The sequence below is a fragment of the Saccostrea cucullata genome, unplaced genomic scaffold (assembly GCF_032062105.1).
Source record: "Saccostrea cucullata isolate Sc308-1 unplaced genomic scaffold, CSIRO_AGI_Scuc_v1 ctg1389, whole genome shotgun sequence".
Classification (NCBI taxonomy): domain Eukaryota; kingdom Metazoa; phylum Mollusca; class Bivalvia; order Ostreida; family Ostreidae; genus Saccostrea; species Saccostrea cuccullata.
In genome coordinates this window covers 1,190-73,278 of record NW_026939790.1, presented here as the reverse complement: position 1 = coordinate 73,278, position 72,089 = coordinate 1,190, and the positions used below count along the sequence as shown (strand labels likewise).

The 72,089-nt window shown below is 32.9% G+C and overlaps 2 protein-coding genes across 2 annotated transcripts; one reads left to right on the top strand and one right to left on the bottom strand.

The window, feature by feature from the left end:
• Positions 1-25,974: 25,974 nt before the first annotated feature.
• On the top strand, positions 25,975-35,497 carry LOC134253988 (uncharacterized). Its single transcript, XM_062736564.1, has 5 exons — positions 25,975-26,193; positions 27,037-27,291; positions 27,398-27,532; positions 35,101-35,212; positions 35,338-35,497. Exons 2-5 carry the CDS (start codon positions 27,162-27,164, stop codon positions 35,495-35,497), a joined length of 537 nt encoding a protein of 178 aa, XP_062592548.1. The 5' UTR covers positions 25,975-26,193; positions 27,037-27,161.
• A 1,647-nt stretch (positions 35,498-37,144) lies between these two features.
• Positions 37,145-60,296, bottom strand: LOC134253987 (multiple epidermal growth factor-like domains protein 10). The gene is made up of 9 exons (XM_062736563.1): positions 60,256-60,296; positions 51,497-51,693; positions 49,294-49,548; positions 48,975-49,112; positions 41,994-42,131; positions 39,398-39,538; positions 39,069-39,203; positions 38,551-38,911; positions 37,145-37,559 (listed from the first exon to the last, which is right to left on the bottom strand). Exons 1-6 carry the CDS (start codon positions 60,294-60,296, stop codon positions 39,420-39,422), a joined length of 888 nt encoding a protein of 295 aa, XP_062592547.1. The 3' UTR covers positions 37,145-37,559; positions 38,551-38,911; positions 39,069-39,203; positions 39,398-39,419.
• Between the last annotated feature and the right edge of the window lie 11,793 nt (positions 60,297-72,089).

Genomic DNA, 72,089 nt, shown 5'->3' with positions numbered 1-72,089 from the left:
GCAAAAATCGTTGTTAAAATTATCTGGATCAATGTCTTATGTTTTATTATATTTCTAACATCAAGACTTTTTTTTATAATTGTGCAAACGTGCAGATCAGAGGCGTAAACATATTATTAAAGTTATCAGACGATAAACAAGGAAAAACAGAATATTGCATGAAAAAAAGATACATATCAATATCTTGCTTATTATTTATTTATTTGCTTTTTGTGTACGCGAACATCGTAGCTTATCAAAAATCTTTCTCCGGTAACTCTGATTCATGTAAGAAAATCATATTGATAGCATTTAATTTTGACAGAATAAATCATACAATTCGATACAGTCCTACTAAACAGAGTACGCTAGTACGATAGAGTACTCTAGAGTACGCTAGTAATATTTTATAAATCAATGCAATTAAACTTCTTTTTGTATGTTTTTCTACTTCAGTTTAACATATTGAATATATATTTTAAATAAATTTTGATTTCAGGTTACGGTTTATCCTTTGATCCCGATTTAATTTAAATTAAACATGTTAAAATGTCTCTTTTTGAATGTGCAAAATATTTACAAATGCAATTAATTTAATATTTGATAATATTTAGATGTAAGTCTTTAGTAAGTAAGATTGAAACAAAATAGTAATCGAAATTGGTGTATTAATAATCTTTAATGCGTTGAATTATGGATGTTATTTTCTTGTCAAAATATCGCTAAAAACAAATATTTGAAGCAAATATTGCAAAATATGTTTTTAATAATGTTTATTCAAGTTGTACATACATAAATAAACAATCTAAATGCATTAAATAACATAATTTTTCTAACGTACTCTAAAGTACTCTATCGTACTCTAGCGTACTCTGTTTAGTAGTACCCAATTCGATAAATTATTTTTTAAGAAAATAGACCAGGTGGTCGATCTACTTATAATTTCATTTCCGCAAATAGAGTTACTGTTTATATTTTGACAATCACTTTCTGCTTAACCGTGATATAATTATTTTTATTTATTTATTTCATTATTTATTAATAAATCAATTTTTTCATTCATGAAATACGCTATTATTTTTTTCCTTCTACGCCTTAATATTTCTTATATTGATGACAAAGAAAGGGATAACAGTTTATTTTCTCTTTTCGGTTGAATTAATCTTATTTTTATTAACAAAACGAAAAAGAGACTCGGAATAGCTCAGTAGTTTCTTTGTATAGTAAAGATAAAAAGCGAGGGTTTCCGAATATACACGATAAACGCAAAATACGATACACGATAGAACCTGATAAACGATCTACACGATAAACGCAAAACACGATAAACGGAAAACACGATAGAAAACGCAAAACCTGATAAACGGAAAACACGATACGATAGGATACACGCACGATACGATAGGATACACGCACGATACGATAGGATACACGCACGATAGAACACGATAGAATTGTAAAGAATAACGATGCGGGTACTGTACTTATGTTTTGTTCTTTATGACTAAATGCTGTTTTCGTAATGCTAGTTTACCTTCAGCTGGATTTTAATTACTAGAATTGTAATGATTTAATGTACAATGTCTCATTCGATAAGTTGTCATATGTTGTATACCTCACCTCACCTATCCTATTCGAGCCTGCCGGCACACAAGGTCCCTTTTATGCAGACACAGACGTTTTAATCGTTTGGAGAGATGACATAATGGAATATGTATAATACCGAAGAATTAGCTTTGATTTCAATTATAATAAACATGAGTCAGAGTGTAGGTTAATATATCTGAATGAAAACGTGCTATGATTTACTGTAAACCTACTTTTTTCCACGGGGTCATAATTCCACGGAAGCTTTATTTCTGTTTAATCCGCAGGTAGAAAATTATGCGGATTTTCTAGACTGTCACTATATACCTTACATTTGTATTAAGTACGCTTGGACAAATTTCCGCGGATTATTTGTGACCGCGTACATAGCGTAAATTAATACCACGCGGAAAAAAGTACTTCTACAGTAATTAAGATTTTATTCAAAGTACACAATAGTACTGTGTACAGGGATATTTCCCTCCACCTTTCACTGTAACCCTTTTCACCTTTGTCACATGTGTGGCAACTTTATAAACGAGGCAAATTCAGAGATCACAGTATAACGTCTTAATACAATTGAGACTGGGCGAATTCAAAACGAGGAAAACTTTTAGCAAGGGTAAAAGAGCGAAAATAACAAAGAAGGAAAACATCCTTGTTTACATTATGCTATCGTAAACTATTAACCAGCATTTATCAATGGTAGTCATCTGTATTGAATACTTTGTCATTCTCATACTCTTCGCAGAAGAACTTTTATCACATGTAGATTTAATACCTCTGAATTGAACACCATTGATGTACATTATGGATATTTTGTCACTGTGAGGAACAGTAGTGAAAACAAAGTTTTACACTATCCTAGTACATACTTTTTTTTAATTATAATCATTTCCTGTGGTTTGTCTTTGACAGGTTGAGGTATTACAGATTTAATAAAAGTCACTCATGAGTAGAATTTTGTGTCATAACATATTAATTGAAAAAAAGTCAATTGTTAACCATGAGAAATTTATCTTTATAGAAACAGAGATACAGATACATCAAAACTTGGTTTTCAAATGCATTGGTATATGTCCCTTGTCTATCTACATATTAGATTATTGCATGAGGGAGTGCCCTGCCCTGGGGACACCTCTTCATCCTGTAAATGCATGCAAGTTGTAAAGTTTATTCTGATTAGCAATAAGTGATAAATAATAGCATAAAATGATATAAAAAGTTAAAGTAACATGATATTTCGATGATAAGATAGAATTCCACTAACTGAAAACATATCATGCCTATGTAACATATTCTTACAACAAAGAATTCATTCGTCTTTCTACATCTCGTAGCTCATGCTGGTCTTCATTCACTGTAAAATATCTTTAACACTTAAAAACAAGCAAATAATAAATTACGTTGTTTCCATATTTTAACGCATTGTTACTATTAATTTGAGTCTAAGATATAATAAAATTTGAAAGGGGGAGGCTCGAGATTGTTTCATACGCTTTGTCTTATTCGAATTTTTTTTACTTAAATATATTTATCCATAATTGACAATGTTCGAATCCCTACATTCCAAGATAGCATACTTCCATGTATATTTAATTAGTATGCATTTCCCCCGTTCATGAAATGAACCATTCTTAACCTCCCGAGCCCTCCATTTTGTACATCTTCATATATTATTAAAATATATTTACATGAACTCTCCATATATAAGATTGTATTATTGTGCTATCATAGAAACATTGTTTTTGTATTGTAATTATAATTGTAGTGGAATTTTATCTCATTTGTATCGTTTACATAACTCTACTGAAAGAACAAAACATCATGTTGAAATTAACTTTCAGATTTGAAATTGGAATAGCTACATTTCACTTATTTTCATTGACTAGAGAGAGGGAGGTAGAGAGAGAGAGAGAGAGATGCTTTTTAATAATATTTACACAGCGGAATCCCACGCCCTAACCTTTGTGCCGCTGTGAGTGACAAATAAAGTTGCATATAGATCTAACGATAAAAAAAATACATATATAGATTTGAAGATATAAACACACATCTATATATCTAAAGATATAAACATACACCTTTTGATCTAAAGATATAAACGTGCATATATAGACTGAAAGATATAAACATATAGATATAGACCTAAAGATATAAACATACACATATAAATCTAAAGATATAAATGTACACATGTAGATGTAAAGATATAAACATACACATTTAGATAAAAAGATAAAAATGTACACATATAGGTCTAAAGCTATACACATGTAGATCTAAAGATATAACTGTACACATATAGATCTAAAGATATACACATACACATATAAATCTACAGATATAGACCTAAAGATATAAACATACATTTAGACCTAAAGATATATAACATAGGGCTGTGCAATATATCCGGTATATTGCGGAATCATCCACGGCGATAATATCTCGCAATATGAAAGCCAGATACCAGTATTTCACGATATTCATAACTATGTATACTGAAAGGAAAAAGAAACGCAGGATAGCATAATTGTCAATAAAAAAATTGACCACATGACCGAAAATTACAAAAATTGGCCAGATGGGAAATTTAGTTGCTGTGCATCAAAATCAGTATTTAGAATTACTCAACCTTAAAATTGATGACGTCACATAGGGAAAATCTAAAAAGCCCCAAAACACGAGCAATTTGATAACGACGTTTATTTAAAATTAAAACATTGCTGTGGCGTCATGCCTTTGTTCTTGCTGTCTAAAAATTTACCTGTAGCCGTCCGATAATAATAATTACCAGTCTGATAATATATTATCGGACGGCAATGATAACAAAATCGAACGGTATTTAAAAAACAAAAAAGAGGTTAAATATGTCCAGAAACCCCCAATAACAATGTCAGGAAAAAATTCAGAGAAAGCAAACGCAAGGAATTGTTGCTACAAAATAGCAAATCCATGAAAAAAAAAATCCGAGTTTAAGCATTCCACAACATTAATACTTTCCACTCTTTACAAGAATTTTTGATACAGCACTTTGACTCAGCGAATTTAAATCCATTTATGAAAAAGAGTTTGCAAGTCTCCTTGTTTTATGTTTGTTCCCCGATGGCCACACTTTTAAAACCTGAGAATATTTCCATTATCTAAATTAAAACTTCAGAGTAAAAATCCGCATTTTTACTTTCCATGGTGATGGTTATAATATCACACAAAATTATGTCAGCATCAATGTCTATTTATGCACATCATAAAAAAAATCCCCCCCCCCAAAAAAAAAAAAAAATCTTTAACCACCGGATCACTGTCCTGCTAAACGAAACGACTGCAATTGAATGAATGAAATCAAAATGAAGAGTTCACTCACTTTTTTACTGTCTCATCTCTTTTATCTTTTATCAGACGGGTAGAAAACAATAAATGCCTAAACTCCCATTGTGTTATTATTGGACTCCTCCAGGTAACTTTTGGATATTTAAATGGCAAATTGAATGTATGTTTTAAGTAAGATATATACCTTATACTGTTCTATAACGGGCCTCAAACAGTCTTATAATTTTACTTATAGAACAGTATTCGGCATATATCCATTACGTAAAGTGTTATTATGTGTGCAATAAATGCTTATCACCCCCTTTTATTCCTTATAGAAAATATTCAAATACTCTTTGAACTTGACACCATTTTAAAAACTTTCTGCACAAAGTATTAATGTTAAATAATCATATATCCCAATATATTGCAATATTCAACATAAAATATTGCAATATATCGCCATATGGTTTTAACTCGCAATGCCTAAAACAATAAAACATACACATATAGTTCTAAAGAAAGAAACGTGCACAGATAGACTTATCAATATAAACATACACATATACTTGCAATAAAACATACACAGATCTTTTTTCTAGATATAAAATACATATTTTGTAGGAGTTAAACTTTCTTATTCTGAAAATTTAAAAAAAAACTGACACAGAATCTATCTCTCTTATTATATTGAATATCTTTGTTGTTTGTGTTTTTGTGTCTTTTGAAAAACAGGTTCTCATCACAATTATTACACTTTCCTTTAAAATCTGTTAAAAATATGGGGCATCAAATCTGCAATTTGTATGAGAAAAACTTACAATGTCTTAACTTTTACAAGTGACATACCAAAGGTGTCAAAACATATTTCCCTCCTCTTATCTTTAAATGAGCACGATAAAATGGAATTGAATTGTTGCTACAAGTGTTATGTATTTTTTACCAACACCACTTTATGTAATAAATATATGTAAATGAGAACGATGCTTCTAAAACCTTTATCAAATTTTTGTAATAAATTCCTTTAATGATTTTATAACTTTAACTTGGTAAACCTAAGGTTTGTTTCATGGAAGCATTGTTTTTTATTTCTTTCTTCCCTTGACTAAAAATCATATTTTAAAAAAAAACTTTTTAAACCTGTCATGAATATGAGTTTTTTTCCATTTTGTCACACAAAGAATTGTTTTTATTGATTCTAAGCCTACATCTTTTAAAAGCAAGTGCAATTTGTTTTATTTGGCCATTTTTTAAAATAATGTTAAATTAAACAAGTCTTGACCACCTTTCATGTTATTTCCAGGATCGAATTCCATGAAAACAAAACTTTATTTTCTACATATATATTTTTCAGATTAAGAGATTTTTAAAAAGAAGGTGATATGACGTCATAAAGGAACTGGAATCAAAAAGTTAGTTTAAAGTCATTTACTAGATCTTGACCTCCAGATAACGATAATCCCTTCAACCAGGTAGATGTCTATAAGTATAAGTGTGATTGATTTCCGTTATGAATCATTTTAGCACTCTTCAGATGTTTAAAAGCGAGAAATTTTCGCTTTTTAACGAGAAAATGATTTCAGGTTTGATATTCTTTAATGTAGTGTGCATTTTGATAAATTGGAATTCTGTTTTTTTGCAAATTCATACGTGACGATCATGCAAACATATTCAAAATCAGAACATGAAGCTGTACATGGTTCTTATATGTCGAATTTAAATAAGAAACAAAGATAAAGACTGAGAAAGGTTAAAGACTTGCATCCTTGTGTAATGTCAATACATGCAAACAAATCAAGCTTGTTTCTTTTATATCTAGATTTGTTTAATGCTCATTCAATGCATGAGAGTATACATCTCTTTTAAACAATTTCTAAAATAAGGCAAACTATTAACAAAAAAATTGATGAAAGAAGGAAGATATCAACAGTTAGGTTTAAAGGCATTACTTTGCAAAAAAAGCACGGTAAGGCCTTCATAAAAGTGCGAGTCTAATTTATACGCCAAGAGTTAACTTTGAAACAAAGCAGCATTTCTTTAAAATATCAGAAAATACATTTTACTTTATTTAATCAGCAATTAGACAATGATAAGTAGTCAATAAATAATGTTTATACTAAAGTATTTTTAATTATTCATATATGTTTTTTTTTAAATCTGATTGTAAAACTGCTATACATTAATACAATAGTGAATACGGGTAATGAAATAGACAAGAATTAAGAACAAGAGGCCCAGGGGCCACATCGCTCTTTTGAGCAACTGACTAGGTAAAAGCGAAAATCAGTTTAGTTTTGAAAAGTTTAAAAAATATTTAAAATTGGGTTCAGTGGAGGTGGTGTTTTTGAACAAACTTACATATATTCTTCCTAGGGTGCTTTTGAATTAATGTGACACATAATGGCAATTGTTTCTATGACCAATTATGGCTTTGCTGTTCCTGAGAAGATTTGTCATTTGTATTACTATGTAAAAGTTGGATCCTCCAATGTACCCCCATCCTACCCAAGGGGGTCATGATTTGAACAATCATAAATCTACATTTACTTATCAGAGGAATGCTTCTATAAAATTATGAGCAATCATGGGTTAGCTATTTTTTTTTTAATAATTTTTTCATGTATTCCTATTCTAAGCTTTGAAACCCCATTTTTGCCCTATCCTACATCGGGACCATGAGTTGAACAAATTTGAATTTTATCTACCAAATGATGCTTCCACATTAGTTCCATATTTCCTTGTCCAGTGGTTCTTTAGGAGATGATTTTAAAGATTTTCACTATGTTTTCCTATGTTAAACTCTGAGAAGATGAAAATAAGAAAAGCTTAAAACAACAACAAAAACAACGCCAACGACGTCAACGACAACGACGACAGACAACAGACAAATTTTGATCAGAAAAGCTCGCTTCAGCCTTCGGCTCACCAAAAAATGCATTGGAAATTCAAAACATTCAAATTCCTATAACGCACTCAAAACCTAATCACGGCGTATGAATGCACAACTAGAACTACATATGTAGATGTAGTCTGCTAAATGTAAGCAAGTAGATATATACATTAAGTCTAAATGGATAAACTCCAACCAAAATTTAATTTAAAATTTGAAGATATGGACATTCTTAAACTGTTTTCCGACAAAGATTTTGAGTCCTCTCTTGCTGATTTATCAGGAATCAGTCATTTAAAAGTACACCTAGATCTACACGTAGGCTTAGAAGAAAAAACATGAGGTGCCATTGCCTAAAACACACAATCCCTCTGATGTAACCAAAGCAAAAGTAGCAAGAATTAGGTTTCTTAATTAGTAATTATTAAATATTTTTCTTACTTAATCATTTATGAAATTCCAAAATAAAGTAAAACTATTACAACTTTATGTAGGGCCCAAACAATTATGCAACATAGGCAAAGTGGGGTCTGATAAAACTTTTTATGTTTAAAAAAAAATTTTATGCATTTTCTTTCAGATTTAAAACTTTTTTTACTTTGGATAGACTGTTTGAATCTAGACAGGCAAAAGCAACAAAAAGAAACACAGCGTGGGTGGTAAGAATTTTTCAAGGTATCCAGGCTGCAAATTGACATAAAATCTTTCACGAGTCAAAATCTGTTGTATTAATTGCTCATACAAATTCATGACTCCAAAAGTTACACAATGTAATTTACACACAATCAAAAAGGTTCATTTTAAAATTTAGAGACTGGAACATAGAAGTACATGGTACCTCTTTAGACATGCTGACAGTAGACATCTCAACACTTTCGAATCGTTTTTAGAAGTATATTGCGAGGCTAGTTTACAAACATGACGTACAATTTTTTGTATCACAAAAATCGTCTCATCAACATGAGAGTAGCCATTAATCCCACTTTTGCTGATCTTTGCAGAGACGTCCATGTAGTAATACACCTAGAATTTGGCACAGCAGATGGGATCTTTGATGGACGTTTCAAAAAGCGGACGCAGCTTGGGCTGTCTAAGCCTACAAAGCACAAAGTGATTATTGAAAAACATGATCTACAAAAGATAAATCAGTATCTCAAGGAAGCGTTATCATCACCTGAAATCTTAGGTCATGCTGTATGCTACTTTTTGGCCATCCATTTTGTTACAAGAGGGCTAAAATTTCACCATCAGTTAAAAATCGACAGCTTTGAATTTTCCACTGATGAGATGGGAGAGTATGCTGCACTAAAACACTTAACCCTGCAAAAGAATAAGCAAAGGGGGGATTTAAGCACATGATACCCACAATGACAAGCGGATGTACGCAAATGATGATGAAAACAATGCTGCCCAGTTAAATTACTTAAGATGCTCATATCAAAAACTGATATGAATGCCATAGGTCTCTTTAACCAATACCTAAAGGATCAAATTTTAGATCGTAATGTTTGGTGTGCAGCTGAACCCCTTCAAAATCGCACAATCAATTAGTTTTTAGTTAAAATATGCGTAGCTGCTTGCGTGGATGGTAAATACACCCTACATTGTCTAAGGGCTACAACCATCATATACCTCAACGATCAAGGGTACGAGGCATGACATATAATGTTTATGTCGTACCACAGGAACAAAAGTTCCCTTCGATCTTATGACAGATCCCTCTTTTCCCACCAGAAGAAAACAGTAGCTCTACCTCCCTCTCGTGCTTTGAAATCGCTACAAATTGAAAACTCACCACGTGAAACCATGGCTCTCCCGTCCTTGTAACCTCCATCTGCCGCCCCAGCACATTTCACTATGAACATGTAAAACATTCAGCCTTTGACTGGTTCTGGTCTTCACAAATGCAAATTTCAGCGGCTACACATTTAACTTTCATTGATAAGCGAAGGAGGACCGGATCACAGTTTGTTATTACGCAATGAAGTTTGAACATCTTATCTTTTTAAGCTTAACACCAAAAAACACAACATTGACAGTTGTTATAAGAATTATTACTATTTTTTTTTTTGCTTTTGAAAATAAATTAATTTTGCCAAAAATATGCTTTTCTTATTGTTATTTACAAGAATTACAAGAATTTTGCCGTAATTGTAAGATCTGTGATAATCAAAAAATCAAAACACATAAATTCTATCTAAATGAAACTTTAATCAAACAATCCTACCATCTTCAATTATAACAGGTAGAACACTTAATTAAGGCTTTACGTTGCATAATCAATTATCTCCTAGACCCTAGACTTTACGCATGAAGAAACAAAGACAGAAAAATTGTTTTCACACTTCTATGTAACGGTTAATTTGTAGTTGCATTAAAAATACAATGTACTATTTTTTAAACAATTTGTCTTTTCTATAGATCCTAGGCTCTAGAACTATGTTGGCGCTGTTTCTTTGTATTATAATTAGATAATAATTTATTTGATCAAGAAAACTGACAAAAATCACGGCAAATTTACTTTCAAATGGGTAAACATTTCAACTGTATTGACCAGAATTTCCACTGTTTTTACTTTTATCAATATGCACGACCATACTATTTGTGTAACGAATAAGTAATTTTAAAAAGAAGTGTGTAATGTATAGTTGTGTAATTATAATGAATAGTGATTCAGTTGCAAATTTGATCGCGAAAATGCCGCGAAATTTTAGTGCTTCGCGTAAACTCTGCAACACAGTAAAATTTCAAACCATGGAGAACCCTGGATTAGAGTGATATTAATTTCACAAATGTTTAAAATTCCACTACAATTACAAACACAATACAAAAAAAAAATTGTTTCTATGATAGCACAATAAATACTTTATCTTTTATAGAGTTTATGTAAATATATTTAAATAATAAAAAATACAAGTAAGATACAGTGTGTGACAAAATCTCTAAACTCCCTCTTTTAATTTTTATTTAGCTGAAAATCAAATTAAATAGTAACAATGTGTTAAAATATGGATACAAAATGATTCATTATTTGCTTGTTTTTCAATGTTTAAGATATTTTACAGTGAATGAGGACCAACATGAATTACCTGACGCAGAGGGACCTAAGAGTTCTTTGTTGTAAGAATATATTTTATATAGACATGCTATGTTTTCAGTTATTGGAATACTATCTAATCATCAAAATATCATAAGTTACTTTAATTTTTTTATTTTATTTTATATTATTATTCATCACTTATTGTCAATCAAAATACACTTTACAACTCATCTGAATTTACAGGAAGTTAAAAGGCCACTGGGACAGCTCTTATCTTCCTGCAAGAGACGTCGACGTTTGGGACAGGGGTCTCCCTCCTGGATTTTTTTAATATATGGATAGAGAAGGAACAGATTCCAATGCATGTGAAAACCAAGCTTTGATGTATTTGTATGTCTGTAACTACATGTATAAAGTTAAATTTCTCAAGCTTAACAACTCAGGTTTTTTTTTTCAACTGATATGTTATGGCACAAAATTCTACTCATAAATGACATTTATTAAATAAGTAATCCCTCACCTTATCAAAAACACACCATAGGAACTGATTATATAATTTAAAAAAGTATGTACGAGGATAGTGTAAAGCATTGTTTTCAAAACGGTTCCTCACTGTATTCTTTACAAAAATGTCTATAATGTACATCAATAGTGTTCAATTCAGATGTAATCAATTTTATAAAAGTTCCAGTGTAAAGTATGAGGGTTACAAATTATTCAATACAGATGACTACTATTAATAATTGCTGGTTATTAGTATACTATAGTTCAATGTAAACGTGTTTTTTTTTTTCTCCCGTGTTATTTTGGCCCTTTTACGCTTGCTACCCCCCCCCCCCCCCCCCCCCCCATTTTAAATTCGCCCAGTCAACACTTTTTTTAAAGAAAGTATACCATGATCTTTAAATTTGCCTCGTTTTAAATTAGCCTATATGTGACAAAGGTGAAAGGGGAGGAAGAGGACGGAGTAACGGAATAAAACGGAGAGGAAAAGGACTCTTTTCGGTCATAACCAATATTTCGCCCAAAATCAAACTTAGACGGAGTAATATTTAATTATGTTCTAAAACAGGGGGATACATGCTGACTTCAAAGCAATGAATATTTTAATTAGGAATGACGTCATATGTTTGAAATGACGTCAGGAAAATGACGTAATTTAAAAATGTTTATGATTTTTCGAGAAAAATGTAAATATTTTGGGTAAAAAAACACCGAGCACAAGTCTGCTCAGGCTCAATATTTTTATATTATGTGTAGTATGATAATATAATTTAGAAAGTCCGCTATTGCAAGCAATAGCGTATGTCGCCCCGTACTGGACAAGACTGTCATTTTTTTATCATCACTAAAACAATACCCATTAGCTAAGCTTGGACAACCATCAAGTCTTATTAGTTCTTTCCTTTGGAAACGGAAGACCTTAATTACAAAATGCCGGGTAGGGTTCAGTCAAAACTTGGCTGACGCAAAATAATTCCTGAATTCCCCCCCCCCCCCCCCTTCAGTTCCAGCATTTCTGCATTGCACAAGACTGATGTTTGTTATGAGATGATAAACGATGTGTAAACTTTCTCAATTTAGCGGAATCATGAACAATTCCGGCGAGATGAATGTTTTGTTTACAGTTGACAGGTGATGAACTCTTGGCGCACATTGCAGGAGCAGATCCAAAGATTTATGAATATATAAAAAATATGGAAATGACGTACCAATTTTCTAAATACATGTACTATATAGGGAAATTATCAATACTCAGGTAATGGGTATACAGGAAAACGCGAAATGCTAATAAATGCAGCTGATAATCGTTATTTTTTTTATAGATAAAATAATTCTAAATAAAATAATTATAAATTCTAAAGACAAAACAGGAGAAGATTGAATGATGGCAAAATATTAAATCACATCAAGGGAACTGAATTTGATTAAAGAAACTTTTAAATGTTATTTGTAAGTTGTTAATATTATATCTGTGTATTCTACCTGGCTTTGCGCTTCAAGGGGGGCGGGGGGGGGGGGGGGGGGGGGGGGGGGGGGGGGGGGTCGTCTTGAACATAGACTTATAAATTACCATTATTTTGTAGAAAAAATTAAGCCATATCATTCATATTTTACTTGTGTATTCCTTGTGATAAAACCTTCTTTGTGTACCACCAAAAATGACTTTTTGACCTTGACCTTGGAATTTGACCAAATTTCACACAAAATTTACAAATTTTTACTTTGGCCATAAATTTAATAGGGTACATACTTGGACTTTAATATTTCACATATGTATTCATTGAGGCAAGACCTCTCATTGGACACCAAAAACTTTGACCTTTTGATCTTGTAGATTTTCGTACTTATGGAAAAAACTTTACCTTCGCCATAGCTTTTGAACGGTAAGAGTTAGGGCTTTTTTACTTCAAATATGTAATCATTGTGAAAAGAACTTTTATTATATACGAAGAACTTTGACCCTTTGATCTAGACCTTGGAGAACACATGTGTACATATAAACTTTTTTTTCTGTTTCGTTTCTATGGCAACTGTGAGCGACTCATTACAATTATTTAAAAATAGAAATCACTCTGACACATAGCAAGAAATTAATAATGAAGGTTTCAAATGATTGCTTGAGTAGTTATTGAAAAAATCGAAATTAAAGAATTTTAAATTTCCTCTAGTTTCCATGGCAATAATCGATTAATTGAAATTTCTAAATGCAAATCGTAAAACTACAATTACTGATCAGTAAAATAAAAAAAAGGTTCGTGACGATTGTTAAAGGGACCAGAGAGAACACTCGCGGACAAAATTCGTCGCTTTTAGCAGGTTTCCACGGCAACGGTAGCCATTTTGAAAGTGAATGACCACATGGCACAACTACAACCAGAGATCGTCCTTTGAGGAAAGTTACAGGAAAATTGTCCCAGCCATCTCCGAGAAACCGCCTGAATAAATAAAAAATGCTTACAATCGTTCGGGGCGACATAATCAAATATGCAAATATTGTTCCCAAGGAGAGCTCTGCTCTATAAATTCTAAAGCTAAAATTATTGAAATTTTGTCATTGTGTCCTTTTTCTAAATAATTATGCAGATTCCGACTAGTTTGTGACATCATTAAACAAAAAAAAAAAAAAAAAATCATGAATAAAATACTTTGAAACCACGACTTGTGTTTGTATTTTTCGTACAATTCATACAATTCAACATATTTTCAGAATATTTCAAAATTTGACTTTGATGGGGCCAAATATACATGTATGCAATGTACCGAATATTGTTTTTTTTTCCTGTAAAAAGTACTGTTGCGTATTCTGAAGTAAACTTTGCTTAAATTATAGCAGGTTTTCATTCAGTTATTTTTACCTACACCCTGACTCATGCTTAATATCTGTATCTTATTATAACCTTAATTAAAGCTAACTTCTCGGTATTATACGAATTTCATTATGTGATCTCTCCAAACCATATGAAAACATGTGTGAGTATAAAAGGAACCTTTCATAAGGAAGGAACCGCGGGTACGAGGAGGATAGATGAGATAAGGTATACAATGAATGAAAAATTATCCAATGGGACAGTGTACAATAAATAATTTTAATTCTACAGTAAACTCGGTTATTACGAAGTCACTGGGACCTGTGAAATTACTTCAATATCCGTTATTCGTCATAACCGTATAAGAAAGTAATTAAATTTTGTAGCTGGGGATCCAAGATCACTTCGCTATATCCGTAAATTCGCAGTTTCCGTGTTCGTACTAAATGAGTTTTGCTTAATTAAAATCCATCTGAAGGAAAATTAGCATTGTGAAAACAACACTTAGTGATAAAGAACAAAAAAATAGTATATCAATACATATTTCTCCATTAGATACATTTATAATTGATGAATATGGCAAATACTTAAAGTGCTTTCTATCATAGTACCTGTGCTAATTATAAAATGATGCAGTCTCTGTCTCCTGTGGTTTAAAAGTGATGGCCAAAGTTTGTAAAAGCTAATTTTAGCCTATAGGTAACAGTCAAGGTAACAAGATCAATCACCTTGGTGTCATTTGAAAAAGCTTAAATTATGGAGTATGCACATAAAATATGCATTCTCTATCTTTCGTGGTCCAAATGGTATGGCGAAAATTTGAGAAAAGTTTTTTTTAAGAATATAGGTCACAATCAAAGTCATTGATCTTGATGTCGTTGATTTTTGCACCTATCTTATTTAAATGATTGATATATCAAACACGACGTCTTTGAATTATCATTCACATAGTTATCAATTTTTTTGAAATTTAACAACATTTTTGAAAAAGTCAGAATCAGTATAGTTCTCTTTATATCAATTACAGCCCTGTACAAAAATACTACCTTGTATTCTTTTGGTTGATCCATAGCGAGTTATATTAATATGACAGGATGAAAACTCATCAACTCAATTACTAGTATATTGACGTAAGTTAGAAAAACCATTCATATGCGCCTGTGTCCTATGCCATTGTATTTGCAAGAAACTACTTTCTACTAAATAAAATTATTGACTTTTCATTCATTTTAACTGAGTAATCTAGGGGGAATCGGACGAAAGACGATATATATTGGTTTTACCAATTTTTTGCAAAAGGTTTCCATTTATACAATTCTTAAAACTTTGATTCTGTTCTTCATTTAAAGGTCCAAAAACACAACACCAGGGGACTTCTAAGCAGTGCTTTGGCAAAGAACTGTCTAAACACTTGTAGGTATCGAACTCGCCCATAAGAGCCTTATTGAGTAATACTATTAGTATTCAAAACTACACTTCATGACATGATTATATAAATAATATTGGGAAAAAAGGACACCTTTATATTATTTTTTTTTCGAGGTGGTATCGAATGTTATGTTCCTGACTACAAACGAAAGTCATTTGAAGTCATTTGAACTTTGAACGTAACCCACAGAGGGAAAGAGAGATATAGACCGTAAGAATTGGTGAAACGAAGTTCAGAATGAAGTCGTCTGGAAATCAGTAAGACACATCACATCTTCCGAATCTTCTATTAACAGCAATACACATGGGTCCTGAAAACCGTGTTGCTTTTATGAACAGATACACAACCGAAAAAAATTAACATTTCCAGCAATAGAAATTGAATTAACTCTAATTAGTGTCCCGAAGTCAGGAGTTGATCATTACATGGCCGGTTCAAATCTCATCGTGGGACATTTCGACGGGTCCACCTGTTTTGTTTTTTTTTTTTTTTTTTTTTTTCCTTTTTTTTATTAAACATTTATCATGTTTAAACAAGATTATCAAACGTCATTTAGTGAGATCAAGGGATACTCCCAAATGTTTTCTCGGGATTTGATGAGGTGCAACAACGTTAAAGCATTTAATATATGCAATGATGTTGTTGTATTAGACAATCTAGAACAAAAATAACTGGGGATGTCAACGAGTATTTCAGATCTCGACTATCTCTCGGTCATACCGACTATCGAATATTTTTTTTCCCTCGTTTACTCTTAACTGTAATCTAAATCCACGTTTACAAATCTATTTTTTTCTGTTGTTCTACTTATACAGCTGTCAAAATCCTAAATGTTCTGTAAATTATATAAATGTTTTAACAAGAAATATAACATATCAAATTTCTAGTTAATTAAAAGATCAGTTACTTCCACATGTATCAGCCCTGGAGTTTAGATATGTATACGCCATAGTTAGTATTTGATAAATGGTACAGAAAAACACTATATGGATTAAAAGTATTTTTGTCAATAAGCAAAGGTGCATGCATAATTTGTTCTACTACATTATTAATTCTGTCAGAGTATCTTGATATTAATGTTGAGTGTATGAGCATAAATTTAAACTAGGAAGTAGATTTAAACTGAAAAGATTTCTTTTTTTCAAAAAAAATATTCAACCAAATCGCGATTAGATGCCCTGTTATTTGACTACGCCATCAGAGTTAAATTGGCTCCCCTCCGAAAAGTCTTTATACGCATAAACACATATATGTTTTTGAAAACTCATTCGTTATTTAATTACCTGGACTCATATGACTCGACACTTATTTTGCCAATAAGATTTTATTACAAAATGTATTCAGTTAAATAATGGAAAGTCACTGATCAGGAACACCTCATAAAATAAACATCTTTTTTTTTAATCAAAGAGCATATGTACCTATTAAAAATGCTTCTTGGCTTTCTAAACCAGACGGTTTGTAAGAGCAGATTATGATTGCTATTTGTATAAATTTCGCCAATATATGCGTTTTCATTCAGAGATTAAATTTATAAGATCTACATGCATGAACATGGAACTGATGACGATCTGCTTTATAGTCATTGCCGTTGATTTTTCACATGAATATGGTAAGTAACTTTTACTTTTATAAACATTACCGGTACATTATAGTCCCAGTACATTATTTAGCACACCAAACTTGAAAATACTTTTGGTATCAGGTTCAAACTACGTGCATAAAGGATAGTACAAATCGAGATTTGAAAATAAGTTCAGGTGTCATTTTAATCCTTAGTGAAAAACTAGTGTGGAAATAAAAGAACAGTACATACTCTCCTCTCTCTCTCTCTCTCTCTCTTTCTCTTTGTGCGTGAGTGAAAAGGACGAGCAGGGTAGTATTTAAAGTTACAAACTGGAGGCCTAGCTCACTGCATACGGAAGTTTAGTTTAACAACCTGAACTAATTATCCTTCCAAATGCCTCATAATTATTTACGATTTATACCTTACGGAAACATTAAATAAAACTGAATATTAGAAAATGGTTTTTGTTGAACGCTTAACTGTCAACTTAAAATCTAATTAATCATGCACTGACTTTCTTCAAAGTTCGTTACACAAGTATCAATGTTACGTAATTCAGTGTGTCCGTGAACCCTTTCAACAACCCGAGTACTTACAACTTCAGTTCTTACCTCTTAAGTCGAATGTTTTTATTGCTTAATGCCGGTGTAACGACGAAAAGTGACCCCCGTAGAATATTGACCGGGGGGTCCTTTTTCTACGTAGAAAAATGACCCCCCGGTCAATATTCTACCACAAGTAGGGTCATTTTTCGACTGTAGAAAAACATTCCAAACCATTAATTCTACGACTTCACACACGTTGAAAAATGACCCTCATCGAAATTTGACCCCCCCCCCCCTATATTTTATACAATAAAACCTTGTATATGTGTCTCCTGATTTTGTCATACTTTCAAATCCAAGTAGGGGGATTTTTTTATGCAGTCTTATCCTTTCCAACTTATATTCAATTGCATATCTTAAACGTAGCATCACAACCAATGCATGTATCTAATATGGGTATATTTTTTGCTTGCAGAATCCCAATGAATATTTATTCATCGATAACATAATTTATGATTATATATTTTTGTTTTTTTTTTCATTCAAAGGTTTTATTCCGAAAATGGCATGATACGTTTCTAATTACTATAACCTTTGAAAATTCTTGCAAGAAAAAAAATAGCACAGACGAAAGAAAAAGGGATATGGAGATACCGAACAGAATTCAATATCAAAGTCCATAAAACAATACATGCATGTACAAAATAGAAGCAGAGCAAACACGGACCTCCGAACATCGATAACAACATTGTTTAACTATATAAATTCAATCCCATTGGCTCTTACCTTTAAACTTACATATACATCTGTATGCATTTATTCTGCTTTAAAATACATACTTTTTAACTACCTTATATATTAAGTTTCTTTATATACAGGAAATACAATACACATCAAGAAGTTCTTATGATGATATTACAAATTTCTCCAAAACTGGCAAAAATTTACACCTGAGTGAAAAATAGTTCAACCTTCAGAGATATCTATAAATTAAAATAAAAACTTAAAAATCTCTTTTCAACACTTTCTAGCCCACAGATACGTGACCGATGGTTGCTGTTACATCCACTTTCTTCTGGGATTTTATAGACACTGGTAACCTTTTAAAAGTGTGGAATTGTTGATTTTTTCCACAATGGATTAAATGTATCAGACCCATGTTAACGCCGCGTATTCAAAGATTGAGGGATAATATGAAAACCTTCATTCATTCTGTGTTCAATAATCCAGAAGTGAAAAAAATAGATAGATTATATGATCAGTACGTACTGGTCCTTGTCGACAGAGCAGTTAACAACAATGTATTCGTTTGTAAGTCTCATTAATTGTATTTTAGAAGAACTTTTAAGATTTAATTCTACAAGTGGTAATCCTACTTATACTCATACTTCCCTTTCTAAGGAAGAAATTCTTCAAAGTTTTGGTCAGTTTTAAATATTTTAAATATTACACAGAGCAAACATAAATTTGAATTACCCGATATATATTGGATTCCAAAAAAAGACACATTGCGGGTTCCAATAAATGTTCATCCAAATCTCTTTTGTACTCCACACTAAAGTATTGATAGTAGAGAAGGAAAAACTCTTAGTATACTGCGCAACAATATATTCAAAAAGTGGTGTGAACCAGGATTTTTTTTATTTCAATGACAGCTGCTTTTTTAATAAAACAGAACTTGTAAATTTACAATGGTCATTGGTCATTTGTAAAATTATTTTGTTAAAACACATTGCACACACAAGTACTCTGAAGTTGACGTGTAAGAGATGCTTGAGTTACTGATCGACAATATCTGTTGTTTTTTTTTTTTTTTTTTTTTTTTTTTTGATGACCAGATATTCCGACAATAAATTGGAATTCCCATAGGTACCAATTGCGCTCCGTTATAAGTTAATCTATTTTTATATTCACTTGAAACAGAATTTGTGCGAAGTCCAATGCGTGAAAAGAAGAAAATACTTGCTGTGGCCTTCAACTCAACATTTAGATATGTATATCGACAACGTATTGTCAATTAACAAAGGTAATTTTCATTCCTACGTCGATACGATATATCCTTATGAGCTAGCTTGAGATGAAAGATACCACAGTCTGACACATCTGTCTCACCCATGGATATTTAACTTGAAAACATTTTACTTGAATAAAGACGTTAATGGTAATCTAACAACTAGGCTTAATGATAAATGTGATGACAAACTTTTCTATCGTCAAATATCCTTGGTTATGCAGCGATTTACCTTCATCACCTGCAACGGAGTGTATATATCTCGGTTGATTCTATACGCAAGAGCATGCTCTACATATGAACAATTTCTTAAACGAAGTAAATTATTGACAAGCAAGTAAATGAAATAAATAACAAGAATATCGACAGTCTCATTTGAAGTCAACATTTCGTTAATTCTATGGTTGACACAATGACATTGTCAGCAAATGCAATTTATCAAATTGAAACAAAAGCTGACTAATGTTTTTCGTGCTTTTTGTTGGTCCGTTATTTGTGCGTCGAGTTTGCGGAGGATTTTCCTGTCATTTCCCAGTCGTGACAAGGAGAACATGGCAGATGTGACCGGTCAGCAGGGGATGCTCATTCCTCTATGGCACCTGATTCCATCTCTGATGTTTCGGAGGTTCGTGTTTGCTCTGCTCCTTTATATTTTGTATTGTTTTATGGACTTTGATATTGAATACTGTTAGTTAATATCACCATATTCTCCTTGTGTAAAAGTGTGTCAAACTCCAAGGTCAATATTAAAAGGTCAAAATTGATTGTACACAAAAAGGTCTTGTCACAAAAATACACTTGTGAAATATGAAAGCCGTAGTCTTACCCAGTCATGGGCATGGGCAAGGTTCAAGTTTTGCGGAAAAATATACAAACAGACAAGCGGACAGGTAAAATGCTATATACCCCAAAAACTTTGTTTACGGGGGGCAAAACCCCGGAAATTTCGTTTACGGGGGCATAAGTATTTCATGTAAAGTAACAACTTTTTCATCATCTAAATTTTTTTTCTATTGGTAAAAAACTCTTAAAATCACCATATGTATTTTTATGTACATGATAGAACGGGGAAAACGATACTGCATGTGCCTTTTTTGGAAAGATGGGAACTTATTATTATTTTTTTTAGTTAATCATGTTTTATGCTACAATCCCTATTTTGTTAACACTAGCAAACGACAAAAGACATTTCACAGGTTTTGAGCTAACCACTTTATGTTTTCCTTGTATCATACATAAAGGTCAGAGGCAATTTAATTTAGTACTTATTTTTACAAATTAAATTATCCCTATTTTTTTAAAAGAAGTTTGAAACTTCATTCATAGAAAATCAAATATTTTTATACGATTTTTCTATGTTGGAACACCTTTTCGTGCCCGTTTTAAAAATATGGATAAAAAACTTTTGAAAAATTATGTATCCAGGGTAAAATCAAAAAGATTCATTATTGATTAAAAACGGAAACTTTTCTTTCTGACACCATACTGTCAGCTAGAAATGACCCATACTACCCATACAGTAGTCCTCTGCTTCTTCGCACACAGAGATTTGAGATTTGGTTTGGTACAAAGAACTCTTGCGTAAGTTTGGAAATAACCCTTTTTTAGAATTAAAATCGCAACTGTGGAAACTTATTTACTGGTATAAAATTACTGGTATAAAATTTAATAAAAGTTTCTATGAATTCTCGTATCTTTGCTCTTATAGCCTTTGGGTTAGAACATTTTGATACCGTTTTCCTCTAGTGGAGATAAACAGTTTGTATCATAACATGCATAATGCAAGGTATTTTATCTCTTTGATTTCGTTATCTTAGCTTAAAAGCTTTCACAAATTAACACTTTAAAGCATAAGTCAGCTTGATATTACCCGCTTGCATATGCCTAATAAGAATATTCCTTCTAAAACGAATTGTTTTGGCATCAAAAATGACAGGGGGTCATTATTCTACGGGGTCAATTTTCTACAATGCACACGGAGAAATATGACCCCAAGGCCATGATTTCTACAGAAAAAGGGGTCATTTTTCTACGTAGAATATTGACCAGGGGGTAAAATTTCTACGTAGAAAAATGACCCCCGGTCAATATTCTACGGGGGTCATTTTTCGTCGTTACACCGGATTAGCACCATTTCAGCGATATTTCGGTAAAAATATTGATCACTTATCTCCGTTTTTAAGCGGTTAGCTAGCTAACCGCTTTATGGCATGGGCTCCAAAAAACCGGAAACTTCCATAAGGTGCTACCTATCGACATCGCTTTATCGCACGTAACCTTATCCTTCTGCAACCAAAACCGGAAACGTTCACAAGGCGCTACCTATCGACAACGGTAACTTCGGCAAAGCGCTTCCTATGATTTGTATACTGTTGGCGTAATACGCCCCCTGGTGAGAGATTGACAATAAGCTGTGTACGAAGAGTGGCTATTATAACGATTATATCGAATTCTTATTAGTATTTACCAAAGCATTGGCAATACGTAGAACACTAACTTCAAAGAACTGAGAATTTCGTCCTTATTACATGTACATCGTGCGATCGCGATTTATAGCAACTGTTAGTTTATTTTTGAAAGTTGAACGATGCGGTTAATTATACAGCAGGTTGAAGGTTATTACAGACTGCAAAAACATCAGCAAATCTCTCGATCGAGTTTGATTTTCCTTGCCAAAGTATTAAGAAACACCATTTATTAAGTCAAGTCATACCTGAAAAACGTTTTTATAAAAACACCGAATACATCTGCAAGTTTAACACTTTTTGTAACGTTTTATGGAAACAATAGGATTACCTCCACAATGAAACGTTTGTTTTCTTCTCTGTCTAATAAACAGTTATAAAAGCTCAGCTCCCAGGGGTAAATTCTCTGCTCCATCTTTGATAATTTATTACATGTACAAACGATCATAAGGGATCACTTACTTTAGTTTTGAAAAAAATAATGGGGCACTTTAAGTAGTAAAATTAATTTTGAAAAAAAAATGGATAAATATATATTAATTTTAATCGGCATTGTGACCCTCTTCTAAAAATCAACCGATATTATTATTCACAGAAGAATGAGGTATGAAAAATCTTGGCAATTAGCAAAAATTTAAAATTTATACTTATGTTTATTTATAAGTTTTGAAAATTTGATCAATTCCTAGGGAACGTATTATTAGCTGTGAAATACTTTTTAAATTTTAATTTGTCCAATTTGTCGATCATTATTTCGAGCGTTTGAGAAGAATTAAATTAAGATACAGGTGTTTAGAGGCACATTGATAGAAAAGAAATCAGTGTACATTGTTTAACCGACATACTGAAGAAAGTGACACTGATAACTTCTTAAGTTACACTGACTTTAAGTGTACATTTGAATATTTAAATATTAGTATTTTTTGATTAGACAACTTTCCTTTTCACATGTTTTATTTGAGAGCAATATTGCATGAAGAGTATATGGCAAATACACATTATATGTCCTTATCTAGACATATTGTGCAAGACTTCTTTTAAATGATTCTCATATACTGAGTACCATTTACTTTATTCGAACATTTACTTGTTTGAAAAGTCAATAAAGTACATTTCATAAAGTTTGATAATCTTGTTTACTCGCCAGTCTTCCCGTAGAAGTAGTAGTTCATAATATTACTAAACGGAAGTATTCAGTATCTGTATAAAAATACAAAATGAGCAATGATCGAGTTAAGAAGAAAAGCTGACTCCTGAAAGTTCAAGAGGTGGGATCCGTTGCCTAGAAGAAGAAAGCATCCCTCGTTGACAGGTTACATCCGCGATGAGCCTTCACAACTGGAGTTCTTTGATATCAATTCATTTACAAAGTCTCTGCTCGGTCATCCGTTTTTCTCTTACTAGCCAGCTGTAGATCTACACTACTCCAAATCCATCATTCTAAAGAATTTAATTTGTCATTTTTTTAGTTGTTTGCTATACTAGGCTTTACAATTACCTAACTTCAGATTCAATAGAGCATGAAAGACAATTAAATTTTCAACATCAACATATTTATTAATTGTTTTCATCCAGAGAACGATAGGGTGCCACCAAGAGAGAACTTTTAAAAATGCACTTCCTGTCTTCCAAACTGAAGAAATCTCATGTTTAAATTTTGAAACATGCATTTCAATCTAATCAAAATTTATTTAAATGTTCCAAATCCGCTACTGCTTCTCAAACATCTAACATCCCATTCGGGGTCACACCAGAGCGACCTTTCGATTATGAATACATGTACTAGTAAACACAAAAACTTTGGCCATGTAGATTCAAGCCTCGGTAAACAATTCTCAAATTAATTCCACGCCTACATATCATCATTATTGATACTGTCTTACGTTGAATTAAAGTATTTTTGGAATCAATTTCATGTATAGTCTGCAGTCTGGCATCTGCACGTGAATAATGCAAACGAAAGAGCACAAACTATACAAGATACCCACACGTCATACATAACACAGCTTATGCAATGCATATTTTGTTTACTACAAAACTCCTCGGGTGTTTTGGTTCGGTGGTGAAAACAAGAAACCCATCTGAACTATAAGCCAAGATTTCGGAGGAACCGTTTTCTTTGGCTAATCGAAGATTCACTCTTACATGACCCCAAATATGATGTTGTTAGATGTTTGAGAAGCAGTAGCGGATTCGGAACATCTAATTTTAATTAGATTGCATCCATCTGTGACATCAGTTTCGAATGTTATTGGTTTTACTATTAAGTAAAGTATTACAAAAACAGAATGCCTGTTATTTTTTCTCTGATGACATTAGACAAAGATATGCATACTTAAATATCATTTCATGCACTTTTTTCGGTACATATTAGATGAAAGCATGCTAACCGCTTTTCAGTACTTTCAGTACTTTGATTTTATGTCGGGATTTCACTGCATGGTCCCTAGTTAACTTATTTATGTTCCGTTGGTTGCAGAATGTCTTGCCGAGTTGACTAAGCTTATTTTTTGACCAGACGGGCAGAACCAGTAATACAGTGTTGAATTAAAATAAAATGTCATTTATTCATAAAATGACGAATATGAAATTTGTAAAAGTCATGGGGGTCAGAGGGACTAGAAAAAATGACAGTGTTATCTTCAATAAGTATTATGCAGTCTGACCCCAAACAAACATACATAACCTACATAAGAATAAACTTTTCAAATTCCCCAAAAGCACAAATTGCCTGTGCACAAAAAAGTGGGATATGTAAACCAAAAAACAAAAAACAAAAAAACAAACAAAAACAAAAAAAAAAAAACAAAAAAAAAATAGGCCATGCAGGTGAAAACAGTTGGAAACTGTATAACAGCATAATTCTCATGGAAAACTTGCTTACAGTGTGTTCTACGGCATTTAACATTTGCTGTAAAATGTTAGCTGTGATGGGAAGATGGACCCAATGATTGGCAACCATTGAGATGCCCTCATCTTAGAAATGAAGCAGCATTTATGATTTCCTTTGACAGACAAAGTTATTTAAAGAAAGCCGCGATCATTGTGGCATCATGAAAATAAATTATTTCATATGCAGGCAATTGACTTTTGAAACATGTAGCTTACCGTCTTAAAAATACACTTTAAATAAAGACACTAAAAATGTATTAGCATTGTATTTTTTAGAATATATAGTCTGTCATACCGGTATCAAGTGACAAGTCTGTTGATTGATTGATACTTTTATTTCGTTTACCTTCCATTTCATTCGAGAATTTTTAACCCACATAGAAATGTCACCAAAGAAAAGTAAAGGCCGTTACATTTTTACCTTTACATGGTACTTACTGTCATTGAGAATGAGTGATCCTTTTCATGCCAACAACTGCCGTGACAAGGGACCTCGGTATTTAGGTGTAATCCGAAGGACCCCCTCGATATTTCACTTCAAGGTGCCAAGCAAAAGTCAGTTGTAATTGTGATTCTAACTAACGACTTTCTGGTAACGGAGCAAGCGCTAAACCGACAGCGCTATCGTGACGTCTGTTGCTGACATCAATGTAAAATTGATAACCACATCATTTTATCTCCGATATCGGTAATATCTTAATTAGAGTGGTGAGATTCTAATATAATGCATTTCTTCTTTTTTAAAAAGAATGAGGACAATTCTATAATGCCGACATTTCTATCAAGTAACTTTTTTTTTAATGCGTGCGTATATGTTCCTTTGAGGACGGTTATTACTTTTTTTATGCACTGCTTATTCAAAAACCTTTCTGTTTAATGTATTTAACAGAAGTAAAACATATTTCACTCGTAGAAATAACATGGTAATATCATCTTTTTCTAGAGAACCTAGCGTTTAGAAAATCTGCTCGGCAGAGTACAACCTATGACCCAACTGTTGGATCTGAAAAAGCTGTAGACGGTTTAAAATCAGACTTCTCGCATTCTGGAAAACAATGTAGTATTTCAAAAGATAACAAAAAGACTGCTACTTGGTGGGTTGATCTAGGCAGAATTTTAAGCATCAATAATATTGTTGTCTACTACAGGACCGACGGAAATACGTGGAGTGAGTATATCATAAATTTGATTGTAAATAATATAAGGTCAAATACATGTAATAAGAATATTGAAACATGTATAGAATTATCTCAAGGAAAAAGTCCCTCATTTTATTTATAATAAAAAGAAATCATAAAGAAAATTGCAAAACTATAATGAAAAAAAAGAAAGAACATAGTTATCAATATTGTTTTTCCAATTATTCTTGTATAGTCCGGGTGGTACAATTTCTCTCAGAAAAAAAAATAAACTCACGAAAGCCGAGAAAAAGATTTCCCAGTCAGTGCAATATTTGACGTTTTATATGGATTCCCTATCGTAAAGGAAGTTAAATCTGTACAAAACCTTGCAAATACTTGAGATAAAGATTTGTTAGATGGAAAGGATGGATTACTCAAAAGGACCTCTCATCTTACATAGGAAACGAATAGTGTCTTGAAAAAAAAAAACAGCACCTCTTTCAACTACTGAAACATAAGAAATCCTTATATTTTTTTGGAAAAAAAGGTTTTGTTTATCTATTCACCCACCCTTTGTGTTAATGTGGAAGATTAAGAATAATTCTTTATGTTATCTGTTGCTTTGATCTTTAGACCAGGAAACTTTTTTTACACATATGTTACACACATGGCAAAAGCAATGTATTTGACGCTCATTGAGGTACTCTTTCGTCAAAAGTAAGACATCAAATGATACCAGACATATTTAGAATCAAGCATTTTAAAGCATAAGATTTTGAGGTCGAAAACTCACCCCTACCCGTCACAACCACATAAAGTGTTGAACATTATAGATGAGAAACCGATAAAAGGTCCTATTATCTACCGATGTAAATTATGTTTTTTTGTAGATGCTAGCAATGACTATACTGGTAGATTTCTTGGATTTTTTATTTATGTGTCCAATACAACAGACAGACATGCGGGGCATGTCTGTTTCCACGATACATACTACACGAGAAGCACGATACCACCCATGGTCAATATAAGCTGCCCTCTCCACGGAAGATATGTCATTTACTACAATGAGAGACTTCCAGACATTAATTATCCGAGTGACTATTCTACAGATGCATACATTGAACTTTGTGAGGTTGAAGTTTATGGTAAATTTCTTAATATTAAAAATGAGTAAACTTCGTATAAAAATGAAAATACATGAATAAACTTAATTGTTGTATACAACTATTCAATTTTGTTGTAAAATCTTAGGTTGTTCAATGCCTAGACGTTATGGACCAGATTGTTCCTTGTCGTGTCCTGTAAATTGCGAAGACTACTGTCATATACAAACAGGGATATGTTTTGAATGTAAGCCTGGTAAAAAAGGTGCTTTCTGTGAGCAAGGTAAGTTTTTTTATTAGAAGCTACTGCACGTTTTATATTCATAAACAAATAACCTTTTATCACAAATAATGTCTATTTGGATAAAAAAATTGCGATCAAACTCTGGTAGATTGAAAGTTTTAAAATACATTAAAATTACGGTTGAAAAGAAAGAAAAAGACAATACAACCATTTCCAGCCTAGTTTCGACTTTTAGTAAGGCATGGCATTCTCGGCGCAATATGTGTACCGCTTGTCAAATAGCGAATATATTCTCATTGGTCAAGAAATAACAACATTTTGAATTGTTGTTGAAAAGGATGAGACGACTTAAGCTCCACCTCTTCACAGGTCGAAACAATGTAATTGGTTATTTGATACACTAATTGGCATTTGTCCGAATTCCTATCCAATGTATATTTCTACAGTGTAGGAAAACTGCTTAAATTTGCAGAAGATAATTATCAAACCTCGAGAATACCACGTCTTACTGAAAGTCCAAACAAAACATGAAATGGTCCTTAATTTCTATTGGGTTATATTGTTGCATTGCTTAAATTGTAGACGACGAAAGAGGGAAAAATAGAGAAGCAAACTAGAGCAAAGCTCGTTGCAAAGCAACGAGTAGGTCTTCCGTCCTGTTTGACCGGAAGCAGCTTTCATTTTTAACAAAAATGAGAAATGCTTTGAATCCTCTTAAGCTATGTTAATTAATGCAAACATAAGCCATTTTTGCTACTTCCGGTTTGACCGGAAAAAAAACAACGACGCACGAAAAATTAATTTTTAAGGTTCAAGAGACACATGTTACCCAAAAACTTGTCAAAACGGCAAAAGTACCCGTTTTCCGACTACTTCCGGTTTGTCCGGAAGTGACGACGCAAGACGTATTTGACTCCATTAGATAAAGCTTGACATATTTTACAACTTTGCTTCTTTGATGTATAACAATTTCTCAATACTTTTTGAGATATCTGGAAAAAAATTTGGCCCCTCTAGATCCCTTAATTTAGGGGTCAGCCCTTTTTCCGACATATCATTTGAAAGATCTTTCAATTCTGCACAAATTATGTTCTATACATTTTAACAAAATATTTTTAGTTTAGAAGAAAAAAGCAAAATATGAGTAATTTTTGGTTCTTTCAAGCGTTCTAATTTTTGACCCCTATATAGCGCCATTTTGAATAGAGAAATTGGAAAACAAAAACCTATGTACACAACGAGATAAGATTTTGATTGCGATTTTCATTCTAAAATAATGAATCACCACAATCTGTAAAAAGACATTGAACATTAAAGACTCAAAAAAATCGGCCTTTTGCCCCTAACGGCCCCTAATTTTAGGAATCAGCCCTTTTTATTCATTTCATCTTAAAGCTCTTAAGATTTTGAACATTTTTTGTTCAACAACTATGTAGAGATTCTTTTTCGTTTTGAGCTATTAGCAAAAGAAATATTTAGGGACCAACCCTTCAACTCCTTAATGGGGACGTTTAACAAAAAATGAAAGGTTGCATATTGTTCAGAAAATTATCTTGAACATCTTTTGTTCAATATTGCTTATCAAAATATTTCTCCCTTTCGAGATATAAAGATATAAATATCATAGATTTAGCATTCTGGCCCCTTGTGGCCCCTAATTATGTACCATACGACATAAAAATTGTAAAATATAGTTGTAAATAGTTGAGATAAACATCTTTGCTTCAGTAATGTATTACAAAATATTGACTGATAAAGAGTTATCGATTGAAGACTTTTGGCCCCTCTTGGCCCCTAATTCGAGTGCCCAGCCCCTTTTTCGGGATCTCATCTTAAAGATCTTAAGATTTTGAACATTTTGTGTTCAACAACTGTTCAGAAATTCTTTTTTGTTTTTGAGCTATTAGCAAAAGAAATATTTAGGGGACAAGCCTTCAACTCCTTAATGGGGACGTTTAGCAAAAAATAAAAGGTTGCATATTGGTTCAGAACATTATCTTGAACATCTTTTGTTCAATATTGCTTATCAAAATATTTCTCCCTTTCGAGATATAAAGCATCAAAGATTTAGCATTCTGGCCCCTTCTGGCCTCTAATTATGTACCATACGACATAAAAACTATAATATATAGTTGTAGATGGTTGAGACAAACATCTTTGCTTCAGTAATGTATTTCAAAACATTAACTGATAAAGAGTTATCGATTGAAGACTTTTGGCCCCTCTTGGCCCCTAATTCGAGTGCCCAGCCCCTTTTTCGGGATCTCATCTTAAAGATCTTAAGATTTTGAACATTTTTTGTTCAATAACTATTCAGAAATTCTTTTTTGTTTTTGAGCTATTAGCAAAAGAAATATTTAGGGGTCAACCCTTCAACTCCTTAATGGGGACGTTTAGCAAAGAATGAAAGGTTGCATATTGTTTAGAACATTATTTTGAACATCTTTTGTTCAAAATTGCTTATCAAAATATTTCTTCCTTTCGAGATATAAAGCATCAAAGATTTAGCATTCTGGCCCCTTGTGGCCCCTAATTATGTACCATACGACATGAAAATCATAATATATAGTTGTAGATTGTTAAGCTTAACATTTTTTGTTCAGTAATATACACCAAAATATTGATTGTTAAAGAGTCATCGATTAAAGACTTCTGGCCCCTTTTTGCCCTAAATGTGATGAGTCAGTGCTTTTTTCTAGGTATAATATGAAAGATCTCGATGTTCTGCTCAAATGATGTTCAGTATATTTTAACAAAATATTTATACTTTTAAAGATATGATGCGAAATGCCTCAAAAAATCGGTCATGATTCGTGTCCTAAATTTTGACATCTACCGAGCTTCCATACTAGGCACTTCTGGAAATAATCCTGACCCAGGTGCAATATGGCAACATGTCCTCTACCATCCCTGAAAATTTCAGCTTTCTAGCTTGACCCGTTTTTAAGTTCCATCACAGACATGGAGGTCATCTAAATTTTGATCAAAGGGCAAAAACTTCCGACCGGAAGTGATTTTTTCAAAATCGAAGAGCCGGTACAGACTTCAGATAGAAGCACATCAACATCAAAAATTTGAACCAAATCGATCGAGCCATCTCCGAAAAATCTTCTGCACAAAATCTGTAAGGAGAAAAAAGAATAATAATAATAACTAGATGAGATCTCGTTGCGAGCAACGAGTAGGTCTTCCGTTGAATTTCTAGATAAGATGAGATGTGATTTTGACTGAGATATTCGTTTAAGGAGAATGACATCGAGTTTTCCCTCATTAAAGTTAAAGTTTCTCATTTTTATCACGATATTCTGAACATCTTTTGTTTGATAAGGCTAATGAAAATACTCCCCCTTTTCGAGACATAAAGCATAAAAAACAAAGCATTTTGGTCCCTTGCGACCCCTAATTACGTAACATATGATCAAAATTGTATGATATATTGTTGCTAATCGTAAAGATAAATAATTTTGCTTCAGTAATGTATAGCAAAATATTGATCAATAGAGAGTTATAAATAAAAGACTGTTGGCCCCTCTGAGCCCCTAATTTGAGGGGTCAGCCCCTTTTTCTTGATATCAAATGAAAGGTCTTGTGATTTTGAAGATTTTTTGTTCAACACTTATTCAGAGATTTCTATTCGTTGTGGAGATATGCTACATATAAATATTTAGGGGCCACTCCTACAAGTCCTTAATGGGGCCGTTTTACAAAAATTTAAAGTATGCATATTGTTTAGAATATTATACTGACCATCTTCTGTTCAATATTTCTTATCAAAATATTCTCCCTTTTCGAGATATAAAGCGTCAAAGATTTGACATTCTGGCCCCTTGTGACACCTAATTACGTAACATATGATCAAAATTGTATCATATTTTGTTGCCAATCGTTAAGATAAATACTTTTGATTCAGTAATGTATAACAAAATATTGATCAATAGAGAGTTATAAATAAAAGACTGTTGGCCCCTTTGAGCCCCTAATTTCAGGGGTTAGCCCCTTTTTCTTGATATCAAATGAAAGGTCTTGTGATTTTGAAGCTTTTTCGTTCAACACTTATTCAGAGATTTCTATTCGTTTGGAGATATGCTACATATGAATATTTAGGGGCCACTCCTACAAGTCCTTAAAAGGGCCGTTTTACAAAAATATAAAGTGTGCATATTGTTTAGAATATTATTATGACCATCTTTTGTTCAATATTGCTTATCAAAATATTCTCTCTTTTCGAGATATAAAGTGTCAAAGATTTGAGATTCTGGCCCCTTGTGACACCTAATTACGTAACATATGATCAAAATTGTATCATATATTGTTGCCAATCGTTAAGATAAATACTTTTGATTCAGTAAAGTATAACAAAATATTGATCAATAGAGAGTTATAAATAAAAGACTGTTGGCCCCTTTGAGCCCCTAATTTGAGCAGTCAGCCCCTTTTTCTTGATATCAAATGAAAGGTCTTGTGATTTTGAAGCTTTTTTGTTCGACACTTATTCAGAGATTTTTATTTGTTGTGGAGATATGCTACATATAAATATTTAGGGGCCACCCCTACAAGTCCTTTATGGGGCCATTTTTCAAAAAATTCAAAGTATGCATGTTGTTAAGAACATTATTCTGACCAACTTTTGTTCAATATTGCTTATCAAAATATTCCCCCTTTTTAAGATATAAAGCGTCAAAGATTTAGTATTCTGGCCCTTTGTGACCCCTTATTACGTAAGATATACTTAAAATTTGAAAATATGTTGTTGCAAAGGGTCTAAAATTAATAAAAATCGAAAAATCGAGCAGAAAAAGTGATAAAATTTTTTGGTCACAAGGGGGATCGAACCCGGGTCGCCCGCGTGACAATCCAACGCGCTAACCATTCAGCCATCGGGATCGCCGCTTCGCGTTTTCAAACGCTAATATCTCGAGATTGGCTTTTTCGATTTTCAAACAAATTACATATATGGCTTCTGCGAAAGGGTCTCTATTCAATTCTAAAATAAAAATATTAAAAATGAAAAGTTGAAAAAATACGTTTCTTAAATTCACTTCCGGTTTCGACCGGAAGTACTGACGTCGCACGAAAAGGCAATTCTGCAACGCTATAAGTCATGAACTATCATCTCCAATTAATTTTCAGCTCATATCTTAAGCAGTTTTTGCTATTAAATCAAGACAAAATTGCATTTTAAAATCAGAAAATTGCCCATATCTCACGACCGGAAGTGACGTCATAAAAACGATCAAAAACCTATCAAGATCGATTGATAAGCTATTACATATGAAAATTTCATGTAAATCGGTCGAGCCGTTTTCGAAAAATCGCGTGCACAAAATCGGTTGGAAGAATAATAATAATAATAATAATAGAGAAAAAGAAACCGAACGAAAACAATAAGGTCTTCCGTTGGAAACGGAAGACCTTAACTAGATACGATCTCGTTGCGAGCAACGAGTGGGTCTTCCGTACAATTCTTGACGAGATGAGATAAGATTTTGATTGCGATTTTCATTCTAAAATAATGATTTACCACAATCTGTAAAAAGACATTGAACATTAAAGACTTAAAAAATCGGCCTTTTGCCCCTAACGGCCCCTAATTTAAGGATTCGGCCCTTTTTATTCATATCATCTTAAAGCTCTTAAGATTTTGAACATTATTTGTTCAACAACTATTCAGAAATTCTTTTTCGTTTTTGAGCTATTAGGAAAAGAAATATTTAGGGGCCAACCCTTCAACTCTTTATGGGGACGTTTAGCAAAAATGAAAGGTTGCATATTGTTCAGAACATTATTTTGAACATCTTTTGTTCAATATTGCTTATCAAAATATTTCTTCCTTTCGAGATATAAAGCATCAAAGATTTAGCATTCTGGCCCCTTGTGGCCCCTAATTATGTACCATACGACATAAAAACCATAATATATAGTTGTAGATGGTTAAGATAAACATCTTTGCTTCAGTAATGTATTACAAAATATTAACTGATAAAGAGTTATCGAAAAAAGACTTTTGGCCCCTCTTGGCCCCTAATTCGAGTGCCCAGCCCCTATTTTGAGATCTCATCTTAAAGTTCTTAAGATTTTAAACATTTTTTGTTAAATAACTATTCAGAAATTCTTTTTCGTTTTTGAGCTATTAGCAAAAGAAATATTTAGGGGCCAACCCTTCAACTCCTTAATGGGGACGTTTAGTAAAAAAAGAAAGGTTGCATATTGTTTAGAACATTATTTTGAACATCTTTTGTTCAATATTGCTTATCAAAATATTTCTTCCTTTCGAGATATAAAGCATCAAAGATTTAGCATTCTGGCCCCTTGTGGCCCCTAATTATGTACCATACGACATAAAAATCATAATATATAGTTGTAGATTGTTAAGCTTAACATTTTTTGTTCAGTAATATATACCAAAATATTGATTGTTAAAGAGTTATCGATTGAAGACTTTTGGCCCCTCTCAGCCCCTAATTCGAGTGCCCAGCCCCTTTCTCGGGATCTCATCTTAAAGATCTTAAGATTTTGAACATTTTGTGTTCAACAACTGTTCAGAAATTCTTTTTCGTTTCAGAGTTATTAGCAAAAGAAATATTTAGGGGCCAACCCTTCAACTCCTTAATGGGGACGTTTAGCAAAAAATGAAAGGTTGCATATTGTTAAGAACATTATTTTGAACATCTTTTGTTCAATATTGCTTATCAAAATATTTCTCCCTTTTGAGATATAAAGCATCAAAGATTTAGCATTCTGGCCCCTTGTGGCCCCTAATTATGTACCATACGACATGAAAATCATTATATATAGTTGTAGATTGTTAAGCTTAACATTTTTTGTTCAGTAATATATACCAAAATATTGATTGTTAAAGAGTTATCGATTAAAGACTTCTGGCCCTTTTTTGCCCTTAATGTGATGAGTCAGCGCTTTTTTCTTCGTATAATATGAAAGATCTCAATGTTCTGCACAAATGATGTTCAGCACGTTTTAACAAAATATTTATACTTTAAAAGATATGATGCGAAATGTCTCAAAAAAATCGGTCATGATTCGTGTCCTAAATTTTGACCCCTACCGAGCTCCCATACTAGGCACTTCCGGAAAATATCCTGACCCAGGTGCAATATGGCAACATGTCCTCTACCGTCCCTGAAAATTTCAGCTTTCTAGCTTGAGCACATCAACATCAAAAATTTGAACCAAATCGATCGAGCCATCTCCGAGAAATCTTCTGCACAAAATCGGTAAGGAGAAAAAAGAATAATAATAATAATAAAAGTGAAAAAGAAACCGAAGAATAATAGAAGGGTCTTCCGCTGAAGACGGAAGACCCTAATAAAAGTGAAAAAAAAACGAAGAATAATAGAAGGGTCTTCCGCTGGACACGGATGACCCTAATAATCTTTACCAACAGAATCAGTAGAAGGTCTTCCGTTGGAAACGGAAGACCTTAAAAACAATGTGATGAAAAATGCTTTGTCTGTTTGAAAACCAATATAAATTTAAAACCCACTTTATACAAACAAAAGAAGTAAATGCTTAGCATATTTTGAGTCGTGTTATGCAATTAAGAGAAAGGAATATAGCAAATTATAGTATTCATCATTGTATACTTTTAGGTCCTGCAAAAGACGCGACCGACTGGCGATCCAGATTTTATGGGGTTCTTGCTGCTCTCTGTGTTTGTATTGCTATGTTTATGATGTTTATAGTGGCTATGTTTCTGCGACGGTATGTACGTTCACCAAAAAGTCATTTTGAAACACGAGTAGATCTTAAATAGATACCAGATGAGATATTGTTTCAAGTATGGACCCAGTAATAAATTGAAAGGTTATATCATTTCATTTTCACAGACGGAGCAGCAGTGGAATGGACAGGGAGAATAAGGGGAAAGACAATAAGGATGAACCATGTAATATTAGTGTCACAGTGAAGGCCGAAGAAATAATTAATAGTGGATATCAAGGACTAGAGGACCAAAACGAATCCTCTGCTTATGATTTTATCAGATAGGCCTAGTATTATTTTTTTTAGATAGAATAACTGTATTGACATTAAATGCAATATATGAAGAAGAGTAATAATAATTCTCATAAGTCAGTTTAAACAATAGAAATCCTGGATAGAGCTATTTGATATTAAGGGGGCCGACTATAGTTTTATTGTGTGAAAACTACAATAGCGAAACTCTTCATTTTTATACCATATATAACTTACATTAACTTCAGTGTACATGCAAAGTTTGGGGGGAAGTAAATGCGAGGGACCGTCTCAAAATACAGGTACATTTACTATATAGGATTATATAGGAAAATGCCAATTTTTAGCACTTTAAAGCAAATTATACGAATACTACAATAGACATTTTGTTCAAACTATAATATTTTATGAGTAATACGAAATTATACAATATATGTAAGAAACACAAAATTCTACCGTCTTGTTACCAGAGGGGGCATCTCAAAATGCAAAAAAATTAGCAAATTTTACTATTTTTATAGAGTACTACAAAATATGACGTATAATATGGATTCACATGAAAACATAATAAAAATATTGGAGATATTCTCAAATTTCTATGTTTTAAATTTCAAGAGCGGATGTTTATTACTTTTTCTTTAATAATATTTTCATTACCCCTTTCTTTAAGAGCTACAAATTATCATAACGACAAAAACACACTGCAACGACGTCAACCTACCTATCAATAGCAAAATCGGTTAAAAAATCCGTTATATCAAATTATAATTACATTTTTATACCTATAATTTCTTAATTTTGTTTAATTTTGATAATTAAGCGAAAAAAATTGCATTAAAACAGTAAATACGCTTCATTTTACTATGATGCGCGAAATATTGCGCAATGGAAACTATACTCGGCCCCCTTAAATCCTCTTTTTATTTTATATTTTTGATATTAGAAGTAGATCATGTGTTATTGAGGAAGAAACCTCTGTCGGCCGCCAACACTTGCAATTTGAGTACGTTTATGATCTTGAAAGAATGGGAAAATCCAGAGTATAAAAATTCTTTTACAATTTTGTATTCTACATGTATCTATTGTCATTATTACCTGTAAAATACAGAATTACATCTACTTGGATTATATAAATTTCCATTGAATCGCTTTTCTGTTCAAAGTCATTTTAAGTAAACTATATTGAATATGCAATCAATTAATGTATGCCATAGCAAAAAGTAAACTGTGATCATAAAATTGTCTTCCGCAATGGCCCAGTAATCAACACTACGTGTTAATATTCTTTCAATAAGATAATTACACAAATTATTTAACAAGAATTTGAAATTACATTATTGTTTGACCACTCGTCATCTCTGTGTTTGGAACCTTTTCGTTTTCAATATTCCGCAAATAATAAATCCAATGTTTTCAAAGTAGCTCTGACGGTAGCTTTGTCGTGAGTGTACAGCGATATAGGATACATTATTCACAAAAAAAGATGTTACTAGGAAATGATTACAATGCATAGAACTATTCTGAACACCTAAAACAGCATCAGCATTAGCAAAAAAAGTATCAGTATCCAGGATCAGCATCTATATTTTTCATATGAATAAAAGAAGCAACCTGTGATTATGAAATGAAGAATTTACTAATAAATGAACAAAAAACATAATTTAAAATAACAATCGTAATAACTATACAATTTTGTTCATTTAAAAGTTGTAGTCATGTTTAATAAGTGTCTTATACCAACAACTGTATATAAAACTACTTTACACCAACAACTATATATTAAGTGCCTCATCACGTACAGGGCTACGATAATAAAGCTATAAAGTAAAGCATGACGAGTCATTTGTCAGTTAACTCTGGACAAGGCAGTGTATAGCCTGATGCTGTCATATCGTTAAGCTGTACGTAATTCCTTCAGTAATTTTTATCCATGCTATTGGAAATAGTTTTAATGTCAAAGCCTTGTATCTTATTATATGCATGACCATCTCCATTCTTTGTATCTTGATGAACAAGGTACAATTGATTGACAGTTGTTGGAGGACCTTCGTTACACTTGTTTATGTCCTGGTTTTCTTTTTTCTTTCTTTGAACCCTATCAAAATAAAGCCATGATTTGTTTTTTTTTTCCTAACTGGAAGCAAATGTACGAAACTTTCCTTTGATTTAAACTCAATGGCTATCTTTGATTTGTTTTTTTTTTTTCAATTCACATTCTAGCAAAAATGCACATTCCACTAAGCCTTCTATTTTACAAAGATGAAAAAAAAAACTATCAAGCACATTTCAAATCAATGCATATATTTAACAATGAGAGAGAGAGAGAGAGAGAGAGAGAGAGAGAGAGAGAGAGAGAGAGAGAGAGAGTTTCATACATCATTTTCAAGTCTCTCATAAATAAATCCATAAATAAATTATATGTTTAGACGACTACTAAATACAAAAAAATATTACCTCGATTCTATATTTAGGAAAAGACATTTTATGTAAACAATGTTCATGAGATTCTAATTTTTTATTTGAATTTGTAATTCACACCATGAACTTCTGTGCATGAGCCCAGCTTTGTTTCTATTCTAATAGCTAGTCAAGTGCTAAACGCCTCCTTGCACTGAAATCTCTTTCTTTCAAAATAATATCCACTAACTTTTAGTTACATAGCATGTATCTTGTCATATGTTTGTCATATGTTTTTAGAATATAAGCCATTGTGTATGTATACATGTGCGTGTGCTCCCATTTAGGTATATCGTGATAATTACGAAGGTTCTTGCATTTTTGTATAGCAAACACTTCGAAGTATTTAGTTTAATTGTAAGGTTGAATGTTTAAGATTACCTATAGGGAATCGCTTTTTCCCTATAGTCCCTTTTCTTGTCGATTTTCTTTAACAATATTCATTTCATTCAAATACATTTTCCCATAGTTATCAATGCAATCATCATTGAAGCATTATTTGCCCATTTTAGCATTCCGTAACGTACACTGTACGTCAAACTATTGAAAAGGCAATCTCAGATGATTTATGTATACATGTAATATGTTCAGTGGAGGGATTTTGAATATTAATGTATCAAAAGACTGACCTTTTAATCCATATATAGGTAACTAAAACCACGATTATAACTATGCAGATAAGCAAAGCTGCTAGGACGCCAAAAAATCTTGATCCATCCGTTTTTTCTGCGAATTCAAAAAATAGTATACGACCCTCGATTTACATTAGACTCGAAGCATTATAAAACTAGTGCCACTGAGTTAGGTATGCTTTAATGATCAATGTGTGGGTAACTGTAAAACATTTACCTTGCATGCATGTTAAACCCTGCCATCCACCAATACAGCCTTTGTTACAATGTCCAGTCACGTGGTGACAATCACGTGATGTTTTGCAGAAAATGCTGCACTCCTGTTTACAGTCGTCTCCATAATATCCTGCGTCACACACTGTAATGAAAAGAATTAAACTAGAGTATCAATATCCGATTGGCTTAAATGCGTGTTTCCCCCCTAAAACACCTGGGGAAAAATCTCAAATTAGAAATTATATTCTATATTTAGCAAAAAGATAGTAGCAAAACGCCTTCATTTTTTTTTGAATTACCCTCTTTGCAAAACGTTCCTTGATATCCTTCCTTGCACCCTTCTTCGCAGGATCCATTTACATGCTGACAAGTTGAGAACCGACAAAATCCGCATGAATGAAAGCAGTTTTCACCGTACTTATTTTCCTTGCAAACTAATTGAAAGAGAAATTATTGAAACATTTCAACATTTCATTATGTTCTCTTACTATGCTCTACCAGTTCTTAAGAAAGGGATATGGATTTCGGATATCAATTAAACATTTAAGTTTCACAATTATTAATGGTAATGCAAGAAATGTATTATAAGCACACGATACTTGATTTGGTCTGCAAACAAATCATTTACCATCATCACATCGAGGTCCCTCTCAGCCTGGTTGACATCCTCCCTCACTCTCTCCAGTGGCTCTGTTGCATTCATATGGTACTCCACAGTTTTCATTACATTTATGTTCACAGTTAATACCAAATCTTCCATCAGAGCACCCTAAAAGAAGATAAACGACATTCATTAGAATGAAATTTACCACAATGCATTTTTTTTCACGTTCTCCCTATTTCCATTTCTAATAATGATGGATCACAAGATTTTACCAAAACCATATTTCCATTTCTAATAATGATGGATCACAAGATTTTACCAAAACCAACAGCTTAAAAACATGCAACTTTTAACATATATACTTTGCACACAATCGTGATATACAGACAAAATATGGTGTGCATTTTTCAGCAAACAAATAGGAATACCCAACTTTTGAAAGGCAATACAGCATAATTGATTCTATATTATTGTCAGCCCAGATTTTTTTTTTATTACAAACTATATTTTTATGGTATTAATTATGGCAAAGTCAAAAACGCGGCTTTTTTAATTACTCAGATTTAGACTTACTTGAAGATTATTGATCGGATAAAAGCTAATCACATGACGTCCTTAAAGTTTCAGAATTACGTAGCAGTCAAGAAGAAAATTTCAAATTCTGCTCGAAGCGTTTTAAATCTCCTCGCCAAATACGGATTTCGATTTTATAGACTGTGTGACCCCCTACTAAGTCCAGAAATGACTATGTATCTAATAAAACACAAGTGACCACACTGTCAAAATTAATGAAAGTACATCTGGTATAAATAATTATTTTGATAATTTGAATTTGTGTTTATGTTGGGCATCCATAAATAGATTTATGATATCAACAATTCCCACATTCATCAATAGCAGAATCATTTTCTCGTCTTGCTTTTTCATTTGCGGATAAAATGAAACACTATACGTTCATTATGTATCCCCAAAGTAACCTTTATCTTTAAAAACAAGATGTGTTTGTGAAACACTGATGCCCCCGTATTACAACATAGCGAAGATAAAATTTTCTTAAATGCACATTTAAATATTGGTACCCAATATTGGATGTTTTCACAAAATTGCAATTACGAAATATGAAATTAGGCCAAGGATAAAGTATTTTTTTTCGAAAGTGCGGAAATCTCAAAAATCAAGTTTAGAAGGTCAAGGTAATTGGTATGCAATGAAAGGTCTTACTATAAAGAATATATATGATAAGTATTAAAGCCCTAGCCCTAATCCTTCAAACGTTATGACCAAGGTTAATTTAAAAAAAGAAAATTGGTAAAACTCCAAGGTCAAAGGGTCAAAGTTCTTGTAATCAAACGAAAGGCCATGTCACAAGGATTAAATTTGTAAAGTATAAAAACTCTGGCCCTAACTGTTTAAAATTATGATCAAAGTTTGCTTTTTCAAAGTGGTTCAAACTCTATAGGGAAGGTCAAAGGGTCAAGTTCTTGGTATCCAATGAAGAGTCTTCTCACAGGAATTACACAAAAGAAGTATGAAAGCACTAGCCTCTACCGTTCAACAGTTATGGTCAAGGTTAAAGTGTCTTTGTAAGTACAGAAATTTTCAAGGTTAAGTTCAAAAGATCAAAGTTGTTGGTATCGTATAAAACTTCTTTTACACAAGAAAAAATATATATGTTTGAATTTAAAAAGTTCTGTTATTTACTGTTCAAAGGATATGGCCAAAGTAAAAGTTTGGACTTTTTGTCTAAAATTGGGTCAAAATCCAAGGTCAATATCAAATGGTCCAATTTGGTGGTACCCAAAGAAAGGACTTGTCAAAAGGAATACAAATGTGGAATATGAAAGTCGACAGAGTTTAACTAAATCCAAAGTTATGGGCAAGGTTAAGAAACAGACAGACGGACGGACACCACAAAAATTATATACCCCAAAAACTTCCTGTACAGGAGCATAAAACATGAAGAAATATATTAATGTTAGCTAGATTCTTACGAATAAAGTTGGAATGCTGACACAGGTCTATGAATGTACCGTTCATTCCATCGATATTGTGCTAGATCAACGTAGATAGAGGTGAATAATGCGGTAAAGAAAATTTAAGTTATTGTTGAGTAAGATTTTCATGTAACATTTGCTTTTCTTTTGGTTTCTAATTTAACTGCAGTTACCAGCAGTCTACCTTATTATAAATGTGATAGAACTATCTACGATATCAGTAATAGGGTTTACTCTATGCATTCAATCACCTGACTGCTTTATAGCCACTGGTACATGTATCAATGGGGAAAGGCCATCCCTTATCGAGTTGGTTGTCTTGCTTACCTTTGTTTACATCTTGATGCAGTTGCATGTGTAAGTGTTTGTATACTGCGACAGACCCGTGCAACTTTTGAAAATCTCTTCGGTATCTAACTCTCCTACACAGAAAGAACAGAGTATTTTTTGTCGCTACCAACCGACGTGTAGCATAAACTTTACTTGTGACGACTGATTACACTGAACATTTGGAAAGTGAGCGAGCTTAAAGATAGTTACCTCCAAATATAGCAAAAGAACGGCCAGATATGATTGACATATTATTTCTACGAATCGTTTATAAATAGGTTTATGATTTAAATTACCTGATTTACACAAATCTCCCTCATATCCAGTGTCACAACCTCCAAGACAAGACCCATTGATGTGGTGACATTGTTTATATCCAAGACACGCTCCACATCTGTCTTCACAATCTTGTCCATATCTGCCACCATCGCATTCTATCGAGAGAAAAATAAAACAATAGCATTAAGAATGGTATTAGAATTCTGAGCCACCAATACTGTTTTAATTAGTGGACACATCATGATATCAACTACAAAACTTGCAAAATGATGAATTCAAGCAGGAATGTTGAAATTATTGTTTCATTAACATGGTTGTTAATATTTTGCCTCTTTTAACAAATTGTCCTCTCGTTGAGCATGCCGATGTGTATCTAATTGCTCGTAATAGAGAGACATAATCCCAATATGTAGGTGATAAAGAAAGATTGCTACAGTACATAGTGACAAAAGCTGAAGAATAAAAAGATAAAGCCACCAAGAGTAGCGAAAAAAAACTTAAGTGTTAAGTATCATTTTACGTGCTTCCCCAGTTAGATATTCAAATATGAAACAGGTGCGTCAGGGATTTTTTGTTATTTCAAGGTCATCAGAATACTACATGTAGTATATAACATCAATTCTCTGTAAGGACCAAAATTTTACTATAGGGCTGTGGCACACACCATGGGCGATTTCAATGAAACTTTTTCAGGTGATTAATGCCCATACAGTATGACATAATCAACATTCAAAATTAAGGTTACCACCTTGGTTGCCATGGTAACGGACAAAAATAGATTTTGGCCCCATTTATGCCCATTTCACACATAAAAATGCTGTATAAATCATTTCATATGGTATAATCATCTTTATTTTTATAAGATAAATAATACATTATATGAACAGAACATATGGAGCAATATATTACACAAATAAAAAAAAATTCTAAATGTCACAGCAAATTCTTCAATTGGTGGCTCAAAGATGACCAAATTCTAACATTTCGAAAATGGACATTTTTACCCTGTTTTTCAAGAGGTCTATCAAGAATTGCAAGCACTATAAAGAAAAATCAACTAAAATTTTAAAAACACTATAATAATGTTATTCAACTTTTATAAAAAGTAGAGTGGGTATTTTATTTGTTTAAAATATTTTTAACTTTGAAAATTGGCATTTTGCTAAATAATTTGTTTCTTTTTCAAAATTTTACCAGATACTAGTTGTTTAATTAAATTTCTTTTCCAAACAGTTTTTTCTTATAAATATGAGAAATAAAATGAATAATAAATGGTTTCAATTTTTTTAAAGCTATTAATTAAAATAAATCAAAATTAATTGTTTTATTATTGTTTCTCAATGATCCCTTACAAAGGGCAGATAACTCAAAATCTAGCAAAAATTAGCTCTTTGATAGCCATTTTCTATAAACAATTAAACTTCTTTGTCATGCACTAATTCTGATGAAACTTTCCCCATTAGTACTACTCGATACCAGAAATGAAAATATCAAATAAAATTTGGTTGCTAGGTATCTTGGTTGCTATGGAAACAGCCAGAAATTTTTGAAAAATTGAGACATTTGGCTACTTGAAATCTCTACTGAACATTAAATAAAATCGAAGAAAAATCAACAAATGATTCTCACAAAAACTACACACCTTGTTTTAATTTTATGCTAAACAGAAAATGTTTATAAAATTATTTGTACACATAAGTCAATGGTACATGTACTTATAACAACTTTTATATTAAAACAGTCTTTTTTTCAAATTATTAATGAAGAAAATCTTCATTCTGAACATTATCTAAAATGTGTATTTATATTTCAAAATATGTAAAAAGAAAAAAAAAAAAAAAAAAAAAAAAAATGTGTTTGTGAAACACTATGCCCCCGGCGGCAACAAATTAATAAAACATATTTTTAGCATAAAGGTCACAGTGAAGGTCAAAAGGTTATTGATCTTGGTGTCATTTGAAAGCTCTTGATTAGTGAAGTATGCATACCAAATATGAAGTTTCTATCTTTCATGGTTCAAAAGTTATGGTGAAAGTTCACAAAAGCTATTTTTTGCATATAAGACACAGTCAAGGTCACGAGGTCATTGACCTTGGTGTCATTTGAAAGGGCTTCATTAGTGGAGTATGCATGCCAGATATTAAGTCTCTATCTTTTATGGTTCAAAAGTTATGGCAAAGGTTAAATTTTGCAATAAAACCTCTATTTTTAGCTCACCTGAGCCGAAGGCTCAAGTGAGCTTTTCTGATCAAAATTTGTCCGTTGTCTGTCGTCGTTGTCGTTGTTGTCGTCGTAAACTTTTCACATTTTCATCTTCTTCTCAAGAACCACTGGGCCAATTTCAACCAAACTTGGCACAAAGTATCCTTGGGTGAAGGGGATTCAAGTTTGTTCAAATGAAGGGCCACACCCTTTTCCAAGGGGAGATAATCATGAATTTGTTAAAAATTAATGGCATTTTTAAAAAATCTTCTTCTCCAGAACCGCTGGGCCAGGGAAGATGAAACTCATGTGAAAGCATCCTCAGGTAGTGTAGATTCAAGTTTGTTCAAATCATGCCCCCTGGGGCAAGGGTTGGGCCAAAATGGCCGACCCAAGTTTTACATAGGAATATAAAGGAAAAATTTTTAAAAATCTTCTTCTCCAGAACCACTTGGTCAGGAAATATGAAACTCATGTGGAATCATCCTCAGGTAGTGTAGATTCAAGTTTGTTCAAATTATGACCCCCGGGGCAAGGGTGGGGCCAAAATGGCTGACCCAAGTTTTACATAGGAATATATAGGAAAAATCTTTTAAAAATCTTCTTCTCCAGAACCACTGGACCAGGAAAGATGAAACTCAGGTGGAATCATCCTCAGGTAGTGTAGATTCAAGTTTGTTCAAATCATGACCCCCGGGGCAAGGATGGGGCCATAATGGCCGACTCAATTTTTACATAGGAATATATAGGAAAAATCTTTAAAAATCTTCTTCTCCAGAACCACTGGGCCAGGAAAAATGAAACTCATGTGGAATCATCCTCAGGTAGTGTAGATTCAAATTTGTTCAAATCATGACCCCCGGGGCAAGGATGGGGCCATAATGGCCGACCCAATTTTTACATAGGAATATATAGGAAAAATCTTCTTCTCCAGAACCACTGGGCCAGGAAAGATGAAACTCATGTGGAATCATCCTCAGGTAGTGTAGATTCAAGTTTGTTCAAATCATGACCCCCGGGGCAAGGATGGGGCCAAAATGGCCGACCCAAGTTTTATAGAGGAATATATAAGAAAAATCTTTAAAAATCTTCTTCTCCAGAACCACTGGGCCAGGAAAGATGAAACTCATGTGGAATCATCCTCAGGTAGTGTAGATTCAAGTTTGTTCAAATTATGAACCCCGGGGCTAGGGTGAGGCCAAAATGGCCGACCCAAGTTTTATATAGGAATATATAGGGAAACCTTTTAAAATCTTCTTTTCAAGTACTTCAAAGCTATGATTAGTGATATTTATATGGAATCATCCTCAGGTAGTGTAGATTCTAGTTTGTTCAAATGATGAACGCCAGGAGGGGGGGGGGGTAAATTCAAGCCTGGTGTGCTCAGGTGAGCGCTGTGGCCCTTGGGCCTCTTGTTAGCATATAGGTCAGAGTCAAGCTCACAAGGTCATTGACCTTGGTGTCATTTGAAAGAGTTTCACTAGTGGAGTAGGCATACCAAATATGAAGTCTCTATCATTCATGGTTCAAAAGTTATGGCAAAGGTTAAAGTATGCGGACAAACAGACAAACAGATAAACAGACAGGACAAAAACAATATACACCTCGGATCTTTCGATCCGGGCGCATAAAAATCTGTTACATAACAATCTTGTTGAAACAGCTAGACTTAAAGTTACCTTTTTTTTTTTTTTACATCAGACGTTTACTGTTACAGTAATTAAACTTAGTTATAACAAAGGCATGGGAACCTTCGAAATTACTTTGCTATATCCGTAATTTCTTATATCTGTATAAGGAATGTGTTAAATTTATATAGTTGGGGATCCAAGATGACTTCGCTTTATCCATAAATTCACAATATCCATGTTTGTACTAAACGAGTTCTGCTGTATGTGGTGTTATGGCTGTCCAGTGAAGAAAGTGGGTTTAAAAAGTGACACTTGAAATACCTGTAATCATCTTCGACATTTTCCCTGGAATAAAAAAAACATACATCTATACCTTGATTTAAATTCATTATTTATCTACAACATTTTTTCATGTGAAAACAAAATTGATATATTTTTCACAATCATGTATTTAATTCTAAACCAATTGTTAGTATTTACACCTTGAAAAAAATACCTCAAAAATATTTTAAGTATAACCAATGGAAGATAAAAGCAACCTAAACAATTAAGTGAATTTACCATCACAAACTTCAAAACTTCTGATCTCCAATTTCTTTAAACAGAATTCCCTCCAAAAGAATACTGTTTGGTAATAATACTGTCTGGTGTTCAGTTCTCATGCAGGATCACTTGCAAGTTTTCTGTCTTTGTTTATCAATTGTGTAACTGCCTCCTGTTTCTTTGTGTTAAAAAAGATAATAAAACCATAAAAACAAAGATTATTTCCTAATCACTTGCAACTATATACCAGGTAAATTATAGTTCATTGCTGTACACTGGATACTAGTATTTCTATTTAGGGTTCCTCTATTTATAGTTATTTACAGGCCTTTTATGCAACTTTCTTGCATAAATCATACATATATGCATATGTATGTTTGGGATATTCATACTATTTCATATATACATGTATCCAAGTACAGTTGCATGATAGTTTAATACATATTCAATACATAAGTTAACTTTTTCTTAGTGTAAACTACTTTCAGTGCCAATTCTAACACTACATTTTCGGTTATCACTGAAAGTGGGGGGGGGGGGGCAACCAGGCTTTCAATTAACATTTCCTTTAGTATAAGTAAGGTTGAGAAAAAAAGTGGAGGGGGGAGGCAGTCCCCCCCCCCCATATGTTGCTACGCCCCTGACAATACAATCATAGTAGGTTCTACAACCAATTTTGATTCTTTTTTTCTAATTACTGTACCCCAAGACTTGATAAGAAAAAATCATGACATTAATAAAAGATTTACTTTTGCTGTGGAACATGTAATTATTAGCATTAAATTATGATAAATGTTTATTTTATTAGCATTAACTTATGATGAATGTTTATTTCCTTACCAGATGATTTTAATATTTAAAAAATTCTCACCTGCTTTTTACTGAAAATGAATTCTCAATGTATCTTTTCATCTTTATTTTCATAGTTTGAACTGTATTGGTACATCTAAAAATAAATTTATTATTAATTATTAAAATGAAATAAATTTGCATGAATAAATACCAACAAGCTAGGGCATATCTTTTTTATATATGTATTTTATTAAAGTGTGTACATATATTGCTAAAGTTAATTAAAAATTATGGGGTTTTTTTCACAGTCAAACTGAATAGAGCCTTATAATATGCATGTGTTTACGTCCGTCTCTAATTTATACACACTTCCCTAAATATTTTTTAGCCCCCTCCCCCCCCCCCCAATAAAACAAACACACAAACACACTTAACAACAATGTAGTCTGTGCCCGAAAACACATATTAATTTTTCATTTCATACACACAAACTTAAGTTACATCTTCTACTACATTCTCCTCCTAATTAATAGTTTTATGATTTTCAAGAGTAAGTTAATTTGCTTTCGAAAGTAAACACAAATTTCTACATTTTTTTTTTTACCTGTGCCTAGGGTAGATCCATTCCTATTAATTTCCGGGTGGCCGTATCCACTGCTTTTTAATGTTTTCTTCCATTTGCATCATAATGTATACGTATGGGTTTTTAGAATAGATGGAATATCCCTCTAGACAGACTTCATAAATTTTGTTCCAATATTTCACAAGACCTGTCTCTTTCATTTCCATTAATTGATTGATGACTCACTTTGTCACTCACAACTTAAACATCATTTTCTCATTGTTTATTTTCCTGGTGTCTGTTTTGCCACATGTTGTTAGAAACTTCTTTTGACAGGAGAGTCAACCATTTTTTGTCTTCAGTGCAAAAGAGTCAGCAAAGGGAAATAACTCTCGGTCAATTTTCATGAAAAGTGAGGATTTCAGGCGTATGGAAGACAACATTTAACTGATTTACCCAACTCAAATCTTTTTGTATCTTTTAGATCTAAGTTCTATCTTACTGAAAAAACCTTTTTTATAAGTTGAAATTGCCTGCAAAAGTTCTATGCACTTGAAGAAATAGGTACCTTTGTATTCATTTTATGACAATCTTTGTATAAATTGATCTGTATTATATTAAAAACCTTGAGTTAAATTGAATAAAATATATATGCCAAGAAACTTTGATTAGTTAGCTATAAAATGAGACCCATGTTACGTTCTCAACTTTTCTACGTTTAGGAAGCATGGAATTTTTTTTGCATGGTGATGACAATTAGGTCATTTTCGCCATGGCAAAATATTTCAAGGCCGTTGCTATGGAAACCAAGGAAGCACTGTCCAAAATTTACCCACCTTTAGTCTTTATATAGGACACTCTTTAATATTATATTGATAAAATAAAATTCCATGATAGTGCGTGGCCAAGCATTTTTGGTCCTTACAGAGAATTGATGATAATATCTATATATGAACGAAAATGATTATTGTTTATTGAGAATACGTCGTAGATATACATGTGTATAATTGTCGAGTTGTATGCCCCATAATGTATATAAGGTTTTTAATGCATAAGTTTCGAATTACTTTTGCTTCATTTTATGCTACTAAGAGAAAAAGAAATGACATATACTTTACAGGTACTTTTATTCTAGCACATATATTATTTTTTTAAGTATGGAGGTATGGGGTAAGGCATAACTCAGAATGCCTAACAATCTCAAAATAATGGATTGGACAACAACCACGTAAATTCTTAGTTAAAATAATGTGGTTTTGTTGACTGACGTAATTTGCATTGCTGTCCATGGTATCCAGGACTACAACTTAGACAAACACCGGTCTCGATGTGACAGTAGCCGTGTTGACAGTTTGTAGGACATGGAAGAGAACAATTTCGTCCATAGTATCCCGTTTTGTTGCAACCTGCAATTAAAGGTTTGAGAATTTTGACTATAACGTTTGCTTTCTTCTGACCTCATTTTTTTTGTATATAATGCAAACATGTGAATTTCCAAATGTATACGGTCGATATTGATGGAAGAGCAAGACAATGTCTTCAATATATGATTCGCATGAAAGCGATTTACAAAATAAAAAAGCATACCATTCACTTCCACTTCACACAATTCAACGTGTGCATCTGGTGAATACTGTCTGGAATGAGGCGAGTTTTGTGGTCTCTCGTTATAGTATATGACATATTGGCCATGAACAGTGCAATTTATATCAACGACAGCTGGAATAGTTTTTGTAGAGTAATTTGTATCGTGGAAACATAGATGACCATCTAATTTGTCTGTTGTGTTAGAGACATAAACATAAAATCCCAAAAATCTTGAGGTGAATCCATTCGAAGAACCTAAAGAATAAGATTATTTGGTTAAAATGTTGCCGTCAATGTCTTGCAGGAACTTCTAAATAATGCAGAATTGGGATTTATTGACTAGAACTGTAATAAAACTACCATCACACTTTGAATTCGTTTCCTAAGAATACGAGAGGTGATAAAAAAGTTCGCGAACTTATTAAATAACCTCCAAAAAAGGAACACTATTTAATTTTAGTATTGAATATATTTTAAATTAGTCCTCCTCATTTTTAATTTGTCACCGTTCTGCTCATGTTCGAATCACGTGATATAGGCAGTCACGTGACCCCCTCGGTAGCGTTCTGTCACAAGATTTGAAAAAAAAAAATTCCGAGTTTCATATATTTTTCCATGCAAGAACAGTTTATTTGTCAGAAATGGTCAATATTGGTAACAGAATGGATGGATAAGAGTATCCTTTCCAAACATGGGCATGGCGATCAACATAACCCAAATCTCCTGTCTCGGGAAAGGCGTTTATACAAGGTTGATAGAGAACGAATGTCTCCTTTTAATAATATCTAATATGTTTAAAATCTAAAGTAAACGATATCCAAGGTATTTGATAATCATATCATTGTTAAGATATTTAATTATTTTTCAAACTGTAAATTGGATGTTTTTGATAACAAATTGCTTAATTTAAAACATTTTTTTTTTCAAACTTGCTTTCACTGGCAAACATAACAAGAATCATAATCAAACATCTGCCTTACATAAAAAAAAACATCAATCCAATCATTGATTGAATTTATAGGACGTCTTTTGTCTTAATAAACTGTATATAAATTATTATACACTACAATTAATGAATTTCCAAGATATACCATAATTTTAAAGTCGTTTGTCGAACGCGTACGACTGAGACAAACATTTTTGTCACAGGTGATCTACATAAAGACGTAAGTTTTTCATTGTGATGTCACAAATAAGGAGCAAAACTTACTACAGCATATGCCATTTATAGAACTTGTGAATGGCTGTGTACCATTTTTTTTTCTGTTCTGAATTGTGGTTTTGTAGATATAGAGATAGTTTGCATAATTTTTGATCACACCTTCTATGTTAATCTCGTTTATATAACGATTTAATTCACTGTCAAATACGGTAAGATACCTGATTATTTTTGTGTGACTATGCAAGACCAGTGAGTTTTGTTATTTTGTATTCATCAATACTTCAAAAGCTTAGAATATAATTGGATAAATCAAAAGCTATTGTCTGTAGCAATTTTATATTTTTGAGAAAATCATCATTTTACATTTTGATGACAGTTTGTCCATTATTACATCCCTATACATGCATATATCAGACGAAATTGATTTCCTCTCTGTCTAAATAGCTTGATTGAAAGCTTATTTTGCTGGACATTTTTAAGAAAAAATGAGATTTTTCTTGTTTGAATGTGCATAATTCTTAACGCCACATACACACACACGTAGACATGCTTGATCATCTGCTGAAACGATTTTAACTGAATGTTATATAAATGACCTTTCTGATCGCCATTCAAGGAGCAACATACTTTTTAGAGGAATTTATAAGATATTGTTTCTTCCCCTTAAAAAATTCAAGTTCAGTAAGGTTATGTTTTTGCAATATTTAAATTGGTACAATCAATCTATATATTTTATTTATATCAATGCTTGATGTCTGTTTAAATCAGTTCATACGGAAGGGGGGGGGGGGGGGGTTCAGGACTGTTTTACATGAACTATATATCTCAATATACTATGAAAAAGAATTGTATAATAATAGTTAAAAAGTATATTCAGTCTTACAAATATTTATGTGTCCATGTGTCTATACCTTTTTATTCCTTCACAAAACATCTTATCAGTGCTACCAAACTCTAGTTCATTCACACACGTCATAACCTTTTGCATCTTACAAGCATAGGGATAAATGTAAATAAAATACTGCAGTAAACGCAAAGTACCCCAATCGTTGTTGTCCGTCCTGTAATATATCCGTATGTCATGGATACTGTGAATGGAAGTCAGGTTTACCCACCATGTGGCTTCTTTGTATCCACCAGCTGATATTGCACATTGACCCCGGAACACTGAGAGGTCTGATTTCAGACCATCAATGGCATTACTTGAGTCAAATGTATCTCTCCAATACTTTGAAAAGCTGAACTCATGGGTTTCTTATGAGGGTTTATTCAAGGCGATGTTTTCTACAAGTGTATATTGAAATTTTACATTTAAATTCAAAGTCGTAAAATTTAAAATGATCTTATCTTCCAAAAGGGAACCAAAAAGAAAACCATTGTCACAATATCAAAATGTTGCTCAAATTGCTTTTCATTTTACATTTACATTTTTGGATGCTTTATATGCACGCAACGATGGTCACTAGATTAAAGTTCATGCACAGTAAATTTTTGACAGTTAAATCCGGATGCTGTTCAACCGGCATGTTGTTCAGTCCGGTGTAAAGACGAATAATGACCCCCATCGAATAATGACCGGGGGTCATTTTTCGACAGCGAAAAATGACCCCCGGTCATTATTCGACGTAGAAAAATGACCCTTTTGCCCCTTAGAAAAAGTGTCACTTCCCTAAAAATTTGCAGAACCCACGTGAAGAAAAATGACTCCCGTAGAAAAATGACCCCCTGTAGATTAAAGCTAAAATTTTCAGAGGGCAAAAAATTGGTTAAAGAAGCATATTGGCCAAAATACAATGATTCAGAATCTAAAGGAGTAAAAGATTTATCAAGCCTTAAGGGTTAGGTAAACATTGTTTTTTGATGGTGGAAATCATCGAACTGACAGAAAAAATCAGCAGTATTATATATCATTATATCCTCCGCTTGAAAAGCGGGAGGGTATATAGTGATTGGGATGTCCGTCCGTCCATCTGTTACGCTTTGAGGTATCCATCTCTTTTCCGCAAATCCTCATATATAAAAAGATGTGTTTGTGAAACAGCTATGCCCTTGTATGGCAACATAGCGAAGATTGTACTTTTCTTAAATGCAATTTAAATATATTGTTACCCAAATTAGGGTCTTCTCACAAGAAATACAACTGCAAAATAGAAAAGCCCTAGCTCCACTTGTTCAAAAGTAATGGCTAAGGATAAGTTTTTGAAAGGTAGGTCAAATTCAAAGGTCAGAGTTGATGATTTCTTACGAAAATGTTTAATGTAACAAGGATTACATATGTGACGTATGAATACCCTAGCCCTTACCCTTCAAACGTTATGGCAAAGGTAAAAAAAATCATATGTACGGAAAACTCCAAGGTCAAAAGGTCAAGGTTTTTAGTATCCAATGAAAGGTAATGCCAAAAAACTACATATTTGAAGTATGAGAGTACTAGTATCTACCGTTTAAAAGTTATGGCCAAAGTAAACATTTGGCATTTTTGTGAAAAATGGGACAAACTCCAAGGTAAAAGTCAAAAGGTCAAATTTGGTGGTACCCTAAGTAAGGTCTTGTCACAAGGAATATACATATTAAATATGAAAGTTATAGCTCAAATAAGTGAAAAGTTATGGTAAAGGTTAAGGTTTTTGTGGACAAACAAACCGCCAGATAGACAGACGGACATACAGACGAACACGATAAAACTATATACCCCCGAATCTTCGATTACGGGGACATAAATAGAAATGGTTTTCAATTAACTTTTCATATTAATATACATTATAAAGAAGACGTTACAACAATGAAAATGTTTGTTCTGATTTTCATATTAAATTCTCTGAAAAATATGCTCAGAACTGAGTAAAAGGGTGGAGTAAAACAAGAATTAAGGTAGAACCTATGTCGGAAAAGTCTTTGTCACAAGATTATCAAACTTTTCAAAATGATAAATTAGTATTTGCTTATCAATCAGTTAAGATATCATGGTATGTTTCCTTGTTTTTTAATCTAGAACAGGCTGTGAAACTTGGTATGGTATTTACATACTGCGACTTCACATTTTCAAATATTTTTTGGGGTACTTGTCATAAAGGGAATATGGATAATCACAAAAATACTTCTTCAAACATCGTCGTTTATAAACTTTTTAAACTGAATAATATTAAACAATATTTTATCAAGAATAATTTCTTTTTTATTCAATTAACATAAAAGATAAGTCCACCATTAAAAAAAATGGTCAAATGAACTCTATTGTTTTTAGTCAATTATTCACTCTATATTTGTAAATATTTTTTAGACGCTTTTGTCACAATGTTTTCAATCTTAAAGATGATGAAGAACATAGCCAAATGATTACAAAAAATGATTAAAATATATACCTTTCCCCTCTAACTAATGAAAGATAGGCTATTTTCGATACTCATATTCTTGACCTTTTTGCACTTACACGGGATTTAATAATTAAATGACTGTTTGGGGTTACTTTCAGATTAAATATTTATCAGAAATTGTACTTTTTCTTTAAAAAGATCATATTTAATAGAAAAATTGTAATCAAACACCAAGAATATGAATAGGTAACAAATAATTGTTAAAAGGAATGCACATCATTTCATTGTAGATATCACAAAAATGTACACACGATCAAGCGATCTACAACACATACATCTTTGACTTAGACACATTTCATCAAGATATTACACTATATAGCTGGCAACTAAAGATTTCTTATGATTTATGCATTCCTTCAAAATGGTTACATACCATTCAAATTATTACGAAAGTTGTATGTACATTGTAATTTCATTACACTAGATAGTCTTGGGTTTGTCAACTTCAGGTCTAGATCTAGTAAATAAAAGGTGCCTACATATTTTCTCTTATTCCAGAAATATATTGCCATTAAGCATTATAAACCAGAAAATATATGAATTGAATCAAGATTATGTTGGCATGATTGAATTCTGTGAATTTCAAAATGCAGTATTTTCTACCATTTTTATTGAAGATGTCAAGTACGGGAAAAAGTGGCATTGAATTAATTATGACGTCTTAATGGGTTAGCACGGGTTTAACACATTTACAAATTATGATGTCATACGAAGTAGGTTCTACGTTAAAAGAAATGTAATGAATACTGTGTGCTAAATCAAAAGTTTATGTCTACATGTATAGTTTTTGCTTCAGAATGACTGTGTATTTAACACTAGCCCATAGCTTTACAGAGCATATTTTTAGGTCTTATACTTACCCGATCCCCTTTCTTATTTAGGAGGAAGTCGATATTGAACAAAAGCAAAAAAAAAAAAAAAAACCCTACCTTTATTTTTCTATAAGAAGGAATTAAAAATAAGCTAAAAATAATCTACTATTCTACTAATTTTTAACTGTTACTTTGCCACAATACTTTCAAGTATACCTCCACAAACATTTAAAGTATGCTTTAATCATGGCGAATTAAATTATGATATGATAGTTCTTGTGTGAAGGCTTAACTTCATTCCAATATTTTATCTAGAGCCTCTTTCAGAATTATTGAAAGGTATAGAGTTTTATTTATATTTTTGCTTTTCATTTATTATAATTTTTTTTTGTTTTGATTTAACGTAATATTTTTTTTTTGGGGGGGGGGGGATAAAAATTTCTTCCTCTTTCATTGTCAAATAGGATTTGCCAAACTTAAACAAACTAAAATTTGAAATGACGGAAAATTTAATTTTTCCTATTAAAGAGTATTTAAACCTGATTTTCCATGGTTTGATTTCTAAAAACAAGTGGAAAATCATTCTTTAAGCAAACATTTTAAGGAGGAATATTAAAAAGAAATTTTATTTACTTGACAATTAAAGAATCTCTTTTCAAACACAATTTTAGCATTGAAAGACTACGTGAATCTCTTAAGTGTCCTCCACACCATGTGACTTGTGACGTATATAGAGAAAAAATACTTTTACTTCCGGTTTTACTTAGATTTCACAGCAGCGAATTAACTAGAGACCGCATGTAAGAGAGTCTTCGAAAGAGAAAGTAGGACACTCATAAACACATGGCATGGTCACGGAGTGACCGGTAGAAAAAAGATGTCCGTTTTTTTCTATAAGAAACAGACATATGACTGAGTTTCGTTACATAATAATTCGGAAACATTGAAAGCCGGTATGTCGGGAACTTTTAGGTTATTTATACTTTCAGGCTAATCAACCCACTGACATCGATGATTATCGTCAACAGAGTTTGTGTTCAAAGTTGGTATTTTTGCACACTAATTTGTGCGTTTCAATGAATAAATACATCATCTCATTGTGTTTATAAATATTAATAAATTAGTGTGCGTTTCCAGTTTTCCTCTTTTAGTAGCTAGTAACTATTGCGGAGACTTGTCAAAGTTTTTGAGTCCCGGGCAACAGGAAGGATAACTCCAAAAAGGAACTTTGATACCAATGATTTTGAAAATATTTTTTCTACATTAGTGCATTTAATTTTAATTCAATTTTTTGGTGTAATCTATATCATTGCTGTTTCTTCTATACAAAATGAGTCTTCCTTGATTTTTATGCCCCGCCATGAATATGGCCGGGGCATATAGTGTTTGTCATGTCCGTCTTCCGTCCTTCTGTCCTTCCGTCACACTTTGCGTTTAGCTCTGTTCAGAGCTAAGTTTCAAAGAAACTATCCAAGATATTTTCATCAAACTTCATACGCTGATAGATATTGATGAGAGCTATTGTTCCTCTAGGGATGAACACTACCAGACTTGCTTCGGATGCTGGATCTGACCTACATTTTCCAGATGAGTGACCAGGTTAAAGTTTTTGGAGCAGGTCCATTCCTAAGGAACTATAAGCCCTACTTGGACCAAACTTGCATGGATGATGCATTTAGGGATGGACACTACCAGACTTGATTCGGATGCTGGATCTGACCTATATTTTCATTCCCAAGTAACTATAAGCCCTACCTGAACCAAACTTGCATGGATGATGCATCTAGGGATGGACACTACCAGACTTGCTTCGGATGCTGGATCTGACCTATATTTTCATTCCCAAGTAACTATAAGGCTTACCTGAACCAAACTTGCATGGATGATGCATCTAGGGATGGACACTACCAGACTTGCTTCGGATGCTGGATCTGAACTATATTTTTATTCCCAGGTAACTATAAGGCCTACCTGAACCAAACTTGCATGAATGATGCATCTAGGGATGGACACTACCAGACTTGCTTCGGATGCTGGATCTGACATATATTTTCCAAACAAGCAATTCAGCTGCATCACTATTCAGGATATTCATATCAAATTTTATATACATACAAATTTTCATGTTGCTTTACTAATATATCCTCGGCGGGGCATTCATGTCCTATGGACATATTTCTAGTTCTCTATATGTATTTGAGAGAAAATTAGTTTTATTTATTTCTTATGAATTAAATTAATTTCTCTAAAAAATATGTTGATCGCTAAAATTATTTTTTTATGGTTATTCTGTGAGCATGAAAATATACAATAGGGTAAGACAAAATTTTTGGGCCTACGAATGAAAACGTTTCGGGAAAAATATTTTGAAACTTGTGAAATTATTATTTTAAAAATTCCATATAAATTACATTTTTATCCCCGGTCAGTTTTTAAAGGTTGATATGCTTGTTAAAAGTAATGCTCAAAAATATGAAAACATAAGCTGTATGTGTGTGGAGGACCCTTAATTATTTCATACGACTTTTTGCATTTTTCTGGTTACAGAAAATGTAAAAATTAGTTTCGCTGTAAAAAGATATCAAAGAGTGTATACTTTGTATCACTTTAAAGGGGGTCATTTTTCAATGGGGGTCATTATTTTATAGGACTAACATATAAAATAATGACCCTCTAGGACCCTTTTTCTACAAAAAATGATTTTTTTCTACGGGTGGGGGTCATTTTTTGTCGTTGAAATATGACCCCCGGTCATTATTCGATGGGGGTCATTATTCGTCTTTACACCGGCGTAATATTTCAGTCCTTTAATTTGTTCTTTTGAATTTTCTCTATTTTTTTTTTTTTTTGTATGTTTGATAAATGTTGCCCATTCCGGATCTTAACTAATCTCTAAACCGGCCACTGTTTAAAAAAAGAATCAACTTTTTATAACAAGTGCAAATTATCTCCTCTAATCCGATCATTTTCTTTTACTTGTGCCTGCTAGGTGTTAGTGATTTCTCGCTTGGGGTAATACTGCCATGTTAATACGGTTAAAAATATTTTCCTGTATCGACAGTATTGTTTTTAACAAACGTATTTAAAGCTCATTAATTGCTCACGTAGATTGGAATCTCGCAAAAGAATGAATGATAGCGGTGATTGTTTTAAGGTAGAATTCTTCTTTGGTTTCTAACTATATCAAATATTCAAAGTATATTTGCGTTTATGTCTTATATAAATAGATGTAAGATGTTTCAAAGACCATATTTTTCTTTCCTCAACACAATTTTAGAACTTTAAATAGAAATGGTAAACTGTTATTGAAAACTAGCAGGGACTTATTTTTGGTGGAGTGGTGACGTATGAAAATATCATCTTTTCTGCTTCTCAAAATTATTATAGAACAATGTTTTTTTTTTTATAATTTGATACAATCAGAAGAAATTTTATAATGTAATTCAAATGATAATAAGGGGCCAAAGTTTCAAAACATATCTAATGAATATGATTTTTCCAACAAAGTAGAACAGTATTAGCTTTTAAAAGCTTCCAACCTTAGTATAGATTTGAGCAAAAAATCCGTAAACAAGTTTTTTTTCTCTCTTTTCTTCTTTTGAAATACAAGTTGGGATCTCATGATTGTCAAGTCATTCTTTTTTAATTCTTAATGTCCTCGAAAAAAGCAATTTGACCTTGACTTGCCCTTGGCTCTAATAAGAAACGGTCAAACTTAATCTCACCTAGTGATATTGTCTCCTTTTTTCTGTAAAAAATTCATTTTTTTTAAATGCAAGAAATTTGAGAAGAATTCTACCTTGAGCATGTTTGTAGGGAAAAATAAACACTTTCTGACATTTCTACTTTCGTTTTGTTTGCACAATTAACTTACAAATCAAAGTATTTCAATAATAAAGACGCAACAAAAGTGCATAGAGAAAATAATGCCTATTAAAAAAACCGAGGGAGATTATCACACCAGGCCAAAAGTCTCTCGGACGTAATCGTAATGAGTGAAACATTCTTGGTTTAATCCTGTTGCGTTTAACTAAGGATTTTTCAACGTTTCGACCGGAATGCTCCTTAAAGATAAATTATACAAGCTGTTGTCACAAAGAAGTATCTGCGGTATATTGCATATCTCTGCCCTAACAAAAATCAAATTTTGAAAAATTCTTGAAATGTACCGAATTTTATAAATTGTATATGAGAAATGTAAATTAACAGAACATATTATAATTTCAAGGTATTTTGTTGACCATTTTTGTTTTTATGACGTCACAAACGTGTCCAATTTCATAACATTTTGTAGAAAAAGGACAAAATGGACCAAATTTCAACAATTTTAGCTTTAAAAGTTTGAAAGCGAACGTTTGCTGAGGGGGGGGGGGGGGGCAAATATTGGTTATTACCAAATACAGTTCTTTTTTTTTAAATTACAACTTTATTCATGTTTTTTAATAGAATTGGTAAGTTTCACTGTTTTTTTTTTTATTTTTCATTTAAAGTTGCACAAAAATGAAAATTGGGGAGAAAAAAAAATTTCAGAAGGGTATAATATTGAACATCACAGAAAGTTTACAATTTCTTCATTTGCTTGAAATTTATCATTGCATCATGTGCAATGAAATTTGGTCCGAACAACATATACCAATCCAGTCATTCAATTTTATTTGTATCATCTGCCCTTCAGGTGATATTGTGGGGTTCTTAAGAGGCACACAATCAATCTGATTGCATGATGAAACACATTAATATAGCAAATAGTATTCGAGATCAAAATTCCATAAAAAAAATATAAAATAGGAGCAGAGTAAACATGGACATTCAAAACATCAAAGGTGGGATCAGGTGCCTTGTAGGAGTGAACATCTCCTGCCGACCGGTCACAATCGCCGTGTGCTCCTTGTCATAATATTGAAATTACGGAAAAGATTCGTTGTCAATTAAAGGTATTTGTACACAGATTTCAAGTAATTTCTTTCTGTATAATATCACGAATTATATATTCTAATAGCATTTCAAGCATACATGAATTAAAAATTAAATTTTTGGAAGGTTTGATTGACACATCCTTGAACTTTCACAAATTTTAACTTAATTCTTAATTCTTAGGAAAAGTTGCAGTTCTGTTGTGTATTAATGGGAAATATCAAAACTTAAATCCAGAAAAAAATATTTTTTTTCAGGGTAGAAATGTTAGAAAGCACAACTCCTTCACAAGGATCTTCATTCCTTTGTGTAGAGTTTAGCAAGTCGAGCAAGCTCGTGTTATGTACACAGTTTTTGAAAACAGGGCAATAACTCTGTTATTGTTTAATATTAAAGATTCACTGGGTGCATTAAATCGCCAAAGTCTGCTCACCACATCTGCACGGACTGACAATATATTGTGTACGTTTCGGAATTGTACATCCCGTCCGTATCGTTTCGGACTTTATTATTTCGTAAGTAATATCCGGTTTGAGATGCACGGACTCCTCAACGGCGAAACAATGTCATGTATTTAGCCCGTCAATGTGTGAGTTATTTAATATTTAAAACATGACTGTTAATAATAATGAGAATTGTATAATTATATTTATTGTAATAGATATCTATCCATTAACAGGTCGAAACAATAAAATGTTACTACATGACGGTGTGAATTTCTGTACTGACCAGGCGCAACATTTCGACACAGAGGGAACATGCCGCCACCCGAAGAGTCGAAAGATCCTGAGCTACAGGGCAAGAAGCGTCGACGTTCAAGGCAAAAGGGCAAGTTTCACAGAATATACAACAGATTTAGAGAATTAGGTTATATGGAGGACCATGGTGTACTACAAAATATTCTTAGTGATCTAGAAACGTCCTATAATGATTTAGAAAGAAGTCATGCAGAATATATAGAACTTTCAGATCTAGAAAATGAAATACAAGCAAGTGAACATGAAAATGTTGATAAAGACATGGACAAAATGTACAGTGAATTATGTGAGTGCCGTTTACATGTGACAAGATAAGCAGAAAAGATTAAACAAAAGGAATTAGAGACAAAAACAAAAAAGGAAACAGTTAAAGTTAAAAAAAACTTGATGCACCTTCATTTAGCGGTACAATACGGGAATACCCAAGTTTCAAAAGAGACTATGAATGTATTATGGTACCATCTTATGGCTTAGACCCATTTGCTCTGAAAAAGTGCTTACACGGAGAGGCATTAAAAGTCATTCAAGGAGTGGATAATGATTACGAAGAAATGTGGCACAGACTGCAGTTAAAGTGCGACAGACCAGAGAAACTAACAGATTCAATTTTGAGTGACATCCAGAAGCTCAAAGTCATAGCCGATTGGGACCATATCAGCTTTATAAATAGTGTAGAAGTGATTGAACGATGTTATTTAGATTTGAAACGAATGAAAATGGAGAGAGAGATGAATACGGCGACAATGGTAAACGAAATCGAAAAAATTCTACCCCCTGTACAAAAAAGAGAATGGGTTTTGCAAAAAAAAAAAAAAAAATGGGAAATTTGAAGTATTTCTTCCGTTACTTGAATTTCTGTTAGAAGAAAAGAATTCCATGGAATACATGCAATCAGAAATGAGGAATAATTCCAAAGCAAGAATCCACCATGTAGCAGAGACAAATTCACATTCTCCAGTTGATCAACTAAGTGTTCAGATGAAGCACAATCAAGAAGTCCTCCAAAAGGTTGTAGACGGCCTGGCAAGCATCAATGAAATTGTTCGTCAAGGACATCAAACAAATCAAAATCTACCAAGATTCAGTCGACCCTCGCCATCACAAAGGAGTTGTTGGTACCATAACAGTGATACACATGATATTTCTAAGTGTTGGAATTTCAATGAAAATGACGTTGGTGCTAAAATGGACTTAGAAAAAATCGAGGCTGTTTTATTTGTCTAAAGACAGGACATATCTCGAAATACTGTCCTCAAAAGAAAGGATGTGAGCATTGTGGAAAATTACATCCCTCGTCACTGCATCAAGAAGGTCAAGAGGGAAATGTTGCTAACATTGTGAGAATTGTTAATAGCAAAGAACCTGGAGAAGATGTCCTACTTATGATCAGTGAAGTTAAGTGTAAGGATATTTTGCTATCAACTTTGTGGGATCCAGGATCAAATATTTCGTTAATTCCACATCGTGCAGCAAGGAAACTTAATTTACAAGGAAAAGATGTAACCCTCAGTATCACGAAGGTAGGAAATGTTATGGAACAACTACATAGCAAAGAATATATAATCCCCTTGACAGACAAGGATGCCAAAACCTGGCAAATTAAGGGATACGGTATGGAGCAAATTACAACAAATGCAGGCACAATAAATGTTAGTGGAATAGCACAATTATTTAATGGAATTACAGACTCTGATATCTACAGACCATGTGGAGAGGTTGATTTACTGATTGGATCAGACTGTAGCATTCTTTTACCCACAAGAGTTGACGGCGTCGGGAATCTTCAACTGATGAAAAATGAATTTGGTTATTGTGTGAGGGGAAGTCATTCTCTGATTAAAGTATCCGCAATGCCAAACTCGTTTTGTATCAATCATTTGTCGGGAAGTGAATTAAATTCCATGCATATCATGAATACTAAATCGCTAAAAGATCAGTTTGATAGTTTTCTAGACATTGAAAGCTTAGGAACCTACTGTCAACCAAGATGTGGAGGGTGTCGATGTGGACATTGTGTTGTTGGTTCAGGACATTATACCATTGAAGAGGAGCATGACCTGAACATGATTGAGACTGGATTAAAGCATGATGATGCCAACAAATGCTGGACCATAAATTACCCGTGGAAACGGAATCCTTCAGAACTGCCTACTAACATACAAGCTGCGATAGGCCATTCACGGTCAACGGAACAACGACTGAAAAAATTCATCTTTCCATAGAAGATCAGCATGCACACAGATTTTTATGGAGAAATTGTGAAATTGACAGACCACCAGATCATTATGTGTTGACCAGTGTTCCATTTGGAGATCGCCCCAGTGGTGCTATAGCTATTACAGCTCTCAATAAAACAGTTGAAATGCTGGAAGATGTTTACCCAAAGGCTGCTAGTGTTATAAAAAACAACAGCTATGTTGATGATATTTTAGCATCAGACTCCACATTTGAAAATGTATTGCAATTGGCTAAGGATATCAATCAAGTATTGGACTTTGGTGGCTTTCACATGAAGCATTGGATTATATCAGGAGACCATCATCAGGAAATTGATGAAATCAACATAATGAATACAGAATCAGAAAAGGTGTTGGGACTAGTTTGGAAACCTGTTGATGATGTATTTACATTTAAAGTGCGATTGAACTTCTCCCGGAAAACAAAGCATAAAAGCCATGAAGAGAAATCAACCAATAAGTCAGAGGAAATTCCTGAAATTTTGACAAGAAGAATGGTACTCAGCCAAGTTGCAGGAGTATATGACCCTTTAGGACTGATCGTTCCTTACACTCTTAGTGCAAAATCTCTCATTAGAAATTTATGCCAAGGAAACCAGAGTAAGTCTGAAGTGTGGGATAAACCTTTATCCGCAGAAATAAGACAACAATGGATAGAATTTTTCAATGGACTATTTCAGTTAGAATTCCTGTGCATTCCCAGATGTTTACAACCAACTAATGTCTTTTGAAATCCGGTCTTGGTGCTTTTTTCTGACGGCAGCAATCTTGCTTTTGGAGCGTGTGCGTACGTAAGATGGGAGACTGCTTGGGACACTTATGACGTCAGATTAATTTTTGCAAAAAATCGGATTGCGCCAGTGAAACAACTTTCCATTCCAAGGCTTGAGCTTTGCGGTGCTGTGCTGTCAGCTAGAATAAGGGAAAAAAATGTGGAAAGCATGACTTTTACATTTCAGAGAGTAATTCATCCTACTGATTCTGCAATTGTCCGTGCCCAAATTCAAAAGGAAAGTTACGGTTTTGGTACATTTATCGCCAATAGGATAGCCGAGATTCAATCAAAGACACAAAAGGCTGAATGGTTTTGGATTCCTTCAGATCAAAATCCTGCAGATCTTACAACAAGGATTACACATCCCAGCATATTAAACAATGATTCAAGGTGGCAGAAAGGACCAGAATTCTTACACTATCCTATTGAACAGTGGCCAATGAAACAAACTGTTGATTTTTTAGAAATTCCGGATTCATTGGTGCACAGTGTGTTGATAGAAAATATTGAAGTGAAGCCAAAGGAATCCTCGACTCGGATATTGGAATTGATAGACACCATGAGAATCTCATCCTTGAATAAGCTGTATATACTCACTGGTATTTTGCAACTTATATTCAAGGCGCACTCATTCAAGAAGATTCTTAAAAATGTGACAGCTGAAGTTATAAGAGAGGCTGAAAAGGCTTGGATTTTACATGCTCAAATGGACCTACCAAACAATGTTATGCAGAGGTTTCGACGTCTTGGCCCTGAACGAACAAAGGATGGAATTATTACAGTTGGACAAAGAATGAGTAAATGGATTAAAGAAACCTGGAATCAGTCCACATTTGCACTTCTTCCTACAAATGACGTATTTACAGAATATGTAGTGAAAGCAATACACGACGAAGATCATGCAGGGATTGACGTTACTCTAACAAAGATCCGTAGCAGATTTTGGATACCTAAAGTAAAAAACATTATAAGTAGAATTAGATTTAGGTGTGTAATATGTAGAAGAAAATTCAAAACAATGCAAAGTCAACAGATGGGTCCAATGCCAGAGACAAGACTTAAACCGACCCCTCCCTTTTACATGTGCGCTGTTGATTTGTTCGGACCTCTTGTAATCAAGGACGCAGTAAAGAAGAGGACTCATAGGAAAGGTTATGGTGTCTTGTTTAATTGCTTGGTTTCAAGAGCAGTATATATTGATGTAGCAGAAGAATATGATATGGGCAGTTTCCTTATGGTACTACGACGTTTTGTTTCCATCAGAGGATATCCCAGAAAAAATGATTTCTGATGCAGGTACTCAACTAATTGCTGCCGGGAAAGAATTACAAAAAGTTGTACATACTTGGGATTGGGAAGATATCAAGAATTTTGGGAAAGCGAAAGGCATGGATTGGCAGACAACAAAGTCAGCAGACGCACCCTGGGAAAATGGCTGCAGCAAGTCGCTTATTCGTTCAAAAAAACTGTGTCTTGAGACTGCCATTGGATCAGCAATTTTGACATTTTCAGAGTTACAAACTGTCCTATTTGAAGTTTCCAATCTACTAAATGAACGTCCCATTGGTACTAAAAATTGCGACCCTATTGAAGGTACATATCTTTGTTCGAACTATCTATTGTTAGGTAGGGTAAGCACCATCGTCTCAAGCCACGGTCCGGAGTCCGCATATATAGCTCTCTCCTACCCGTGGCTGTTTGATCACAAAAAGTGTCGTAATCTTGAATATTTACGCCTCTCTATTGTGACGTCATATATTCAGTCAGTGGCAAGTTTTGTTTCCATCGCAATCGAAATCAACAACTGACGTCAACAGTATACAAGAAATATTTCCTATACTGCGATTGGATATTGAAAGGTCGCGATAAAGTTCATCATCCGACTATGCTTTACTCGCATTGGTCGATATTTTAATGAGCTACGAAGAATTCTCTCCTCGTTCAACCACGGCCAGATGGGAGAGGAGCGTACATTTTGGCCGTGGTTTGCGACGATGGGCAAGCACCAGAGTCCCTGTAGGAGACTGGGATGATTGCAAGGTCCCCAGAATAAGATGGATATTTGTTCAGCGTGTAGTGAATACATTTTGGAAAGATGGACACGAGATTTCTTTCATACCCTTATTATAAGATAGAAATGGCATCATGAAAGGCGAAACATTCAAAATCGTGACATTGTACTTGTTCAAGATTCCAATAATGTGCGTGGTCAATGGAAACTGGCACAAGTTTCGGAGGCAAACCCAGGAAGTGATGGAAAAGTTCGGGATGTAAAACTTAGATACAAAAATCTGAACCAAGATCCTAAATATTGTGGTTGTCCAGATATGGGGGTTTGCAGATCAGTTCGACGATTAGTTGTGATTCTTCCAGTTGAAGAACAGGTGTAAATGTAAACTAACATGTAAACTTTTTTTTCATATCCCAGGCAAAAGGAAGGGGGAGGGTACGTTTCGGAATTGTACATTCCGTCCGTATCGTTTCGGACTTTATTATTTCGTAAGTAATATCCGGTTTGAGATGCACGGACTCCTCAACGGCGAAACAATGTCATGTATTTAGCCCGTCAATGTGTGAGTTATTTAATATTTAAAACATGACTGTTAATAATAATGAGAATTGTATAATTAACTGTTATTTATTGTAATAGATATCTATCCATTAACAGGTCGAAACAATAAAATGTTACTACATGACAGTGTGAATTTCTTAACTGACCAGGCGCAACATATTGTGTGTTTGTTTTCCTTTAAAACATATCTACTTTGAATTTTCTGGATTATAGTATTAATATTTTTCATTAATACACAACAAGATTGCCACTTTTCTTAAGGATTAAGAATAAAGTTAAAATTTGTGAAGATGCAAGGATGTGTCAATCAAACCCGCCAAACAATGTAAAAATTTAATAACTTTTAAATAAAATAAAATCTTTAATTAGTTTTTGTGTGAAATGGTATTAAAATATATAAGTCGTAATATCATAGAGAAAATATTAACTTCAAATATGTGTACCTTTAAGTGTATAAATAATAAACTAATAATTTGTATTAAAAACGACAAGCAGCATTTGGAAATATTCTTGTTTCATTAACTTAATTGCTAGTCAATAATTTACCTCGTTTTAGAAATTGTTCATATGTAGAGCATGTTCTTGCGTATCAAATCAACTGAGATTCATAATCTTCATATCCAGATGATACGGTATATTGCTGCATAAATACAGGAAGATGACGATAGGAAAACTAAATTCATCACGTTTTTTTCATACAGCTTGGTTGTTAGATTACCACTGACGTCATTTTCAAGTGAACTATCCAAACATGACACAAAAGTGGATGATAAAACTCTGCCTTTGACTTAGAGGTACTCAGATTTGGAGGTATTTTTTTTGTATAATATTGCAACTTATATATTTTAATAGCATTTAACTCAGAAATTAATTAAAAATCGTATTTTTCATTAATACACAAAAAGATTGCCACTTTAACGAAAGATTCAGAATAAAGTTAAAATTCGTGAAAGTGCAAGGATGTGTCAACAAACCCGCCATAAAATTTAAAGTTTTAATAATTTTTAAATGAAAAAAAACTTATTAATTTTTGTGCGAAATGCTATTAAAATATATAATTCCTGATATTATGCAGAAACTATTAACTTCAAATCTGTGTCCAAGTACCTTTAAGTTAGAATGTCTTTTTATCTATGTGGACTTTTTTCTTATTTGATACAAAAATCATATATACTGAAAAGCTAATGAGATGAATGGCAAGCCAATATTTGGTCGTCAGTTTTTTTTCTTTGAATTAGACAATCTCCTTCTCTGGTTTGTCATTGTTTGATTTTTCATATTTAGTTTACTCAATCTAAAAAAATATCAAGTGTCAATTTTCATAGGCTTTCAGTGTCATTACTTTAAGGGGGCCGACTATAGTTTCCATTTCGCAATATATCACGCATCATAGTAAAATGAAGCGTATTTACTGTTTAAATGCAACTTTGATCTCTTAATTACATTCAAACTTGTTTTAAGAGGCCACCTTTGGGAAGTCTGGAAACTGGCCACTTAAGACAGGTGGCCTCTTATTCCAGTTTGCCCTCGAAAAAGACATTTGGGCAATGAGTAAACAAAGCACTACAGTTCAATTAATTACTCAAATAATAAAACACGTCAATTCAAGTTTTTTTTGTGTGTGTATATATAATAATTCAAGCTCATTCAAAAAAACTATTAGGTAAACAAGAAATACATAATATAGTGCCTGGCTATCATCCTTTTTTATAAAGAAGAAAAAATTACACAAAAATACATTTTAATGGTAAATAAAATAAAGCATAGAAATTAAATTAAGACAATTAAAATTTCACTTGCATATTATCAAAAATGGTCAGCAGTGTAACCCCCCCCCCCCACCAAATTAATTCATCGGCAATAAACTTACTTGCTGAAGTTTTTGAAGTCTAGTAAATTTTATTGTTTATAAAGCTGTCATAATTTCTATGTAACATACACAGAAACACAAATTAAATTAACCACCTGACCAGAGAGATGTATTGACGCAGTTGAAAATCATTCCATAACACAGGTGTCATATATGCAGTGGAGCGTGACTAATCCCTATCGATCGTCGGTCGATAGTGAAATTCAGGAGATAATCATGCCACATGAAGCACTTTGTTTTCAAAAAGAGTAGCAATTAGGGCTTCTACGTGGAAAAAAAAATCTAAAAGGTGTGAATTTCTTTAGGTAGAGGAAAGTATCAATTGTATTTAAATTCTTTCTATTTTTCAATTGGCGATTTTGAAAAATAATTACAAATTTATCTAACAGGTTTATTCATAAACACAAACAGAGTACAGTGTATCCAATAGTAATTTGTTTAATGCATTAATAAGTGGGTTAAATTGGCTATCGGCATATAATTACCCAAGCGAATGAGTTTAAAAGACATAATAGAATCGCAGCAAGTGACGAAATGGCGGCCTATTACAGTGTCAATAAGGTTGTTGGGGGAGGATTTGAGTGGCCGCTGGCCGCGTTACACAGGTGGCCTGTTTATTCCATTAAAAATGTATAGGAAAAATCGTCGGGGGGGGAACTGAAAGTGGCCGCTGACCACGAGTGGCCGTTGATTTCGGGTGGCCGCTAAGACAAGTTTGACTGTATTAAAATTAAACAAAATTAAGAAATTACAGATATAAAAATGTAACTAAAATTTGATTTAATTGATTTTTTAACCGATTTTGCAATTGATAGGTAGGATGACGTCGTTGCAGTGTGTTTTTGACGTTATGATAATCTGTAGCTCTTAAAGAGAGGGGTAATAAAAATATTAGTAAAGAAAAAGTAATAAACATACGTTCTTGAAATTTCAAACATAGAAAATTGAGAATATCTCCATTATTTGTATTATGTTTTCATGTGAATCCATTGTGTACGTCAAATTTTGTAATACTCTATAAAAACAGTAAAATTTGCTATTTTTTGCATTTTGAGATGCCCCCTCTGGTAACAAGATGGTAGAATTTTGTGCTTCTTACATATATTGTATAATATAGTATTACTCATCAAATTTTATAGTTTGAACAAAATGTCTATTGTAGTATTTGTATAATTTGGTTTAAAGTGCTAAAAACTGGCATTTTCCTATATAATTAATCCTATAGTAAATGTACCTGTATTTTGAGACGGTCCCTCAAAAATGCCTGGGCGGTAGAATTCCCCCCAAACTTTGCATGTACACTGATATTAATGTAAGTTATACATGGTATAAAAATGAAGAGTTTTGCTATTGTAGTTTTCACACAATAAAACTGTAGTCAGCCCCCTTAAATGTAATACGATAAATTTTTATCTTATTATAATGCGTGGGTTAAATATTAGTATTTTTACCTTTATTTTTTTCTTGTTTTAGTAGAAAATGATATTTTTTCTTTTTTTTTTAAGTAAACATCTGCTATTTCTTCACATCCTTCAAAAAACCATAACTTTATAGTTAATGAAAAAAAAAATGCGGACACATCAATAACAGCTCAGTTACCAAGGAGTATGTATGATAAGAGCCAATTTTGACCCCCTAAATATCAACATTCTAGAATGACATGCAGATATGTTCGATTGATATTCATTTTGTAGAAGAGATACTTCCAATATATTTATCACATTTGTATGCACTCACTAGCTGTAAATGACATGAGAAATAATGCTAGTTTTGTTATCTAACAAAAAAGCCAACAATATATATTTTTCTTGATTTTTTTTTCTTATTGGAAACATAGAGCGCAGTGTAGAACATACAGGGTGTTTCAGAAAACATGCAACCATTTATTTTCCTCACTATATTGATATGCAAACAGGAACATGTGCAAGTTTTATATAAAATTATGCTAAAATGCTAAAGTTTTTATCAATATCAAAAATTTAGAAAATAATTAACATTTTAATTAATTATGACGTCATATTTGACATCCCTTAGAAAAGCAAGTTCAACATTTTTAATGTTAAATTCAGTAAAAATCAATCATCAGGAATTCTGATACTGCTTAATCTGAGCATGTCACCTGTTCATTTGATTACGGTAATGCATAAAAATAAGGTTTACAGAATGCAGAGAACTTACTAATAGCAATATAAAGTGGAATTTGTATAAATCTGTTCAATTTTGTAGCTAATGGAATAATTAAAACTAACTCAAAGAAAAGGGGGAAATAGAATTAAAAAAATTAGGACACATGAAATCATTTTTAATGTTACTTAAGAGGTATTGTTCCAGAGACTCACATGAAATCCTTTTGTAAAATAACTGAGTTTGTGAACAAATTGAGTGAGTAAAGTGTAGATCAGATGCTGAAATACGTTTTGAATCTTAAACCTTGGACTTGGTATAACAAATGTTAGCAGGACCATTCAACTTTTTAAAATCCATTAAATTGGGCTCCACACTCACGTGACTTAACACCCCTTGACTTTAATCTATGGGGATATTTAATTGTCAAAGTGTTTACCCCCCCCCCCCCAAAAAAAAAGAACTCAAAAATAATTTGAAAAATGAAACCTAAGAGACTCTTTGCAATAGTAATGTGAACGTTCTTGTATCGGATAGATTTTACCAGCAAAAATGACGCCATTTAGAGCATAATTTTTTAACTAAGTGAAATTTTACAAGTTTCTTTTTCCTTTTGTAATTCATCATTTATTTGCCGTATTAACTTTATGTTAATAAGAATAAATCTTGAAGTTTTGACTTTTATTTAGATATGTTGGTGCATGGTATTGGTCAAAGCGCCAGTAAAATATAATAAATCAAAATGGTTGCATGTTTTCTGAAACACCCTGTACATATTTTTTTCTGTCACTAATTATATGAAGTATTGGATAGAAACATCTTTGGAAAAATTATAAAGCTTCTTCTAGGCTGTGCTCTATAAAAATTACTGGAAGAAAAAACTGTTTGAAAATAGGCAGTTTTATACAGAATATGCTAAAATGGCGGGAAAACGTGTTTTTTATGATGTCATATTTCTAAAATATTGATCAAAATGAAAATGACTAGTAATGGTTGCATTTATAGTAGTACAAATTTAAGCTATATATATAAAGTAACATTAAGATATTCATTTTAAGGGGTCAATTGAGACACTTACCATAAATTGCTCTTTAAATATTTTTGAAGCAATGAGTTGCCAATTTTGTACATATTTTAGGATAAATTCAGGAGTAGTATAAGGCGCCTAGATGGCGATGTCAACTGAGTGCACTTTTTATGCAAATGAGGTCAAAAATGCTGTATTCTGATTGGCTGGGGGGATAGGCGGGTCAAGGGAGTGCAGATTGGGGGGTCTGGGGGGATAGCTGGGTCAAGGGAGTGCAGATTGGGGGTCTGGGGGATAGCCGGGTCAACGGAGTGCAGCCCCTGGGGGGATAGGTAGGTCAAGGGAGTGCAGATTAGGGGGTCTGTGGGGGATAGCCGGGTCAATTCAGTACATATAGCCCCCTAAATACGGGGGTGTTTACACTGTGTTTACATTATATACTATACGCTGCTACTACGATTTTGTCAGCGACTCAAGAATTTAATTATTACGTCACGCTTCACAGTCTACCCAGCCTAGCCTAATCGGTTCAAACTGATTTCCTCAAAACAATAAAAACCTGGATTTTTTACTGAAAACAATTACAAAAACACACATGGTTTATATACCTTTACTGTAAGGGCCCTGTGCATCAATACGTTTTACCTGCGTTTTTATACCTGTTGCATCACCTGTAAGGACCGTGTGCAAAAAATTAGGGTCGTGTGCAAAAATAGGTTGGACTTATCTTTCTGTAAACTATCTAGTCAGCGAGCTTACCTATGCATTGTGACGTCATAAACTTGGCAGCGACGTCATGTTAGTCCTTCACAAGCCGCGATGGCTTCTTATTTTGACACAATAACACAGACTTTCACAGCGCTTGAGACTTCATGTAATAACAGTATGGTCCTTTGGATTTCAGTACCAAAACTGATTTTCTACCGTTTTTCTTCCAAGAAAGTTCTGAACAGCTGAATCCTGGATCAGCCTAGATGTTATTTCACTGGATTATTTATTGAATATTACTCTACTGAGTTACCTGGTTACATGGTAAGTTTTAACAAACTTTTCTTTATACATTTTCTATGAAGGTCATCTTTGTATTTATTCATTATTACTGTGTTATATACCTTATGTTTAGAACATTCATATAAACACTGCCATTGTTTACCCTGAAATACACTAGGAC

What these genes read in the sequence shown, in the direction of transcription:
- LOC134253988 (XM_062736564.1), top strand. Translation starts at nt 27,162, where the DNA reads ATGGTCAATATAAGCTGCCCTCTCCACGGAAGATATGTCATTTACTAC. An exon ending in TTGTGAGGTTGAAGTTTATG is followed by an intron (nt 27,292 to 27,397) that starts GTAAATTTCTTA and finishes GTAAAATCTTAG; the next exon opens with GTTGTTCAATGCCTAGACGT. An exon ending in GTGGCTATGTTTCTGCGACG is followed by an intron (nt 35,213 to 35,337) that starts GTATGTACGTTC and finishes TCATTTTCACAG; the next exon opens with ACGGAGCAGCAGTGGAATGG.
- LOC134253987 (XM_062736563.1), bottom strand. Translation starts at nt 60,296, where the DNA reads ATGTTGCGCCTGGTCAGTACAGAAATTCACACCGTCATGTA. An exon ending in GAAATTCACACCGTCATGTA is followed by an intron (nt 51,694 to 60,255) that starts GTAACATTTTAT and finishes CCATGAGTTCAG; the next exon opens with CTTTTCAAAGTATTGGAGAG. An exon ending in GGGAGATTTGTGTAAATCAG is followed by an intron (nt 39,539 to 41,993) that starts GTAATTTAAATC and finishes ATCTTCTTTTAG; the next exon opens with GGTGCTCTGATGGAAGATTT.